Genomic DNA, 61776 nt, shown 5'->3' with positions numbered 1-61776 from the left:
GAGGGAGAGGGAGAGACCAAGACGGGAGACAAACCAGGCCTCAGTGACGACACGTTCCCCACTCCACGGGACAGCCTTAAGGATTCGTGCCAGGCGACCTGAGGAGGGGAGGGGGTGGTAACGGTGCCAAGCTCTTCCCGTAGCTCCATTTCTTCCCATGGGTACCCCAAAGTGTTCCAGCTCCCTTGTTACGAGTGGTCCTGCCCTAGACTCGGCGTCCTGTCACTCCTGAAACACTCCGTTCTCTGTTCCCTATCACCGCCCATCTCACCCTGGCTGGAGGCCATTTCGCGATGGTTACCTTTGACAATTGCTCTCCAACATCATTGAATGAGTTACACCCTTCCACTCACTTCCCTCCTTGTTTATTCAATCTCAACTCCTCATCCCTCCTCTCCTTTCCCTCGGTGCCCGATCTCCCAGCTCTCCATTTATCCTTTTGCCTACAGACATTTGTGACAGTGTGAGACCTTCCCTCCCACTTCTTCCACCACGAAGTGTGTCACTGCCTCACACTCAGAATCTTGTCACACTCCTTCCCATCCCATCACTCGCAAAACCCTTCGCTCCCTCCCCTCGCTTTCCTCTCCCCACCACCTCGATGCTCTGCATCTTATGCTGGTTGGCTTCCATTTTGCGATGTCAATTTTTGCCCCTCCTCATCCCTTTTCTCTCTGTGTTACCCATTGATTCACTCCCCTACTCACCTTATCACTCCGGACACCCTCCACTCTCTGTCTGCTTGCTCTGATTCCTGCCACCCACCACATCCTGGGTTGTGAACATTTTCTTACGAGAAATTTCTCTCTTCCACCCGATCCCTTCCCTCCATCGTTGAGTGTGTCGGTCCCCTCTCCCTCCGTTGAGCACTGACCGCGTCCCGACCCCTTGCTCCCCCTTTCCCCCGTCCACGCCCCCCTTTCAGGCAGTTCGTCTTATTTCCGAAGGAAATGTAACCACCCATCCTTCCTCCACTATTGAAAATTACATTCCCCATCCTGTTACTCCCCACCCTGTCCAATCAGACAACTCCCTCTCCGTTCCATCACTCTCGCTTTGTTCCTGTCCTTTCACTCCTCCTCACCCCGTCTTTGTCTTCTCCATGTCGGCCACCAGTTTGTGACAGGAACTTCCGCCCCTCCCCTTTCCGTCCCCTATTGAGTCAGGGACTTCGCCACGCTCACCGTCTCATCAGTCCACTCCTCGTCCCATCACTCCTCTTCCTCCCAAACCCCTCACCCCTCCTCCCCAAAACCCACATGTATATGCGTATGTGCGAATATCTGAGATATATACATTAGTTTATTCAATCATTAGAATTATAACATATATACAATACGCAAGACTATATAAAACACAAATTAAAATGCTGTTATTACAATCAATAACACACTCGATCCCGGGATTGTATCCATGGGCACCGCATGTTCCTTCGCCATCGATTCTGTGTGCGAAAGTGGCCATTGTAAGTCAGTGTCTCACTCCATCCCTGGCGGCCACATCAACCAAGGATTCGCCCATTTTAAATCAGCGCGTCCCTCCCTCTCTTGTGCTCACTTCTACAAAAGCCGTCACTCCTTCCCCCCGCGGCCATTTCGAGTGAAGCGTCGGCCATGTTCAGTCAGCATTTCACTCCCTCTCTGGTCACCATTCTAAATCCTTCTGCTGTTCCCTCATATTCACCATATTCAATCAGGAGCCCTCGCAGGACAGACCACTCTCGACCACCTCCACTCGATTGCACAGACTGTTTATCACAAATAATGAAAATATCGCAAACAATAGAGACCCATCCGACATCCTCATCTCCGGATCCTGTGCGTCATTATATCCTCATGTCGTGGAGAGAGGAAGATACAGACACCAGGAAACCTGTGCGGTAATATTCCCTGTGTCGATACAGAGACCCGACACCGTGCGCGGTAAAACTCTCTGTGTGGAGACAGAGATCGGGAATCGTGCTTGGAAAAATTCCCATTCCGGGATATGGAGACTGGAAACCGTGCCTTGTATAACTTCCTGTGTGCTATGTGGATACCGGGAACCAGGCGCTATGAATCTCCCGGCGTTGGGATACGGAAACCATAAACCTCTCTCACACGCACCCCATCCCCGCCATCTTCAGGAAGGCGTGCCGAAGGACCTTCAGTCCGATCATACACACCGTCTCCGCCAGGAGATGAGCATCGTCACACACAAAGCCGTCAACATCCACACCACCCTCGCCTAATAAACCCATCGGCGTTCTCGGCAAATTCGCTAAATGCAGCCCTGAATTCTGTCAAACACAGAATTCGGGCGTCTCCGCCAATCTCCAGATTCACAGACCAGTTGGAAATGAACTGGAAGGGGTCTCATGGGAGGCAGATACTGGGAGTGAATGGGAAAATATGGGTCCTATTGGGAGTCAATGGGATGGTATAAGTCCCATTGGCAGTTCTGACGATAGTACAGAATCGGAAGCGGTGCAGACCGTGAGGTTAAATGGGAAGGGGCGAATCCCCACTGGGAGGCAAACGGAAGTCTGATGGGAAGGGGGCCACTGGTATGCAAACAGTGGGAGTGAAAGGGAAGGGGTGGGATCCATTGGAAATTTGGACGATGCAAGCGAATGGGTAGGGCTTTGTCCCATTAGGAATGCGGATAGTTGGGAATGAATGGAAAAGAGTGGTATTTGATTCGGTTCCTGGTACGTGTGAGTGGACGGTAAGGGACGTCGCCCTGTGAGGAGTGCGGAGTAGGAGAGGACGGGAAGGGGTGGAGTCCCGTTTTGCAAAATTCTCCTCAACTTCGATTTCATCCTGGGAAACTTCTCGACCCTAGAAGTTAAATGTGATTGTTATTGGCTATGGTTATGATTCCCATCTGTACTCCCCTGCCCATTTGTGCCCACTCCCACTCTTTCCTGGACTGTGCGCACTGCATCCCCAACGGCTCCTCCCGCCGTCTCTCTGAATTTCTACACATATTTATCGTGTGTGTGTGTGTGTGTGTGTGTGTGTGTGTGTGTGTGTGTGTGTGTGTGTGTGTGTGCCTATCTGTCTGTCTGTGCTGCAGTTCCAAGGTGAACACAATGAGAGTCTCCTCAGTAATCTGTTTCAATTCGAGAACTCTATGGGCATATGGAGACTTTTATTTGCCGTATCTGTCTCCAGGATTGTGTGATGGGACGGTGCGGAGGGAGATTCACTCTGTGCCTGACCCCGGGAGTGTGTGATGGGACGGTGCGGAGGGAGATTCACTCTGTGTCTGACCCCGGGAGTGTGTGCTGGGACGGTGCGGAGGGAGATTCACTCTGTGTCTGACCCCGGGAGTGTGTGATGGGACGGTGCGGAGGGAGATTCACTCTGAGTCTGACCCCGGAAGTGTGTGATGGGACGGTGCGGAGGGAGATTCACTCTGTGTCTGACCCCGGCAGTGTGTGACGGGACGGTGTGGAGGGAGATTCACTCTGTGTCTGATCCCTGGACTGTGTGTTGAGACTGTGTGGAGGGAAATTCATTCTGTGACTGAACCCAGGAGTGTGTGATTGGACGGTGTGGAGGGAGATCCACTCTGTGTCTGACCCTGGGACTGTGTGATGGGACGGTGTGGAGGTAGATTCACTCTGTGTCCCTCACGTACTCGGGATCTCAGTGGACTCACGTCGGTTTTATCTGTCTTCGTGTGGCAGGAGGGGGTCAGTTAGCCAGGAAGGGGCTTTGGTGGAGATGAGATCCTGGGCACCCAGACTCTGCCAGTCCAATCCCCCTCAGCCTGGAGCTGAGACGCTACTGTGTCAGTGTGAGGAGCTCCGACCCACTGTTGCAGTGAACAGGGTGCGGGGACAGCAGAAACCTCAAATAAAACTCGAGTCCGACACCAGGACAGGAAGTTACAGCGGTTTATTGATTTCATCATGACAAATGTAAATTAAACAATGTGTGAGCTGCTGACGTGCGGGAATAAATAAGCTGCTCCCGACTCACTCACAGTCACACACAATTAACTGACCGGCGACAACGAGTGACCGGTTGAATAATCAGTCCCGTTTCTCACCGTCACTCTGCATCGGGGAACCGATGATTATAAAATCACACTTCAGGGCCGTGTCCGAGATCGCTGCAGATCCAGAGTCACTGCCGAGGTATGAAAATGGACAAGGGAGAGCCAATGGATGTCGTGTACCTGCACTTCCGGAAAGCTTTTGATAAAGTCCCACATAGGAGATTAGTGGGCAAAGTTAGGGCACATGGTATTGGGGACAGTGTATTGACATGGATTAAAAATTGACTGGCTGACAGGAAACAAATTGTAGCGATTTACGGGTCCCTTTCGGAATGGCAGGCTGTGACCAGTGGGGTACCGCAAGGTTCAGTGCTGGGACCGCAGCTGTTTACAATATACATTAATGATTTAGATGAAGGCGTTAAAAGTAACATTAGCAAATTTGCTGATGACACAAAGCTGGGTGGCAGTGTGAAATGTCAGGAAGAAGTTATGAGAATGCAGGGTGACTTGGACAGGTTGGGTGAGTGTGCAAATGTATGGCAGATGCAGTTTAAAGTGGATATATGTGAGGTTATCCACTTTGGTGGCAAGAACAGGAAGGCAGATTAATATCTAAATGGAGTCAAGTTAGGAAAAGTGGAAGTACAACGAGATCTAGGTGTTCTTGTACATCAGTCAATGAAAGCAAGCATGCAAGTACAGCAGACAGTGAAGAAAGCTAATGGCATACTCGCCTTTATAACAAGAGGAATTGAGTATAGGAGTAAAGAGGTCCTTCTGCAGCTGTACAGGGCCCTGGTGAGACCCCACCTGGAGTATTGTGTGCATTTTTGGTCTCCAAATTTGAGGAAGGACATTCTTGCTATTGAGGGAGTGCAGCGTAGGTTCACAAGGTTAATTCCCGGAATAGCGGGTCAGTCACATGTTGAAAGATTGGAGCGACTGGGCTTGTATTCACTGGAATTTAGAAGGATGAGAGGGGATCTGATTGAGACATATAAGATTATTAAAAGATTGGACACGCTGGAGGCCGGAAGCATGTTCCCGCTGATGGGTGAGTCCAGAACTAGAGGCCACAGTTTAAGAATACAGGGTAGGCCATTTTGAACTGAGATGCGGAAAAACCTTTTCACCCAGAGAGTGGTGGATATGTGGAATACTCTGCCCCAGAAGGCAGTGGAGACCAAGTCTCTGGATGCATTCAAGAGAGAGTTAGATAGAGCTCTTATAGATGGCGGGGTCCAGGGATATGGGGAGAGGGCAGTAACGGGGTACTGATTGTGGATGATCGGCCATGATCACAGTGAATGGCGGTGCTGGCTATAGGGGCCGAATGGCCTACTCCTGCACCTATTGTCTATTATCTATTGTATTTGTTAATTTCACATCATTATATCGGCCAGACTGCCGAATACAGTGTCCTCAGCAAAGGGAGCAAAAGGATTTTCTCCCCGTGTAATCCCACCCCGGGATACCGGTGTCCCTGACCGAGCCCCGGACCGCGGGCTCTTACTGTCTGTGTAGTTCCCCGGGGTCTCTTACACGCACATCCGGCGGAAGTTGCACCGCCGGACAACAGGCGGAAATACATCACTGCGGGACCGCTTCCGATGTCACCGAGCTCGAGACTGGAGTCAGTTCTGTTAAAACCGTTGGGAATTAACCCCGGCACGCGGCCATTAAAGGTGAACTGGGAGTTAAAGGGAAGGGCGGGAGTTAAAGGAGAGGGGGATGTTGAAGGGGAGGGCGGGAGTTAAAGGGGAGGGCGGGAGTTAAACGGGAGGGCGGAAGTTAAAGGGCAGGGCGGGAGTTAAAGGGCAGGACGGGAGGTAAAGGGCAGGGCGGGAGGTAAAGGGGAAGGCGTGGATTCGGCCAATATGTCCCCATCCCGCGGGCGGGGATGTTCACACGTTCAGATGTTCACACTCAGTCCGGGTTTGTTTTCCTGCAGAGATCTCAGTTCCTTCTCCCCCGTCTCACTCAACCGATTCCCGTCCAGACTGAAACAAATAGGAGAATAAAGATGAATTTAACAGATTACACAATAGTGTCAGTAACAGGGGGCTGGGGTCAATGTTTCAACAATATTCACAGACAAATATCTCCAGAAATCCCGCGGATCCGCTGATATTGTATTACATTGAACATTAACACAAACACTCACCCGATCCACTTCAGACTCGGGATGGTCAGTATGAGGCGGCGGAGAGCGGGGACAGATCGGTCTGTGAGCGAGTTTAATCTCAGGCTTAGTTCCTTCAGTGATGGGTTTGCACTGAGAGCGGATTCCAGATCTTTGGCACCAGAATCTGTGAGACCGACATTGCCAAGCCTATAGATGAGAGAGAGAGTGAGGTCGAAGAACACGGAGAGACAGGAGACTGTACAAATCCCATTAACGTTCAGTGTCAGACACCCAGTGACTGTAAACACAATCTCCCACAGTCTGGTACTTACCACAGTTTCTGTATTTTACACTCCGGGTTCCTCAGAGCCGCAGACACCACTTTCACTCCTGAATCGCCCAGTGTATTCCCCCCAATTCTAAACACAAACAGACAAATTGATGAACAAGGTGATTCAAACCGCGGGTCTGGGGGAATTTCTCTCACTCGGATATTTCAGGAAATATTAAACCGTTCAGTAAATCACTGACCGGAGTTCCCATCACTGTAAATGTCCCTCACTGCCCAGCTGCAGGGTATTCACCGAACGTAAGTAGTTTAGTCTGTTGCTGTGACCATGTAAACTCCGCATATTCTGTCCCATTGCCCGATGATTAGAAAAGTGGAATGTGTAGGGTTGAAACACGGGAGAAAGTCCCACAGTGAGGAAGATTTGTGAATGGGGAAATGTCAATGGGCGATGTTTCAAGAGACCCCACCTGAGGAAAAGGGATAGGAAAACACAATTTGAAGGAGGAAGGGGGTTGAGGAAGAGAGATCCGACAAGAGGAAAGGGGATGGGGAATAAAGATTCCACATGATGAACGGGGATGGTGCAGAGAGATTCCACATAGTGAAGGAAGATGTGGAAGCGAGGACCCACAGGAGGAAGGGGTATATGGAACAGAGGGCCCACTGGAGGATACCAATGGGAAAAGATAATCACACAAGATGAGACAATGCAGAAATGTATTGCAAGGCGGGGTGGGGACAGCTGAGGACCGCAATCGAGAAAGAAGAATCGGGAGTCTGGGTACCTGATGGTGATAACCACACACAGTGAAAGACAGGGGAGTACAATCTCACAATGGTATTTCTCTCCTTCTCACTGGGACAGTCTGCTGACGGTCTGTTGTCCCTCACCGGGAAGGGGGTGTGAATCTCTGACCTACCTGCTGCACTCAGTGTCGGTATGGGTGTCAGTAACAGTGAGAAGGAACATTGTCAATGGACGTGTCACAGGCAGCGAGAAACACGGCCATTCATGTGATTTACTACCATTAAACCAATGGCCATTGTTCACTGATCTGATGAAGCCTCCAACATCTCTTCACAAGGAACCACAGAACCCTCCCGTCCTTGGGGAATTACTGACCGATCCCCTGGGCATTTGTCACAATTCTTCACAATCTGATTTACTACAGTTTTACCCAAATCCCTTTACATTGAAACAACACGATAGAATAGTTTAACATTACATGGTGAGAGATAAAAAAAGTTACTTCAACACTTGGCATTTGTGCAGCCCGGGACCCAGCCGCTGGATTCCTTCACACTGAATGTTGCAGTACTCCAGGTTGAGGTGTTTTATTGTATCACAGAATCCGATGACATGAGACAGGACCGCGCAATCAATCGGGGTCATTGTCATTCCACTGAAAGAAAGTGTGCCCACAGATCCTAGTGCGGCCTGAGCCAGTCCACGATTCTGAGACTCAAAAAGGTAGTGCAATGTGTTTAGGAGGCTCCTTCTTCCATCTTCACTCCATGTGTTTCTACTCTGCCGCTTAACCTCCTCCTTCACCCAGTCAATAACCCTGCAGATTGTTTCATGAGGAAATCGGCCCAGAAACTCCTCCAGGCCCCAAGCTGTCATTGGGTTGGAGAGACCAGCAACAAAACGGAGAAATACCTCAAATCGCCCATCTGTCATGCTGTGGACTTCAGTGAGGAATATCAGGATATCCCCGGGATGTGGATTCAGGAATTGTGCAAGTGCAGCTGCAAACTCTTGGATGGTGAGGTGTGGGAATGTGTACATCACGCTCTGTGCAGAATCCTCTCTCTCCAAAAGCTCCATCAGGAACCCGGACAGGAACTGGGAAGGCTGCAGATTGTACTTGATCAAATCTCCATCTGTAAACACAATCTTCTTCTCAGACACTCCTTTGAAGGCCATCTGACCAACTCTGAGTAACACATCACGGGGGTTCTCAATCTCAAGGCTGTGGTTTTTCAGGATGTTGTAAATATAGTAGGAGTACAGTTGGGTGATGGTCTTGGGAACTCGCTGCGGGTCCCTGACTCTTTGTGTGAAGAAGGGGCCCAGTGCCAGAGCGAGGATCCAGCAGTAGGAGGGGTTGTAGCTCATGGTGTACATGATCTCGTTCTCCTTCACGTGTTTGAAAACAGCTGCTGCCACCGTTTGATCTTCAAAATGCCTATTGAAATATTCCTTCCGTTCCTCACCAACAAATCCCAGGATTTCAGCCCAGATACTGATCTCCGCCTTTTCCAATAAATGTAATGCAGTGGGGCGGGTGGTCACCAGCACTGAACACCCTGGGAGCAGTTTGTGCTGGATTAAACTGTACACAATGTCAGACACCTTGCACTTGAATTCAGGATCTGTGCATATGCATTGAGGTTCTGTGTCTCTGCGACTATCAGTAAAATCGATTCTGTCCTTGAACTCATCCAAACCATCAAATATAAATAACAGCCCCTCTGGGTGCTTCAAGACTTTTCTCAGGATATTCCCAAAGTAGGGATACTGATGTAGAATTAGTTCTTTCAGGTTTATTTTGAAGTTAATTGAGTTTAAATCCCGGAATTTGAAACTGAAGACAAACTGGAACTGTTGGTATATCTTCCCAGTGGCCCAGTCATAAACAATCTTTTGTACCATTGTTGTTTTCCCGATCCCTGGGACTCCGGCCACTGCAGCGGACATCCCGGATTTGTTTCCAAAGACAGATCTTTTCAATTTTTGAACAAAACTCCTCTTGAATAACTGATCAGTCCGGATTTTTTCCAGCTCTCCGCGGAGATGTTTTTCTCTCCACTCCTCGTGGTCTCTGCCTCTTGCCAGCAGCTCATGTTCCACCAGTCTCCGATCTCGAACAATAGAAATGACCGTGAGCTCAGCGTATCGATCAACCAGCTGGAAAATCTTTACCTTCTCCCTCATCAGGATCGTGTTCACTCTCAGTGTTTCAGTCTGTGTCCGCAGAGTCTCCATGTGTTTCCGTCGAACATCTTAGGGTGTGCAGAAATAGATTGTCAGTGCCTCCTCTGAAGAACATAGAACTCTGAACATATTTTCCCAATTAAAAAAAACTTATTAAAATTGTTTAGGTGGAATTGACAGATCAGAGATCAGTGTCTGAAGGTGAACGTTGGCCCGGAAATATTTCTGATCCGATTCAGATTCGCTGTTTAAGGCTCCGCTCTCCCCTCTGTTGGTAGTTTGCAGATTCCCCGGTGTTCCAGCGAGCACCAAGTACACACGTGATTCTGGAGAGGAGAGTGTTGTGTGGAGCGGGTGGTTTCACTGCTTTCACTGCTCAGCTTCTGCTGAACTGTGCAACACCACAGAGGGTAACAATGGGGGGTGAGGGGGGTGGGGTGGACGGAATACAATTTAATTGTTCAACCTACATTTACATTCCTCACAATCGACCAGATGCTCTTAACACTCATTAACGTTTAAGCTGTCAGTACTGAATAATTTCTGTCTCCATTTCCAGGCTGAGCCAGTCATGATGTAAAACACTAGTCTATTGTTTCTTTTTCTCTGAAGACTCTTCAGACTTCTCTGCGTCGAGGAGCTGATACATGAACTCATTCAATAAGCCCACAGCACACCTCTACGGACTCCTTTGCACCGAGGTGTTGGTACATGAACTCAGGGAAAAGGGCCCCGCCTCACATTTACAGTCTCCCCTACTCTGAGGAACTGGTGCGTGAGCTAAAACAACTTCCTGATATTGCGCGGAAGAGCACAGAACAGAAAATGATGTCAACAGTAATAGGAGACTCTATCGTGAGGGGGACAAATAGGCGTTTCTGTGGACACAGAAAGTTGATACGGATGGATCTTTGCCTTCCAGGTGCCAACGTCCAAATTTTTTTTGGACGCAGGGCATAGGAGGAGGGAGAAGGTCTGGAAAACAGAACACAGGGAGTTTGGAAAAAAGCTGAGAAGCAGTGATCTCAGGATTGCTGCCTGTGAACCGGACAGTGGGGATAGGGATGAGGTGGCAGATAAATGCGTGGCTGAAGAATTGGAGCAGGGGAAAGGGATTCAGATATCTGGTTAATTGGGACCAATTCTGGGGCAGGTAGTACCTGTACAAAAGGGAAGTGTTGCAAGTGAATCCGATGGCGACCAATATTCTTGCCGGCAGATTTACTGGGACTAATGGAAGTGTTTTAAACCAATATGGCAGGAAGATGTGAACCAGTATGATAGAGCTGAGGTCGAGCCAGCAGGTTTACAAGTAGATGATGTGTGCAACATGAATCGAAGGAAGGACAAGCCAATGATTGCGTTCAGATGCCGACATAGCAAAGTGTTGAATTCTACCATAAGTCCATACGATATAGGAGAAGACCTAGGCTATTCGGACATTGAATCTGCTCCGTCATTCAATCATAGGCTGATCCACTTCATCCAGTCATCCACACTCCCTGTTTTCACCCCATACCCTTTGATGTCACAGAGGCAAAACTCAAAAGGGCGCAGATGCAGAACTGAAGGTACATTATGAAAAAGGTATATGAATTCTTGGCGCAATTGGAGATTGGTCTGTGTGATGTTTTGGGCTCACTGGAGGCCATAGATGGGAGCTTAGCATCAAAGGATATACTTTGTATCGAAAGAACAGAAAGGGCGACGGAGGCGGTGGTGTGGTACTATTGGTTTGAGATGGAATTGCATCTTTAGAAAGAGGTTACATTTGGTCAGAGAATGTTGAATCTTTGTGGTTAGAGATAAAAATCTCAAGGGTTAAACAAATCATTATGGGAATCATATATAGTACAGCCCACCAAATAGTAGCCAAGATGTGGTGTTGAGATAGCAAAGGGAGCAGGAACAGGCATGTAATAAGGGTAATGACACAATTGTAATGGGGGACTTTAATAGGTAATGGGAAGAAGAAAATCAAACAAACTTAAGGAATAGGAACGCAAGGGAGGGGATTTATAGAATACCTATGAGATTACTTTTTAGAGCAGTTTGTCCCTGAGACTGCTCAAGGCAAGGTTATCTTTGATTAGGAGTTGTGTAATAATCTAGATCTTATGAGGGAGATTAATGTAAAAGAACCCTTAGGAGGCAGTGATCATAATTTGATTGAATTCATACTGCAGTTTGAGAGAGGGAAGCATGACTCATGTATCAGTATCACAATGGAATAAAGTGAATTATGGAGGCATGAGAGAGGAGCTTTCCCAGGTGGAATAGAAAGGATACTGGTGGGGATGACTACAGAGAAGAGATGGTTGAAGTTTCTGAGAATGGTTCATGAAGCGCAGGATAGATATGGTCCACAGAGAAAGAATTTCTCAAGTGGCGGGGGAGGCAACTGTAGTTGACAAAGGAAGTTAAGGACTGCATAAAAGACAAAGAAAGGAAATATGTTAGCAAAAGTGAGTGGAAAGTTTGATGAAGGGAAATCTTTTAAAATCCAACAAAAGGCAACTAACAAAGCTACAAGAAAAAGATGAAATATGATGACAGACAAGACAATAATATAAAGCAGGATAATAGCACTTTTTATTTATATAAAGAGTAAAACGTAGGTAAGAGTTGATATTGGACACCGGAAAATGATGCCGGTGAGAGAGTAATGGGGGACAGAGAAATGTCAGATGTACTTAATGGGTACTTTGCATTTGTCTTGACTGTGGAAGACACGAGTAGTGTGCAGTGTTCCCCGAGTGACAGGAAGCAGGAGTGAGTGACATTGCTATTACTAAAGAAAAAGTGCTAGGCAAACTGAAAGGCCTTAAGTTGGATAAGTCGCCTGGGACAGGTGGACTAAATCTCAGAGTCCCGAGAGAGTTTGCTAAAGAGATAACTGTTACATTGCTCTTTTAAGAATCACATGATTCTGGCATGGTCCCAGAGGACTGGAAGAATGGAAATATATCTATTTCAGAAAGGAAGAAGGCAAAAGAAGGGAAATAATAGGTCAGTTAGCCAAACCTCAAAGGTTGGGGATGTGTTGGAGTCTCTTATTAAAGTTGCGGTTCCAAGGTACTTGGAAACTAATTGTGAAATAGGTCAAAGTCAGCATGGTTTCTGTGAAAGGAAATCTTGCCTGTCAAATCTGTTCTTCGAGGAATTAACACATAAGGAAGACAAGGAGAGTCAGCGGATGTCATTTACATTGATTTTCAGAAAGCATTTGATAAGGTGCCACAAATGAGACTGCTGAACAACATAAAATCCTATGGTGTTACAGGAAAGATACTGGTATGGGTTGCAGAATGGCTGGCAGGTAGGAAGCAGTGAGTGGGAATAAAATGAGTCTTTTCTGGTTGGCTGCCTGTGGCTAGTGGTGTTTTTCAGGGGTTAGTATTAGGATAGCTGATTTTCACATTCTTTGCCAATAGTTTGGATAATGGATTTGATAAATTTGTGGCAAAGTTTGCGGATGATACAAATATATTAATGGTAAGACTTTTTGCTGTGTGGAGGATCAGGGAGATCTTGGGGTCCGAGTCCATAGGATTCTCAAAGCATCTGCGCAGGTTTACACTGTGGTTAAGACGGCATAAGTTGCATTGACCTTGATCAATTGTGGAATTGAATTTAGGAGCCGAGAGGTAATGTTGCAGTTAAATAGGACCCTAGTCAGACCCCACGGAGTACTGTGCTCAGTTCTGGTCGCCTCAGTACAGAAAGGATGTGAAAATTATAGAAAGGGTGCAGAAGAGATTTCAAAGATGTTGCCTGAATTGTGGAGCATGCCTTATAAAAACAGATGGAGTGAACTCAGCCTTTTCTCTTTGGAGCGACGGAGGATGAGAGGTAACCTGATAGAGGTGTATAAGGTGATGTGAGGCATTGATTGTGTGGATAGTCAGAGACTTTTCTCCCAGGGCTGAAATGGTTACCACAAGAGGGCACAGGTTTAAGGTGCTGGAAGTAGGTACAGAGGAGATGATAGGGGTAAGTTTTTAACGTATGGAGTGATGAGTGCGTGGAATGGGCTTCCAGCAGCGGTGGCGGAGGCGGATAAGATAAACTCTTTTAAGAGACTCCTGGACAGGTACATGGAGCTTAGAAAAACAGAGGTCTATGGGTAACCCTAGTGATATCTAAGGTAGGGAAATGTTCGTCACCACTCTGTGGGCCCAAAGGCCTGCATTTTGCTGTAGGCTTTCTATGTTTCTATGTTTCTATATGTGGAAGGGTAGGTAGTGCCGAGGAAGTAATGCAATTTCAGCAGGACTTAGACATTTTGGAAGAATGGACAAAAAAAGTGGCAGATGTAAAGCAGTTTTGGGAAATGCATGATCATGCATTTTGGTAAAATGAACTCTAGTGCAGATCATTATCTTAATGGGAAGATGGTCCAAATATCAGAGGTGCAGAGGGACTTAAAGGTCCTCGAACAAGACTCCCAGAAGGTTAATTTACAGTTCGAGTCAGTGCTAAAGACGACAAATTCAATGTTTGCATTTATTTCTAGGGGAATCGACACAAAAGCAAGGAGATAATATTGAACTTTTATAAGACTGTAGTCGGGCCGTATTTGGAGTACTGTCAACAATTTTAGGCCCCATACTTAGAAAATGTATGCTGTCATTGGAGAGAGACCAGAGGAGATTCATGAGGATGATTCCGGTCATGAACGGGTTAACATCTGAGGAGCTTTTTGGCAACTTTGGGCCTGTACTCAGTGGAATTTAAATGAATGTGTGTGTGTGGGGGTGGTGTGGATCTCTTTGAAACCTACCGAATGTTGAAAGGACCAGATAGGGTGGATGTGGAGAAGATCATTTCTGTGGTGGGTGTGTCCAGAACTAGAGAGCACATAGAGGGGCAATTCTTTAGAACAGCTAGGGAGGACTTTTTCAGCCAGAGAGTAATGAATCTCTGGAATTCTCTGCCACAGACTGAAGTGGAGGCCAAGTCCATGGGAATATTTAAGAGGCAGAAGTTCCTAATTGGCCAGGGCATCAAATGGCAAGAATGCAGGTGTATAGGGTTGGGGGAAATCTGGGATCAGCTATGATGGACTGCCAGAACAGACTCGGAGGGCTGAATGGCCTACTGCTCCTCCCATGTCCTGTGGATTTATGGAGGAATCACTACAAAGCTAGGCTCCACTTTGGAAAGGAGGTTTGAAGCTGGACTTGGATGTTCCAATTGGAACGGTTTGCCTTCAGGTTTGTCAAATCATCTGATATTCAGCGCTAGAGAACGGGGAACATTGCGCCTTCCTCTGTGACCGACGGGATTGTCTGTTTATGAAACTTATAGAGGCTTCTGAGTGCACAGCCCCAGACCCACAAGGTGCCTGATGTTGTGTCAAATGCAAATGGTTACCTGTCCTCAAGCCACAGCAACAAAAAACAAGTCTCTGACGGTCTCTAAACAGTCGGCTAAAGACAGAGTGAAATAAAGACATTGAGATTTCCGGTCTATCGCTCACCTTTCAGATCCGCGGGAACTTCAGATAAACCCCGCTCAGTGTCCATGTAGGCGAACTGACCGTCACCTGTTCAAACAGATTAACCTGCATGAAGTCTGTTCTGTGTAATACTGTAAATTCATCAGCATTTACATCTGTAACACACAGTGTATTGTTCACCGTACCACGTTCACGTATTTCATTCAATATTCTGCTCAGCTTCGGTAAATGGTGATGTAGCTTCACAAAGGATTCCCACATCACCCTCCGGGCCTCAGAGCCCTTCTCCATCACCAGATCCAGGAGGAGTTTGGAAGCGCCCGCTCGGTTTCCCTTCTCCGCGAGCTCAGTCACGCTCTGTAATGAACAATGGGAATATATTGAGGGACGGACGGATGGGTTCAAATCTACCCTGAATATGTAATGACTCAGCACATTCTGCTCGCCACAGATCACTAACAGCCATTTATGTATTCATAGCGGGGGAAAGCGTTTTTTAAAGACAGACAGACAGACGTACTTTATTGATCCCGAGGGAAATTGGGTTTCGTTACAACCGCACCAAACAAGAATAGTGCAGAAATATAGCAATATAAAACCATAAATAATTAAAGAATAATAAGTTAATCATGCCAAGTGGAAATAAGTCCAGGACCAGCCTATTGGCTCAGGGTGTCTGACACTCCGAGGGAGGAGGTGTAAAGTTTGATGGCCACAGATAGGAATGACTTCCTTTGACGCTCAGTGTTGCATTTCGGTGGAATGAGTCTCTGGCTCAATGTACTCCTGTGCCTAACCAATACATCATCATTCAGTGGATGGGAGACATTGTCCGAGATGGCATGCAACTTGGACAGCATCCTCTTTTCAGACACCACCGTCAGAGAGTCCAGTTCCAACCCAACAACATCACTGGCCTTACGAATGAGTTTGTTGATTCTGTTGGTGTCTGCTACCCTCAGCCTGTTGCCCCAGCACACGACAGCAAACATGATAGCACTGGCCACCACAGACTCGTAGAACATCCTCAGCATCGTCCGGCAGATGTTAAAGGACCCCAGTCTCCTCAGGAAATAGAGATGGCTCTGAACTTTCCTGTAAACAGCCTCAGTGTTCTTTGACCAGTGCAGTTTATTGTTAATTCGTATCCCCAGGTATTTGTAAATCTCCACCATGTCCACACTGACCCCTTGGATGGACATGGGTCACTAGTGCCTTAGCCCTCCACAGGTCCACCACCAGCTCCTTAGTCTTTTTCACATTAAGCTGCAGATGATTCTGTTCACACCATGTGACAAAGTTTCCCACCATAGCCCTGTATTCAGCCTCATCTCCCTTGTTGATGCATCCAACTATGGCCGAGTCATCAGAAAACTTCTGAAGATGGCAAGACTCTGTGCAGTAGTTGAAGTCCAAGGTGTAGATGGTGAAGGGAAAGGGAGACAGGACAGTCCCCTGTGGAGCCCCTGTGCTGCTGACCACTCTGTCTGACACACAGTGTTGCAAACTCACGTACTGTGGTCTGCCAGACAGGTAATCAATAATCCATGACACTAAGGAAGCATCCATCTGCATCACTGTCAGCTTCTCACCCAGCAGAGCAGAGCGGATGGTGTTGAACGCACTGGAGAAGTCAAAAAACATTACCCCCACAGTGCTCAGCGGCTTGTCCAGGTGGGTGTAGACACGGTTCAGCAGGTAGACAATGGCATCCTCAACTCCTGGTCGGGGTTGATAGGCGAATTGGAGGGGGTCTAAGTGTGAGCGGGATCTGTCGGGTCATTCTGCATGCCAGGGATTGTGGGGGAATTATCCACTTGGCAAGGTTTAAGCAGAGAAGATACAGTGTGAGAGACCTAGAGATAGAGTGGGGAGTTGAGATTTTGTGTTAGTGAGGCTTCAGTGAGAGTTTGGTTCCTATTTTTTACCCCTTCTTTATTCACAGTTAGAACAATTGGAAAGGCAGACGGAAGAGTGAATTGCTCTTGCAGGGTGTGGCAGGGCAGAGAGACCGCCAGTGTCCCTGACAACTACACCCGCAAGAAATGCAGCTCCTTACACACTCTGCTCAGGGATTTCAGCTGGAGCTGGATGAATCCAAGATCATAGAGTTGGCTGAGAGTTTGACTGGGTGACTGTCAAGATTGGGAAATCGGAAAGGCAGACCCTGCAGGAAACCCCTCTATAACGGGTATATATTGACTTACTATTTCAGTAAGCTGAGCAGAGGAAAGTCACAGAGATTATGTCTCTGGCACTGAGTTTGGCTTTGTGACGCAGAAAGGGTGAGAAGAGGTGAGCTGCACTGACAGGGAATTCGATTGCCAATAGGCCAGACTGGAGATTCTGTTGACGAGAACATGGTTTCTGGATGATGGATTGCCAAGTTCGGGGACATCTTGCGTCGAGTCTGAAACATTTCTAACGCAGGGAGTACAGTCATAGGTCAGGGTTCACGTCGGTACCAATAACAGGGTAGGAAGCGTGAAGAGGTGCTGCAAAGGAATTCATAGACGTAGGAGATAGGTTAAAGTGCAAGACCTCCAAGGTTCTCAGAATTCTACCCGTACCACATGCTCGTGAGGCCTGAAATAGGACGATAATACAGTATAAAGTGTGGCTGATGAGATGGTACATGATGGAGGGCTTCAGGTGTTTGGATGATTGGGCTTTCTTCCAAGGAAAATGGGACCTGGACAGACGTGATGGTTTTGCACCTAAACTGGAGGGGGACTGATACACTTGCTGGAAGGGTGGTTAACACTGCGTTGGTGCTAAACTAAAGTTGCAGTGGGATGAAGAGCCCGAGTGGGTAGTTCAGCAGTTATGTGGGAAAGATGTTGTTAATTCGGCATACAAAGTCAGGAATCTGAATGAAGAACGTCGTGAAACAAATGCTCCAAAATGTGTATGATTTCAATGCAAGGAGTTTTGTAGGAAAGGCAGATGAGCTTGGAGCATGTGTAGCACGTTGAATTATAACATTGTAACCATTGATGTGATTTCGCTGGAGGAGGTGCAGGACTTCCAGGGTTCCCTTGAGTGTGAGACAATTTGATAGAGCGGGATTGATTAAAGAAGGGGGGGGGGTCTACATAACTAGCCAGGGAAAATATCCTGACATTGCTCAGACAGGACAGACAGGAGAGCTCATCCACTAAGGCTATATTTGTGAAGTGGGGTGCCGTGCTCAATCATAATCGATTGAAAATGGACGTGGGAGCACGGAGGAACATCGGGAAATCTCCGGGAAGACTTTCTTCGTTGCTGCTGCTGCTGTGAGATCCGGGACTCAGCTGGGAAGAACAGGCCCCCAGTCCTCGGGGTCGCGTTGCTGATGGCCGTTGGCGGGGCCGTCTTAATACGCTCGGCAGAGGATGGAGCTCGGAGAAGCTGTGCCGGAGGGGATGGTCGTCGGCTCGGAGGTTCGACGGACTTAGAGTCCGCTGCGGTCCGGTCGTTTTCGATGTGTGCTGCGTCTGCGAGGCTGCGTCGGTCGGCACCGTGGAAGTCCATAGCGGGGGTATTCCTTTCTGCCGCCGGCGTGGGATGGCGAGTCTGTCGGGACCCTGGGAACTTGTGGAAACTGTGTGGTGATTTATTTTGAACTTATAGTCCCTTAACATCTTTGGACTATTTTTACTGTGCCCATGGTCTATTTTTTTTAATCAATTATGCTATTGTTTGCACTGTTGTAACCACATGTTGTAACTATGTGTTATTTTGCAGTACTTGTAGCTTTAGTTTTTGGTCTTGATTTGTCTGGTGAGTTTGGAGCTCCTTTCCGGGGTGCGCGCTAATACGGTAGCGCGATATTAATACGCAGCAGCCTCTCCGGACTCTGCATTGAGGATTGCCAAACGTTATGTGGATTTTCTGGTGTCGTCTGTTTTGTCATATGCTTTTGTGATATCATTCTGGGGGAACGTTGTCTCATTTTTTAACTGCATTTCATTTGTGGTTCCTAAATGACAATAAACTGAACCTGAATCTGAATATATGGATGAAACTGAACATTAAGGAAGTGATGGGATTATATTATGGAGCATCCAATAGCCAATGGGATTTAGAGGATCAAATTTGTTGGGAAATCACGGGCAATTACAAGGTTATGATACTAGGTAGTTGTAACTTCCCATTTATTGACCGGGACATCCATAATTTAAAGGGCTGGATGGGATATTGTTGGTTAAATGTGTTCAAGGAATTTTCCGTGATCAATAAATTGAGGTCATAACTATAGACAGTGGGTACAGGAATTCTGTTAGGGTACATGACAGGGCAGATAATAGAGGTCTGTGCAGGAAAACACTTCGGATCTGGTGATCATAATGCCATTAGTTTAACGATCATTATGGAAAAGGGTAGCTCTGGTCCTCAGGTTTAGATTCTAAATTGGAGAAAAGGCCAATTTTAATGGTATCAGGAATGATCTGATGAATGTGGATTGGAACAGGCTGTTTTCGAGCAAAGCTGTGCTTGATAATTGTGAGGACTTCAGAACTGATATTTTGAGACTACCGAGTTCAAATGTATAAATGACCTCAAGTAAATAGTTTGAATGTTCCTGACTGAATAAAAGGTAATATTTAGATATTGTGAAGAAGAAGGAGCACACAGCAAGTGTAGGCAGGAAAAAACAAATGAGGAACTGGATCAGTATAAATACTTCCAGAGTTACTAATGGAGGGAATCAGAAGGGCTGAAGAACGGCATGAGATCGCACTAGCAGATAAGGAAAAGGAGAACACCAGCACTTTCAACAAATCTATTCAGAACAAAAGTATACCAAAGGACAGAATTGTTTTTTTTTTTTGAAGTGCAGAGTGGACATTTATGCATGAAGCTGAAGTAGGTGGGGGAGATTTGAAATTGACTTTTTTGCAGTTATATTTACTCAAGAGACATACAGCATCTTTAGAGTGATGAGAAACGGCAGTGAGATCATGGACTCCATACAGATTACAGAGGAGGAGGTTTTTGATGTCCGGAGGCAGATTAGGCAGGAAAAATCCCCAGGGTTTTCCTTCATACCTTGTTTGAGGCTAGTGCAAACATCGTAGGAGCCCCAGTAAAGTCATTTAAAACAAGAGGTGCTGGATGATTAGCTAATGTTGTTTTGCTGTTTGAAAATGCTGTAAGAATAAGGCAGGGAATTACAGTTTGGTAAGCCTGACACCAGTGGTGGTAAAGTTATTGGCAGGTATTCTGAGGGACTGGATATGAGAACTGGATGGGCAAGGATTGATTAGGGATAGTCAACACTGATTTGTGCATGTAGATCCTGTCTAACCCATCATATGGTTTCTCGAGGAAGTTACCAGGAAAGTACTGAAGGCAAGGCAGTGAATGTTATTTGCATGGACTTCAGCAAGTCTCTCATGGGAGCCTGGTCAAGAAGATTCAGTCGTTTGGCATTCAAGACTGTGGAAATAAATTCTTTAGACACTGGATTCATGAGAGAATCTTGGAGAGGTAGTAGATGTTTGACTCTTTGGGTGGAGGTCTTTGACTAATTCTGTGCTGCAGGGATGTGTTTGTTCTGGTATTGTTTGTCATATATATGAACCTTCTGGATGATAATGGGGTAAACAGGATCAGCAAATTTATGGATGGCATCAAGATAGTGGATAACAAGAAAGGTTATCAAAGTTTGCAGTGGGACCTGTACCACTAGGAAAACTGGACTGAAAACTGGCAGATGGAAATTTTTGAGGATGAGGTGTTGCATTTTGGAGGACAAACCACAAAAGGACAGACGGTGAGTGGTAGAGCATCGAACAGTACGATAGAACCAAGATATCAGGGAGTACAGATACAAAATTTCTTGAACGTGTCAAAGGTAGACAGGGTTGTACAGAGATATTTTAGGACATAGGACTTTTATATCAAATTATTGAATGCAGAGGTTGGGATATTATGTTGAAATTGAATAAGATGTTGCTGTGGTCTAACTTGGATTATTGTGTGCACCGACCTATAGATAAGATTGAAATAGCGCAGAAAAAATTTACAAGGATGTGTGAACATGAGAGTCAGAGGAAGTCTGAATAGATTAGGACATTAGTACCTAGAGTGTCGGAGAATCAGGAGAGATTTGATAGAGGTATACAATTGTACAAAAGGTATAGAAAAGGATAAATGCAAACAGACATTTACTACTGAGGTTGAGTGTGACTAGAGTTAAAAGTCATGGGTTAAAGATGAAAGGTGAAAGGGAATATGAGGGGGTACTTCTTTGCTCAGAGGCTGGTGAGAGTGTGGAACGTGCTGCCATCGGAAGTGGAGCATGTGCATTCGATTTCAGCATTTAAAGGCAATTTGGATGGGAGGGGTATGGCATTTCCTGTCCGGGTGCAGATCAATGGGGCTAAGCAGGTTACGAGGTCGATGTGGACTAGATAGGCCGAAGTACCCATCGCTATACTGTGGAGTTCGATTACTATGACTGGATCGGACTATGACAGGGTCACTGTCAGTTTTTACCGTGGTAAAGCTCGGGTGAACTGCAGCAGGTTCCGAATTCACTGTCGGGATCCACGAGGGTCCAGCGTTAGCCTAGAGCTGGGAACTGGCAGTGAGGAGCAGGAATTTTATGCTTGTGTGTGAGACCAAAGCCAACCGGCAGCAATGCAGAGCGGGATGTTTGAAGTGAAACAGTCAGCTGTCTCATGGGAAATGTAGTGGTCAGCTACAATTTATGTCTCTTTGTTAAAATTCAGTCTTGGTGGCAGTAAGTGTGTGTGCCTAGGGAATTCCGTGTTCGCTGTGGGTATTGGGAATATTTTCAACGATTCTAATTTTCAATCATCAGGGTTAATAATACATGCATGCTGTAGCAATTACAAACTCAAACTGGAACTGTCACAAGGAACTGAAGGTAACTGAATCATGAGACATGATGGGATATTTGATCAAATGAAAGAGGGTTAGTAGTTCTAAGGAGAGACACTAGTCAAGTTCTGTCTGTTCAAGTGATTCCGTGGGATCCACTGACAGGTGAAGGCAGATCTCAGACATGGGTGGAGAAAGAAAATAATCTCTATGGATTGTGCGATCTCAGGAGTCCTCAAGGCAACACGGTCGCTGATGTCAAGCATGTTGGGAAATTAGACAGATTAAAATAAAACCTTTCTCGGTCCATTGGCTGTACCCATCACATGTCACATCACTAACATTCAGCTTTCAATCGTTGACTATATCCTAACCCAACTAAAAATTAATCTGTTCAGATAATTGGAGAGACTGCTGTCACATCTTGTGTCTGCCAGATAAAGGCTCAGCCTGGATGCAGCCCTGGTCTGGCTTGTTGACTCACTCAGACCTGTTTGCTTACACCTTTTCTGTCAGTCTGTTGAAGCATCTACACTCAATCTGTTGGTGTCCTTTCCACTTACGTGATACTCTCGTCCGGTGAAGAAGTGATCCTCGCCTGTTAACATGAAGCTGAGATCCTCCACACCCTCTTCAATCGCCTGCTCCAGTCGCTCCATGTAGAATCTCGTCAACCGGAACAGTTGGTGATCGTCACAATTTGACAGGAAGGTGGAGAAAGCGGAATTCAGATCTGTGAACAGGCATAGAACACAGAACAGTACAGCTCAGGAACAGACCCTTCGGGACTCCATGGCTGTGTCGACTATGAAGTCAAGGTAAAACAATCCTATCTACATGGTCATGGTCTATGTAGCTCCGGTTCCTGACTGTCCATCTGCCTATATGAATGCCCCTTAAGCGCTGTAATCGCTTCTGATACCATCACCTCCTTGGCAGCGCGTTCCAGGCACTGATAACTCTCAATGGAAAACCTGCATTGTAAATCTCCTTTGCACAATCCCCCCGCACATGATCTCGTGCCCTCTGGTTTTGACACTTCGTTCCTGAGTAAGTGATTGACTGTCCATGTAAGAGATGCCTCTCAGGTTTATATCTCCGACATCAGCCCCCGACACTGTAAGGGAAGACATACAAGCTTGTCCAATCTGTCCTTATATCTGACACTCTGTAATCCAGACAGCATTTCTCTGCACCTTGTCAGGAAACTCCACAAAAGAGATCTGCAAACAATCTGCAGTTGGGCCCTGAACAAAGTTCCCTACAACTACAGCATGACCTTTCCATGTCAGTACTCAATCCCCGACCTATGCTGTAAATCGACTTTACGATCTGACTATTTATATTTTGCCTCTTTTGCGGTTATGTGCTCTGGTACATCTCTCTGAACGGCAATTCTCCTCAGGGTCTTGCACTTTGCTGTCCTCCCTTCAGCAGTCCGCCTCCAAATTATCAGTCAAGTGTACAGAACACAGCCCAGTGTGCTGAACTCATGCTGAACATCTCGAACAAGTCTATTCTATTACAGATACAAGGAGAATGTATCACTCGGATGACTCACCACTAATTTCTCTCCCACTGATACAAGTTTGCCCAGCTAATGATATATTGGAATACCTTCATGGTTCCTCTCAATCTGAAAATTAACACTGACTATTCCAGTGATGACAGAGGGGTCGTTGTTCCTAAAACTTTAAGTATGTGTCCATAGGCTCCCGTCCCTCCTTGTTGATGGAAGGACAAGAGTGTGATGGGAGTTCTTAATGATGGAGAAGGTCTTTTTAGATATCACCTTTTGATGCTGTCCTCAATGATGGAGGAGTGTCCTCCAAGATGGAAATGCAGCTTTCCCCTGATCTTATGCGGTTGCCCCTCCATAACAGATGTTGATGCAGCCAATTTATAGGCCCTCTATGATACATCTGTAGAAATTTGCAAGCAACATTTCGTCGGTTTTTGAAAAAAAAAAGACAGCGGCACACACTAACCATTGCTCTAGACCTAATAACTGGATGGCACTTTAAAACTTTTGGTAATATACTTACTATGAATATGCAGAATGAATATTAAAAAAATACTTCTGATTGTATGTACTAACAGAAGATTATAATAGCAAAGGTATTATGTTTTAATATGATGCTGTCGGCGTTCAGCAGCAGGCAGTATCAGTGACCCAGTTACTGCAGCTCCGAGTGATAGTTTGTCCTCCGGAACAAAAGGAGATTGTGGATGGATAAGTACTGATCATTCAATACTCACTAGATTCCGGAGTAACACTGGAAGACTGGAAAACTCCACTCTTCCAAAGGGTGGGAAACATAACAATGGAAAATATAGGCCAGTTAGCCTGACTCAGTGGTTGGGAGGATGTTAGAACCGCTTTTTGAGAATGTGGTTTCGGTGTACCTGGAGACACATGAGTAAATAGGCCAAAGTCAACATGGTTTCCTGGACGGAAAATCTTGCCTGACAAATCTGATGGAATTCTTTGAGGAAATAACAAGTAGGGTAGAGAAAGGATAATCAGTGGATGTTGCATACTTGGATTTTCAGAAGATCTTTGTCAAAGTGCAGCACATGAGGCTGCTAAACAAGATAAGAGCCCATGGCGTTATAGGAAGGATATTAGCATGCGTAGCGGACAGTCTGATTGACAGGTGGCGCAGAATGGGAGCAAAGGGAGCCTTTTCCTGTTGGCTGCCGGTGATTCACAAGCGTCTGTGTTGGGACTTCTTTTGTTTACGTTATATGTCAATGATGGAATTGATGGCTTTGTGACCAAGTTCTCAGATAATATGAAGATTGGTGAAGGGGCGGGGAGTATTCAGGTATCAGGGAGGCAGCAGATGGACTTACTGTGAGTGATTAGGAGAATAGACAAAGAAATGGCAGACAATACAGAGTTAGCAAAGTGTATGGGTATGCACTCAGAAGGAACACAAGCATAGGATATTTTCTAAACCGGTAGAGTTTAGCAAAGTTTAAATCCCTTAGTTCATCTGCAGCTTTTGATTTGGGTATTTATGAAATGTTCTCGATGGTACCCACTCATCCAAACAGGTCTTAATGAAGTCGGTGACAACTGTGGTGTATTCATTCAGATTCGAACATCCCTGAATATTGTCCAGTCCACCTACTCACTTCTCTTTCTTGGTCCTCGCCACTTGTGCTGCGTTCTTTTCTGTGACTATGCATCGGGAGTAGTTGTACAGCCCGTTACATGGACTTTCCAAACTGGCTGAGAACCTCCATGAGAGCTGCCCTTCCTTGGCCAGTCCTGGAGAAGGATCTCGGCCAAAAAAAAAAAAGACTGTTTATTCCCATGCATACTACTTGACCTGTTGAATTCCTCCAGCATTTAGTTTGTGTGTTGCTCTGGATTTGCAGCATCAGCGGAATCTCATGTTCATTAGTGCATTAAAATATTATAACAGACTAACTCTGTAAGAGCGACTTAGTTACAATGAGCTGTTCCCTGGACTATTTCACCCATTGGAAACATTCTCTAACTCAACAACAGAAAACAGACTCCAGGAGGTTCCCCACATCTCCACTGTGCATCAACACCAAAAGTGCCCTTCCACGACCTGAACTATACTTGCATCGCTCAATCCCAGAATTCCTGGTAATGCTCCAATCCCCTGGCACCAGATTTAAGAAATGAAAGTTGGAAGCACCTTTCACATCAGAACCTGTCTGGAGGTGAAACAGGCCATGACACTTCCCTGGACCGTTCATCACCCCCAAGGCCACTGTCACATTCCTGTCTGTGTTTCACTCACAACCACATTATTCTGAACTTTCTGCCTGCTTCACTCAGGTGAAGCTTTGCGCGGTGAGCTGAGTGATTCGACCATTACCGGTACCAGGTCTCTGTGCTGGAACTGTTGGATTGATGGATTACTCAAGGCCGCTTTACCAACGGATTCAATTACACTGTTTGATGAAACATTTCTCTGCCCTGTTAGCATCTGTTTAAGTTTCTTCATCTGAATTATTGCGCACCAATATCAGATATTATAAAAAATCCCAGCGATCATACCTGTGTCCATTTCGATTCTGACTGTTGATTGTTGATTGTTTCTTCTTATTTACACTTTGGTCCCGGTGCAGGAGAGCTCCACTTGCTGCTGATACCCTGAATTACACAACAAGCAGATAGTGAGGGTGAACAATTACTTTGTAAATATGTCAGTATCTCCATCCCATATATCAGAGCAGCAATCGGCTTAGGGACCAAACATTCCCCAGTAACATGAACGACCACACCATGTACGTATGTTTGTCCAGTGATATCTTGTGCATCCTACTGATAGAGTCACAGAGGAAGAGAGCACAGACACAGACCTTTCAGGCCAATGTGACAAAGCCGACCAGTGCCACAGAGATGGGACCATCTCAGCCCCGGCCTCTTCACTTCATCAACACATCCCAACTGCTTCTGCAATCATACAATTGTGCCAGCCTCATCCACTTCCTCTGGCAGGTCCCTCCACATATTCCCCAACCTCTGCAGGGAACCGTTTCGCAAGACATTTGCCACGCTTTTGTAGGCTACGGTCAATTATGGAAAACCCTGAACATCCTCTACATAGCACCATCCAGAGACAGAGAAGCAGTTTCAGCGACAGGTTGCTATCGATACAATGCTCCTCAGACAGGATGAAGAGATCAATAATCCCCAATGCCATTCGGCTTTACAATTCAACCGCCAGGAGTAAGATATGTTAAAATGCCGGGGTTAGGACTCAATGCATTTAAGAAAACTACTTAAGAACTTTTAAAAAGCTATTATTAATGCTTTTTGAGAGAGTGATTTAGATGCATATCATATTTTTACTGAGTTAAGTATTGTATGTAATTAGTTTTGCTACAACAAGTGTATGGGACATTGGAAAAAAAATGTTGAATTTCCCCATGGGGATGAATAAAGTATCTATCTATCTATAAGCTATGAAGTCCAGGATCCAGTTGCACAAGGAGGCAATGAGGTGAGGAAGTCCAGGATCCAATTGCACAAGGAGATCTTGGAGTTTACTCGTTAGTTTTGAACTTCCTCAGCCTCCCGCATGAGGCAAACAACATCGAGATGTAGCTGCAGTTCATTCTCTGAGGAGCTGCAGCTAGGGGCACCTGGTGCAGATGTGGTCATCTGGGAGTCTGAAGTTCTCCCAGAATTTCCAGTAATTTCCCTTTTTTATTTTAAATAATGCTCAAAATGACTGATTTCAAGTTGTTTGTGCCAGAAATGGCAGGAATATAATTGACTGAATTGACTTTATTTCTTACATCCTTCACACAATTAGGAGTAAAAATGTTTACGTTACATCTCCATGTAAATGTGCAATCATAGTGAGTCATAATAATTCATATTAAATAGAACAGTCGATGTAATATAGGGTACACTCAAATCAGCATGAGTTCATCAGTCTGAGGGCCTGGTATAAGAAGCTATCCCAGAGCCAATTGGTCCTGGCTTTTATGATGCGGTACCGTTTCCCGGATGGTAGCAGCTGAAATAGGTTGTGGTTGGAATGGCATATTTATTAGTTTTCTCTTCATTCCAATATAGTCCACACAGTCAATGTTCACAACATCCTTCCCCCAACACCCTCTCTGCCTCACTGTCAATCTGTTACATCTTCTCCTGAAGCCACTTTTATCTTCACGGAGGGGCAGTGATCAGAGAACGAAAAATAAAACATGCAACACTGTTATTGAATAAGTGCCTCACCAAAAATAACCGAAAACGCGAATAACAAAGCTCTACATCATGCTGAGTTTAATTAGAACCAAGAGTAACTTGGCAGCATTCTTTAACAATGAAATTAAAGCTGTAATATTTCCTTTTACCCTGCCTCGTGCTTCATATAATTCGCCCTGTGCTGGTGATCCTTGACCCCCCCACCCGCTGTCTGCCCCGACGGGGCGGTGTCCTGACCACGCAGACAGTCCCAGAACAGAATGGAAACGAAACCACCACCCACCCAGGAGCAGTGAGCATGTGCAGTGTTTGTTGCGTCATCAGTGCGGGGAGAAGCGCTGGGGCTGAAATCAAACCCGCAGATGCTGCAGGTATGAGGTAAAATGAAACTGGCATGTAGGATCCCGTGACTGGTGGAGTCATAGGAGGGGAATGGACTCAGTAAAAACAATGTGCCCACCTACAATGAGAGGACGTAATAGATGTGGATCTCACCGCCTTGTTCAAATAATGGAAAGATGAAAGATGGGTGTGGTCCCGGCATCACCGCTTCATCCGTTCCCATCCCGAGGAGCAGAATAAGAGGGGCTAAGCGGCAGTTCGGTGTGAAGGTCCCACAACCCCACTTGTAGATTACCAGTCCGCCAGTTTGCCCCCCCCCTCCAGAAAGTGGTGAACATCTCTACTCCATGTACCCATCTAAGAGTCTCCTAAAGGACCCTCTTGTATCCGCCGCCACCACAGCCGCCAGCAATGCATTCCACACTCAGCACTCTCTATGTGAAGTCCCCTAAAATTCCTCTCTACCTACTTCCAAGCACCTTAAACATATGCCCCCTCATGTCAGTCATTTCAGCCCTGGGAAAGAACCTCTACCTATCCACACGATCAACGCCTCTCATCATCTTATACACCTCTATCACTCTCCGTCTAATGGAACCATCCGCTCATGTCCACTGTATCCAGGCTTTTCAGCATTCGGTAGGTTTCCTTAAACAAGCACCACCCCCACTACCACCATCCCTCCGAACTCCATTGAGCACAGGCCCAGGACTATTGACTAACAGACAGGTGACCGTGAGGGGTAACTTCTAAACACGGTTTGAACACTAAGCTCCTGGGTCCAACTCTACTGCTACAAACATTTAATCAGAGCCTCTCCCTGCGAGGGCTGGGATGGGATCTCATTCTCTCCTCAGAAGAGCAGTCATTGCATCCAAAGAAACTCCAGAAGCAAACATCTGATCCCTCTCAATACCTCTTAAGACCAAGCAGCGTGATCCCCAGATCTATTTTACCTGGTCCAAAATCTGGGATAGGGTCACACAGCTGAACGTGCCACTTACCAATCCCAGAATCCTCATACATTGTCCCCACATCAGCGATTAACATCGGCAAAAAGGAGAGTGAGAGGGGAAGTGAGGGTGAGAGGAGGGAGGGGAAACAGTTGCTGCTTTTCACCACGTGATGCACTGTCCTCAGCCAATACTTCCAGTCTCTCTGAACGTTGCATCTACCTTAATATCAGCTCCTCCATCATCTGACCTAACACTCTAGATACCATCCCGCAACGACTGAGTTTAAACCGACCCCGGCAGCTCCAGCAGTCCTGGATGCAAGAACATTTGTTCATCTCAGGTACAGATATAACCCGTGCCTTTGGTACAGTGTCAGATGGGAACCTTGCAAAACGTATTTCTACTTAATCACAGATTCATAGATTCGGACAATTTATTGGTAGACAAATACTTGATGACTACATGGTATGTAAATGTAAATTATTTGTTGGCATTTGCTAATTAGGACTGAATAAAATGTGGTGCTGGGACATTTGGTTGCAAAAGGGTTTGATCTTAGCAGAGGCTTGCACAACGATATACTCGAGGGCAAGTATATCATTGCAGCTTGCAATAGACAGAGGAGTCAATGACATGTTGCTGTAGTTCATGATAATTCCACATTTCTGCAATCACTACAGCAGGAAACAACTGTGGCGTCTTATAAAGGGAGGACATTCTCAACGCGTTTTGAGATTATTATAAAGTAACAGAGCCAAGCAAGGAAGCATCAGAACTGATGTTTGAAATGAGCAAACAACATGAGGGTATGTGCGTGGCTTCACGGAGCTGGGATGCTGACAGCAATTAGTAAATCTGGAGTGATTGCAACTGGCATAACTGGCACTTTCACATTTATTCAGTCCCGCTCCAGCTATTTCCTACCTTCCTTGGTACAGAAATGTAATGTCTAAAGGACTAGTGTTAGAGTAAAAGAGACTCACCAAACTTTCTGCTGATTGAATCAATGGAAACCCTGAGTCAGAAGGATTCTCTCTAGTTGCTGCTCTCAGTCCTCGGGCTCGTCCACTTGTTGCTGTTGCCTCGTCTTCATTTGTGGTTTGCTTCCAGTTGTGGGCTTTTCTTTCATTAAATCTCTCACTGCAGGTCTAACTTCAACCAGAGAGGCGTTTGCACGTTAACAATGCAAAGAAGAACCGAACATTAAACCAAAATTTAAATCTTGAACACATAAATAATGATCCGAGTGAAGAAATCTGGAACGGTCCCTCACACTTTACAAAGCCTCACATGGGGCACAAAGGAACAGACACAAAATGCTCGAGGAACTAATCAGGCCAGACAGCATCTGCATGTCGACTCTACTCTCTTCCATAGATGCTGCCCGGCCTGCAGATTTCCTCCAGCATTTTGTGTGTGTCGCTTCGCAGCATCTGAAGATTTTCTCTTGTTTATGATGGGATACACACACCAGGGCTCAGTCATGGTGTAAGATACAAGTCAAAATACATAGGAATAGAATTAGCTGATACGGTCATTCTAGTCTGCTCCATAATCAATCATAGAGGATTATTTTTCTAACACAGTATTCTTGCTTCCCTGTTATAACACTCGACCTATTTAGCAATCCAGAACATTTGGTTTCCCAACCTTTCGTCAGAATGGATTCAAACCTTATCCAGTTTTTAGTAGAAATCTTGGGTTGTTCTCCTTGGAGCGGTGGGGACTGAGGGGAGATCTGATAGAGGTTTATAAGATTATGAAAGGCATACATAAAGTAGACAGGGAGTATCTTTTTGCACAGACACAGAACTGTTAGCTCATCCAGTCCGTGTCATGTTCGGTGTGGTCCCCTCCCCCTGCACACAGACCATAGCCCTCCATACCTTCTCATCCATGTATCTACCTAAACATCTCAAGTACTACAATTGAACCTTCATCTCTCACTTCTGCTGGGAGCTGTTTCTGCATTCGCACCACCCTCTGAGTGAAGTAGTTAGCCCTCAGATTTCCCTTAAATATTTCACTTTTTGCCCTAACTCCATGACCCCACCCAACCTGAGGGGCAAACGCTTACCTGCATTCACCCTATTTATACCATCATACTTTTGTATATCTCTAGCAGGGGTCAACATCCTGGGGTCCATGGACCCCTCAGTTAATTGTAGGGACAGATGGCATAAAAAAGTTGGAACCCTGCTTGGATTTCCTTTCATTCTCCTGTATTCGAGGGAATCAAGTTTGATCATTTTTTCCTGAAATACCAGAAACGCCCGTGTAATTTTCCCGGCACTCTTTCACGCTTATTGATATCTTTCCTCCAAGCAGATGACTAGAACTGAACACAATTCTGCATATTTGGATTCACTGTGTCTTTTACCACTTTGGTATTAATATCCCAACTCCTCTTCTCAATAGCCTGAGTGAGTTATAAATGTCAATATATGCCCAAAGCTCTCTTTACGACGCTGGAGCTACCTGCAAATAATTGTGGATCTGTATTCCCACGTCAATTTGTTTCGTCACACACCACAGCCCCTACCAGTCACTGTGTAAGTCGAATCCTAGTTTGCCCTGCCAAAGTGCAACACCCCATACTTATCTACATTAAATTCCATCTGATAGTTTGCAACCCAGTTCCCCGGTTCCACACATCTCCACTTCCCATGAGACTTAACTCACGTTTAGTACGTTCTAAGATAATTTATTAAAAAGCTGCAAATGAAATAAACACTCAACACATAAAGATCATTTGTGGAATGATCATTGTCCAGGTCTGCATTGGAATGGCTTTGAACAATTTCTGATTTGTTTTCAGGCCTCCAGCATCTTCAGTGTTTCTTTAATTTCCAGCTGCTCAAAGACAGGCGACAGTGAGTGGGAATTTCTTAATAAGGTGAGAATACTGCTGAGTGAGAAACAAACCCTCAGACGTAAGGAACCGCGCACGTGACGTCAGATGCCCAAATGGCCCAACTGTGCTCCAATGTTTTATGGTTTTATGTGGGGGCACCAGAATGTCGTCACGTGTGGGTGAGCGCTTGTATTCAAAGGCAGGTTAGTCGAGTTTTTAATGATTTCAGGAGGCGATCGAAGGAAACTTAACGTGTTTCATCACTGAATTGAATGTTGTGTGATGTAAAGTCCCTTGCCAGGTGCCCTGCTCTGCCATGTTACCCGTAGAGTGGGCGGTGTGGTACTTGTCTCGAGTTGGGTCACAAAACCCACAGTTTTTCTGGGGAGGAGTTTCCAGGGTGATTCGATTTGAGGTGGCTCAGTCGGTGCAGCGTCTCGTTGTTTAGTATTTTCCTAAACGACAGTTTTACTAATGTAAACCGGAATTGTCAGCTGGAGAAACAGATTCGAATCAATTAACAGAAGAGCTCTCGTTCCTGCAGTCCTGGTCTCCCGGCAATCTAAACAACCCGACAGTGAGCGAATCATTCACACAGCAAATCGCTGACAGGGATTATATCTGTTGTTCGATAAAGTTCGCTTAGAGTCGGTTGGATGGAGTTGATGTGAAGTTTGGAGGGTGAATTAACCGACACCCGAACGTTCTGTGTTATTGTCAGGCCCACGTCCTGCAACAGGTTGCGCTGCTGCGACCTCCTGCATATTAGAGCACAGTGCCGAACCCAGCGAATGCCGGCGGTTCTCCTGATCGGGCCGCGGTGAGGAAGGGGTTGATCTCGGGTTTGTGTAATTCGAAGGTCGGTTGCACTGGGTAAGGGCCGAGACTGAGCCTGTCATCTGGGGAGTCTGGGGTCTCCTGTGCTGCAGCCCTGATATTCTTATGACACCAACGCTAAGAGGGTGGATGTGGGTGAAGGGGATCTGTCCATGTGTGAGACTGTGGGGTGAACGATAGGAATGATGTGGGGCTATTGGTGGGGTGCTGGGGGGGGGGGAGGTTGGGACCGTGTGTTTGGTGGATGCAGCATGACCGAGGAGGATGGGCCCCGGGGCAAATCAAGTTGTAAACAACGGAGGATCTTTCCCTTTGGATCAGACAGGATACGCGTCCTTTCAGGAAGCAACAACTCTTTTATATTAATCACTGTCTAATCTTGCTGTTAACATTGTGTTTGTAACAGAGCCCCGGAGTTTGGTAATGGCTGGGTGGTAGGAAGCAGAGGGTGGCGATGAGAGGCTGTTTATTGGACTCAAGTCTTATGCTTAGTGACGTTGCCTGTGGATACGCCCATTCATACTTGCCATCTATGTGAATAATTGGGTTCAGACTGTACAGGGTAAGTTTGCAGCAAGTAAACTCAAGCAATTACATTTTTTTGAAAGATAGCAAGTATAACCAAACCACTCTGATTCCCTTTCCCCACTCAGAACTGACGAAAAACTACTTCATAACATGCAAGACTTTGAACTGAGGGAATGGGAGTGGTTTCAAAGGGCTGGGCTGCTGGAAGCACATTACCAGACCTGGATTGATTGCAACTGGGTCTGACAGAGGCATAACTGGTTCTTCTGGGCACATTCAGTCTCACTCCAACTATTTCCTACCTTCATTTTTACAGACACATAATGTCTAAAGGACCAGACTTTTCAGTCGTGGCTTGCTTCCAGCTGCGGTTTTTCTTACAATAAATCTCTCGCCGCAGGTCTAATGTTAACCAGACAGACAATAAAGCACATTAACAATAAAAGGAGAACAAAATATTTCCGCTTAACGAAGTTTAAATGTTGAAGACGAATATAACGATCTCAATGAACAAATCTGAATTTGCCCCTCACACTTCCCAATGCCTGATATAGGATACGAAGGAGTCATCGTTCAGTTATGGTCAGACACAAGATGTAGGAGGAGAATTAGGTGATTCAGTCCATCGAGTCTGTTCCACCATTCAAACATGATTTTTATTCCAACATCATATTCCTGCCTTCATTCTGCAACCCTGAAGCTACTGAGCAATCAGGAACATATTTAAACCTGCCATATATATACGCAAAGGGCAGCCTCCACCACCAATTTCCACGCAGCAGCCATCCTTTGGCTGCAGAGAATTTTCTCATCTTAGTTTTAAAGGGAAGCGTCTTTTACTCTGAGACTGCTCTCAGATTGCAGACACTCCGCGTCCACTGTCTACAGGATTTTCAGCGTTCAGTAGGTTTACTGCACCTCCCCACCTCCCCCACCATCCCTCTGAACTCCATTGAGAACAGGTCCAGATCCATCAAATGCTCCTCATACATAAAGCCGATCATTCCTGTTATTATTCATGTAATCCTCGTTAGCAACAACTGTACTGAAAGCATTTCCCGGATTAACAAGCAAGTTGGTACCAGGATAATTCACAGGAAAAAACTATAGTTTCTTTATTGTTCTACTATCACAGAACGACCCATTTCCATTCCCAGGTTTAATCAGGTCCATTTCAGGAAATATAAACCATTCCAGGGTGAATGTAATAAAAGGAAACTGGACTTATCAGAAACGCTCAGCAGGTAAGGAACAGCAGTGGGAAGAGGAGCAAATATGACAATTCAGGTCCACACTTTTCGTCAGAAATACTTCAAACATTTCCAGTTTTTATTGCAGATCTCCAGCAATAAAATCCGTTAGATTCTCACTGCCGCACAGACAGGTGACAGTGAATGGGAATTTCCAAACACGGTTTGAACCCCCAGACCAGAAATACTCGCTCAACACCTTATAAACCTGGGCAGGTTCATCCCCGGGTCCATTTTACTTGGATCTAAAACTATGATATCCCCTGACACAACCTGACAGTGACACACAGCTGAACCTGTCACTAACCGACGCCAGAAGCCTCGCACATCGTCCTCACATCTCACAGCAAGTGGTGCATACCCACAATCAATGTCCAGATGCTTGAGATTTCTGATTCATTTGGAAGGAGGAACATCCTGTCCCATCTGTATTAGTACTGACCTTGCCCAAATCCCAAACACTGAGAGCACCGGAGTTTCAAAGGATTACAGCCCAAACAGCAACTGTCCAAAGACTCCTTGTTACCGGTAATATAATGCAGTGTTTCGGCCAATCAGACTTCAAAAACTAACACTCCATCAACCTAAGGCAGAACGGGAACCTGATGATCATCAGACTGGACCAATGATCGGGCTGGAAAACCTAGGTGTGAGTCACGAAATATCAGGGATACGTTGCACATTGTCTCCTGCAGGTAAACTGAACTCAAGTGATCATTATCTTATTGTTAAATGAGGTCTTGACCAGCACAATTGGCCATCACATTTCCTGTAGACCAACAGGAACAAAATGATTTTAGTATACAATCATTTATACAAATTTATTTAGTATAAACTCGTTTCATCAGATTAGATTTGTGGAAAGAGAAACTGTGGAAGACCCAATATCTGAATTGGGACTGTCCAAGTTGCTGCCCGATCTGCTGAACGTTTCCAATATTCTCTCTTTTTACTTTAAATTATGCACAACTATTGACTGTTTACAAGACGCTTGTAACGGCCTGAACAAAGTAGCAGAAATGTAATGCCCACATTCATTAATTTTGTCTTTATTCCAACACAGGGATAATACCGTCGGTAGAGTCAATGCTCATAACATCCTCCCCACCCCATTATCAGTCTGTTACATCTGCTCCCGAGGCCGTTGTCTCTCAATGATGGACCGTGACCAGAGAGCGATAAAAATGTGCACCACTCCCTCCAAGTCACATGGGCTGTTACCCTGGCAACAGAGAAAGTGGCTCTCCAAAAATATTCCAAAAAATTGAAATAACTGACTCACTTTAAATGCTGTCAAGTTTAACACTTAGCCATTATGTAAATAAAAATGTAATTATTGATGCGATACAGTCTGGCCAGAAATTGACAAGAATTTTGAGATATATCATTGAGTTGATGGAATACAGAATGGACAGGGGTTGAACAGGTGGTTGATATCTGTCATTGGGATGGTGAGATACAGACTGGACAGAGGTTGAACAAACACGAGGAAATCTGCAGATACTGGAAATTCAAACAGCACGCACAAAATGCTGGTGGAACACAGCAGGCCAGGCAGCATTTATAAGGAGAAGCACTGTCGACGTTTCAGGCCGAGACCACATGGTTGATATATATCATTGAGGTGGTGGGATACAAGCTGGACAGAGCTTAAACAAGATGGTTGATATATATCATTGAGGTGGTGGGATACAGTTTGGCCAGAGGTTGAACAAGATGGTTGATATATATCATTGAGGTGGTGCGATACAGGCTTGACAGAGGTTGAACAAGATGGTTGATATATATCATTGAGGTGGTGGGATACAGACTGGACAGAGGTTGAACAAGATGGTTGATATATATCATTGAGTTGATGGGATAGAGACTGGACAGAGGTTGAACATGATGGTTGATATATATCATTGAGATGGTGGGTTACAGGCCAAACAGAGTTTAAACGAATGCGCCGGGGATGAGCAGATGGAACCAGATGGGAAAAGGTATCATCATTAGTTTTCTCTTCATTCCAACACAGCAATAATTCAGTTCACACAGTCAATGCTCACAACTTCCTCCCCACCCCTTTATCGGTCTGTTCCATCTGGTCCTGAGGCCACTAACTCTCACTGTGCAACGGTGACCAGAGAGCGATAAAAATGTTTACCGCTCCTTGCCGGTCACATGGGCTGTTATCGTGACAATGCAGTAAGCGGCCCTCCGAAAATGACCGGAAAAGTAAACAATGGAGCCTATTTCAAACGCTCTGAGTCTCGTTATGACAAGATTAACATGATTGAATATTACATGTACTTGTTAAAAATAAGTCTGTGAACCTTGGTTTTCAATCATTGGTGTGACCCACACTCCCCCCACCCCGTGCAGCAATAATTTCGACCAAATGCTTCCGATAACTGTTGATGTTCCTGCACATTGGCTTGGAGGAATTTTAGGCCATTCCGCCTGACAAAACTGCTTCACCTCTGGGATGTTGGTGGGATTCCTTGTCTGAACTGCTGCTTCAGGCCATCCCATAGCATTCCTATGGGATTAACGATAGGACTGACCCGGCCATTCCAAAAAACGAAATTTTCTTTTGAAACAATTCTCATATCGATTTTCTCTTATCTTTCGGTAAAATGACTTTTTGCATTATCAACTTCAATTAAATTTCAGGTGACAGACAGCCACCCTGACATTCTCCTGTAAAGTGTCCTGATATGAATTTAACAGAACGTCTATTTTATAACGTTGAAACTGAAATTGTAGTGTTTGTCTTTACCTTACCTCATGCTGCATTCAATACATCCTCTGCTATTTCTAGGTAACAAACACCGATAGTGAGGCAAAATACTTCACAATGAGGAAACGGTAGCATTTTCCAAGGATTGCAGCCTAAACGGCAACTCTCCTCGGACTCCTTGCTCCCGGTAATATGATGTAGTCTTTCGGCCAATCGGAGTTCAAAAACTAACACTCCATCAACCTATGGCAGAACCGGACCCTGATGATCATCTGACTGGACCAATGATCGGGCTGTAAAACCAGGGCGTGAGTCACCAGATAACGGGGATACGTTTTACATTGACTCCAGCAGCTAAACTGAACTCAATTTATCATAATCTAATTGTTAAACGAGGTCTTGCCCAGCACAATTGGCCGTCACATTTCCTGTAGGCTAACAGGATTAAAACGCTTTGAATATAAAATTGAAATAATAGTGCTGGAAACTCGTTTCTTCAGATTAGATTTGTGGAAAGAGAAACTGTGGTAGTTAGAGCCAGTATCAGAAATGGGACTGTCCAAGTTGCTGCCCGATCTGCTGAATGGTTCCAGCATTTTCTCTTTTTACTTTAAATGTTGCACAACTATTAACTGATTACAAGTTTTTCGTGACGGCCTGGACGAAGTTGCATAAATGTAATACCCACATTCATTAATTTTCTCTTCATTCCAACACAGGGTTAATACAGTCGATACAGTCAATGCTCACAACATCCTCCCCACCCCACTATCAGCCTGTTACATCTGCTCCCGAAGCCGCTATCTCTCACTGAGGGACCGTGACCAGAGAGCGATAAAAATGAGCACCACTCCCTGCAAGTCATGTGGGCTGTTACCCTGGCAACAGAGAAAGTGGCACCCCAAAAATGACAAACCATGAAATAACAGACGCAAATTTGAATGCTGTCAAGATTAACCCTTTGCCATTTTGTTATGTTGAAATTAAAATTGTAACTATTGATGCGATACAGTCTGACCAGAAATTGACAAGATGGTTGATATATATCATTGAGGTGGTGCGATACAGGCTTGACAGAGGTTGAACAAGATGGTTGATATATATCATTGAAGTGATTGGATACAGACTGGACAGAGTTTGTACAAGATGGTTGATATATATCATTGAGGTGGTGGGATACAGGCTGGACAGAGTTTGTACAAGATGGTTGATATATATCATTGACGTGGTGGGATACGGGCTGGACAGAGCTTAAACAAGATGGTTGATATATATCATTGAGGTGATGGGATAGAGTTTGGCCAGAGGTTGAACAAGATGGTTGATATATATCATTGAGGTGGTGCGATACAGGCTGGACAGAGGTTGAACAAGATGGTTGATATATATCATTGAGGTGGTGGGATACAGACTGGACAGAGGTTGAACAAGATGGTTGATATATATCATTGAGGTGGTGGGATACAGTTTGGCCAGCGGTTGAACAAGATGGTTGATATATATCATGGAGGTGGTTGGGATACTGGCTGGACAGAGGTTTAACAAGATGCGCGTGGAATGGGCAGATGGAACCAGCTGGGAAAAGGGATCATCATTAGTTTTCTCTTCATTCCAACACAGGAATAATTGAGTTCACACAGTCAATGCGCTTCAACACTGGGTTGCTGGTGGGATTCCTTGCCTGAACTGTTGCTTCAGGCCATTCCGCAAAATTTCTATGGGATTAACTTTACAGTTTTGGTTCGGCCATTCCAAAACTCGAAATTAGTCTTTTGAAATCATTCTCTTATCGATTTACTCTTGTCTTTGTAATCATTGTCTTGTTGCATTCTCCAACTTCAATTAAACTTCAGGTGTCAGACTGCTACCCTGACATTCTCCTGTAAAGTGTCCTGATAGAAAAATAACACAGTGGCCACTTTATAAGGTTGAAACTAAAATTGTAATGGCTGTCTTTACCCTAGCTCATGCTGCATTCAATAAATACTCTTCTAGTTCTAGGTAACAAACACTGATAGCGGAAATAACTCGGTGAGGCAAAACACTTCACAATGAGAAGACAGTAGGAGAAGGATTGTTGATATATAATTATTGATAAGATACAGGCACAATATGAACTATATGGCATGGAATGAGTAGACAGAACTTGGTGGAAGAACACATCAAGGACAATCACTGCTGGTCCTACAGAAATAGACAGTTACTGAATTAACAGTACATACCATAATATAAATGATCCTAAAGTGAAAAAGCTGGGACAAGCAAATGTAAACTTTGGCATATACACTTAGAAATCATGCATGCCCTGTAATCCAGGAAATTTCCTGGTAAAGATTGTCTGTACTCGTTCCAAAGCTTCGACATTCTTCCTAGATTGAGGCTACGAGAACTGTATGAAATACTCCAGATGTGACCTAACTCGAGTATTAATATAACTTCCTGACGTTTAAAATCAACGCCTCGACTATAAAGGTAAGCATACCATTTGCCTTCTTAACCACCCTGTCAGTCTGTAGTCTGTAGTCTCTTTCAGGGGCCGGTGAGCTTGGACTCCAAGATCCCTCTGCTCATCAACAATATTCAGGCTCTTGTATTTAACTGTGTACTGTATCTTTGCATTTCAATTACCAAGGTGACAAGATGATAATCTAATCTCACTGAGTTTTGTGAGGTCCAGTTGAATTTATTACCAAGTGCACAAGTACAGGAAGGTACAGGGACAGAGAAACACTGACTTGTGGCAGCATCACAGACAAGTCCATTCAGATAACACCCGGAGCATAAGTTATACAACTGTGTCAATAACAATATCGAAATGTGTTTTATGTCATTAAATACAGGTTTTATGTGATGTTCAATGTATATACAGTATCAACAACAGACTTAGAAATCTCACTAACAAAGGAGAGATATAAATTTTATGTCTTAAACAATATATTAATATAGATTTGTGTCATTATCAGTATATAAATATACATTTCGTGTCTACAAGAGACTTGGAAATGTTGGATTTGGTCCCTTGGCCAAATTGTTGATACAGTTTGGAAAAAAATGGGTTCCAAGCACCGGTCCTTGCAACACACACTGGAACATCTTGCAGATCCAAGAAGGGCCTGGCTATTCCATCGCTTTAAACACACAGACATCAGGAATAAGAGCAGGCCACTCGGCCCCTCCAGCCCGCCCTGTCATTCAATAAGACCCGGGGCCAGTCAATCCTTGCTCCCACCCGCCCAAATTTAACTTTTATCCCCACTTTTCCCAGACTTGGAGGTCAACAGTACTTCGGTGTTTGCCCACCAGTGGTGAATCCCTTCGCTCACCACCACCGTGGGCACAGACATTTCCACAGTTAAACCCCTCCTGTCCCCACCGGGCCAAACATCTGTCTGCTCCCTCTCACACCACCGGTATCCTTTCAATTAAATCCCCCTCCCCTCCGTCTGCTGCGGAGATCCCTCCCACCCCTGGACAGTTGATAATAAGCCGATGGGCCGAGTGGTCATCTCCTGCCTCTCAGCGGTACATCAGACCCTGGCCGCAGGAGACGCTTCACCAACTCTCCCAACTTCCCTAGGAGGCAAATGGAAATAAATCAAAAAGTGGGACGTTTACTTTGAGATTTGCTCTACTTCGACGGGAGATCGGAGGGCGGCGTGAGACGAGATCAGCGGGGTTATTGCCCTCTTCGATGCTCTCTCTCTGCTATTGGTTGTAACCAGTGATTGACATCAGTTCGCACCAATGGGATAGCGTAGCACTGGAATCCTCTGTTGACAGCGGTGTGTGTGTGTGTGTGTGTGTGCGCGCGTGCGTGTGTGTGTGTGTGTGCCGGGCGGGGTGGGGGGGGGGCACGTGATCAGTAGCTCAACCGTCAAAACCAAGTCACCGCGCACGTGAAGGCAGAACCCGGTGTGGGGAACCCATGTGTGACGTCAGGCTCGTGGGTGCGGTTGTGTGGCGTCACCTGTAGGAGAGCTCTCGTACTTAAACACACCTGAATGGACGTTTCTTATGATTTCAGTGGGACAACAACATTAATCACGGGTTTCATTGCTGAATCCAGTGTTGTGAGATGTAAAGCCTCCTGTTATGTGTCCGGCTGTGCCGTGTTGTTGATGGAGTGGGGAGCGGGGTGTCTGTCTCAATATGGGACATAACACCAGAATTGCCAGTGGGGTCTACAGAACAGAAAACCTCACCTTCCTGAAGTATTTGTCTCCTGGTAAACTGAACACCCTGACAATGTGGACTATAGATACCCCTTCCTCTAAGAGTCAGTTAATCCTTCGGACAGCTGATCGCAGAGAGGCAATAAGTTTGTTGGTCAGAAAAGTTCGCATAGATTTGGTTCGATGGATTTGATATGGAGTTCGGGGGTGTCACAGTGAAAGAGCCGGATGACTGAATCCTTTCCGTTGTCCAAACATCCTTCCAGGTGAGGCAACACTTCACCTGTGAATCTTACGGTGTCGCCTGTTGTGTCCGCTGCTCCCGATGCGGCCGCCTCGACACTGGTGACACCGGCTCCTCCGCAGTTGTGCGGGGTAAGGTTTTATTTTTGGTGAAGGAGGTGAAAATGTTCTCGTCGCGTTTTGTGCAGGGAGACGGGATTTTTGGAGCTTGACGACTGGAGTGCCGTTCTTTTTTTGTGTACAGGAGGGTTGCTTCCCTCTGAACGGCGGTCATTATCTTTCTTTGTTTCGTTGCTCACTAGAGAAGAAAAAAAATCAGAGTTGTATATGGATACATGCTTTAATATTAAATTATTATTTGAACCATCCGCTACGAGCGGGATTTCTCGGTGTCCAAACATTTTCATTCCGATTCCAATTCCCTTTCCGGCGTGTCAACCCAGCGCCTCCTCTTGTGCCAAAATGAGGCCACACTCAGAGTCCAGGATCAGCTCCTTATAATCCGTCTGGGTACCCTGCAACGTGATGGCATGAGCATTGATTTCTCCTTCCGGTGAAAAAAAAATTCCGCCTCAGCCCTCCCTCCCTCACACTCCCTCTCTTCCTCTAGGACCTTCCCACTGCTAATCACTTCTCCCTGGGTCCACTTCCTCATTCCTTTCTCCTATTCTCCAGCTCTAGAGCTTTCCCACCTACCTGGCTTCGTCTGTTACCTTCCTGCTAGCCCTTTCCTCTCCCGCCCCGCATTTATTCAGATATTTTCCCCTTCCTTCTCAGTTCTGAAAAATTGTCTCAACCCGAAACGTCAACTGTTTACTCTTTTCGATAGATGCTGCCTGATCTGCTAAGATCCGCCAGCAATTTGTGTGTGTTGCTTTGGATATCCAGCCATGTGCAGATATCGCGGTGTTTGTGACTTACATCTCTGTTGTAGATCCAGCATTCGGCCACTGGTGGCGTTGTGTGGACCTTCGGACAACGGCCGCGATGTTCAGACCTCCAACCATTGATGCTGCTGCGGCGAACCTCCTGCGAAACTCAGGCGCGATGCCGATCGCAGCTGTCGCCGTTTTTTCTCGTTTTCGGAAGGCAGTATAAGTAGCGAGTGATCCCGGGATTGTGTCAGTCGGGGGCCGGTGGCATTGGGAAACGGTCGGGCCCGAGCTCTGCCGGAGGACTGGAGGCTCCGGGCTCTCTGGTCCGGCAGCCCCGGTTTTAGCTTTGCGCCCGAGCCCGGCCAGTGGGAATAGTTAGTTTTGGTTCCCCAAGCGGGGAGTGGTGTTTGGGGCGAAGTGGATATGTCGGTGTGTGTGGGTAGAGGTTATAGGTGGACGTATGGCTATGGGGTGAGTGGTCGGACGGGAAATGTTGCGGGTAGAATGGGAATCGGACGTTGAAAATGTATAGGATATGGTTAGTAAGTTTGCAGCAAGTAAGTTCAAACAAATACTTTTTTTTGAAAGATCATAAATATAAACAGTCTCCTCTGTTTCCCTCTCCTCACTCTCACCACTCACGACACCTTCGTGTCTTCGTGCCTTCCTTCTCTGCCCCGTCATCGTTCTTCCTCCGTATTGAACGGCTAAGAGTGAAAGGTGAAATATTTTCAGGGGACTCTGAAGGGGAAATCTTGACTCAGATGTTGGTGAGAGTGTGGCAAGAGCTGCCAGTGGATGTAGATTCATTTTAGACACTAATGAGAAATTTGATGTGAACATAGATGGGAGGTGTATGAAGGTTAAGGTGTAGGTAGATGGAACTGGGCAGTAAAAACAAAAAAAAAAAATGAGAGCACTGAGTGTATCCGCTTCTACCATCATCCCAAGCATTCATTCTCGGCGAATTCCTTCATTCGTTTTATATTTAAACGAACTTGCCTTTCACACATAAGTTGTCTTTCTTCTTTGAACTTACCCGCTTTCACATTAAATGCACATCCTTTGGTATTAGACATTTCAAGACCTCAGAGTCTGCCTATTCTATAAGCCTCTCATAATCTGATAAACTCTATCAAATTTCACTTCACACTCCACCGCTCCAGAGAAAACCACCCAAGTTTTTCCAATCACATGCGCTATAATCCGGTCAATATCCTGGTAAACCTCTTCTGCACTCTCTCCAAATCCTCAGCATCCTTCCTAGAGTGAGGCAACAGGAACGGCACGCAATACTCCAGATGTGGCCTAACTAGAGTTTTATCAATTTATAAATTCAGGCATGTCAACTGCCTTCTCAAACACCTCATCAAATTACAAGGGGCTTTGATTTTGAATCCCAACATCTTTCTGCTCATTAACACCTGTTAACTGTCTTGCACTGTGCTGTCGCTTTACATTTGACCTACCGAGGTACAACACTTCACATTTGCCTGGATTAAACTCCATCTGCATTTTTCTGCCCATATCTGCAATTGATTTACAGTTCATCCCGCTGTGTTCTTTGTCAGTCATCCGTGCTATCTATAAGTATGTTCATCTTCAGTCAGATCGGTTATGTACATCACAAACTGCAGGGGTCACAGAACTGATCCCGGTGGAGCACCACTAATCACAGAGCTCCAGCTACAACTGGTCCCTTCAACCACTACCCTCTGTCTCCAATGGGCAGGCCAGTTCTGAATTCAAACAGCCAATTCACCACTGATCCTAAACTTTTGAATGAGACTCCCATATGGGACCTTGTGAAATGCCTTTCTCAATCATGTTGAAATGTCAACCATAGCTGTCTCTACCAATCATCCTCGTCACATTATTAATAAAATCAATCAATGTAGTAAGGCACAATTTACCGCACAGAAGGCCATACTAGCTCTCCCTAAGTAGGCTATGATTTTCCAAATACTCATAAATACTTTCTCTGGGAATTCTCCTCAGCATCTTCCGTGCCGCTGATGAGAGACTTTCCGGTCTATGGTTTCCAGGATTATCCCGGATTTCCGTCTTGAACAATGGAGCAACATGAGCTTCTCACCAGTCCTCCAGGACCTCGCCTGTGGCTGTGGAGAACACAAAGATATTGATCAAGGCCCCAGCAATCCCTTCACTTCCCGTTCAACAACCTGGGGTATATCCCACCAGGCACGAGGGACTTATCCAAACTTTGCTGCTTAAGATATTCGACACTACCTCCTCCCACAGTTCAAAATGCCTGAGCATATTAATACTCTTGGTACTGATCTCCACATCTTCCACGTCCTTCTCCTTGGTAAATATTGATGCAAAATACTCATTATGGACCTCACCCACATCCTTTGTACCCAGGCAACTGCTCTCCTCCCCCCCCCCCATATTCTTGTGTGGTTCAACCCTTACCTTGTTATCCTCCGGTCCCTGATGTATGCACAGATGCCTTGGGGTTCTCTTTAATCCTACTTACTAAGCGCTTTTCCTGTGCCCTCCTGGCTTTCTTAATTCCACTCCAGTTATTTTCTGGCTTCTTTATAATTCGTCAAGAAAACCGTTTGATTCTAACTACCGAAGCTTCACCATTTCTTCCTTTTTATTCCTGACTACAACATGACCACCCTCGACATCCACAGTTCTCTTTGTCCTTCCTTCTGACTGGAACATACCTGTCCTATACTCTGTGTAGTGAAAGTTTAAGCACTTTTCACATGTTGGATGTGGACTTGCCCAAAGGTAGCTGATCCCAATTATCTCTTCCTAGTTCCTGCACGATGCTCTCATATGTAGCCTGCTCCACTTTAATACTCTTTCACAAGCTCCATGCTTGTCCTTATCTGTAGCTATCGTAAAACTTAAGGAGTTGTGGTAACTGTTTGCTCTGAAAGGATCGGTCAGCTGGCCAGGTTCATTACCCGATGCAAGATCCAGTGCAGTTTCTGCTCTTGTTGGACAACATACATATTAATTTACGGAACCCAACCCGGACACCCCATCTAAACCACTTGCTCTGACAAGGTTTCACCTTATATTCCTTTGTTTGCTCTGTGCTGGGTCGCTTGATATAGGTGATCATGATCTTCCAATGAGTATGATTGCTTGCCATTTTTTTTCTACAGAAGTGATTTTCTATTTTCTTCTCCCAGACAGTGTCTTTACACGACAGCTGACTGCAGACATTATCAATACTGTTCAGCGATTGTCTGCCTGGTGTCAGTGGTCAAATAAGCAGAACATGTGACCAGCATCGGCTACTCATACGACCATCCAGCACCTGGTCCCATGGCTTCACGTGACCCCGATTTCCGGGTTGGAAATGCATTTGCTACATCTCACCCTAGGGTAACGTGCAGGCCAGTGAAGGGATGACACGCCTTGTACTTCCTTCGGCAGAGACGTGTCTTGAACAAATCCATCAAGTCAGCTCTCAACCTCCTTTGCTGCAAACAGAATGTACAGAATGTCTCATCAAGGCAGCATCATAGTTAACATCCTCTGCACACTCGATGAAGTTTCCATATCCTTTCCATAATGCGGCGCTCAGAACTCAACACAATATTCCTGGTGTGATCTTACCAGGATTTCAGAGTTACTAAAATACTTTGTGACTCTTGTACTCAACCCCGGACTAATGAAGGCAACACAGAATACGCCTTCTGAACCGTCCTATTAACTTGCAAAGACGCTTTGAGGGATCTTTGGATGTAGACCCAATCATCCCTCTCTTCCACTGCACTGTTAACGATTCTGACTTTAACTCTGTATTCTGCCTTCAAATTTGTCCTTCCAAAGCAAATCAGTTCACACCTTTTCAGGTTTGACCTCCATCCGCCACATCTTAGCCCTGTTCTGCGTTCTGCCAATCTCCTGTTGTAACCCACGAGAATCTTCTACAATTCCGTCAATACCCATATCAACTGCCAACTTACTAATTCCACACTTCCACTTCCTCATTCAAATCATTTATAAATATCACAAAAAGAGGGGGTCCCAGAACAAATTTGTGCAGAACACCACTGGGCACCACCCTCCAGGAAGATGATGCTCTGTTTATAATTATCCTTTGCATTCTGTGGGAAAAAATCTCACTCGGAGTTCAAAAGCCATCATTCCTAGAAGCTCTTATTTCTAGAAGCCCATGCCTACTGACTTTCTGAAGGACACAACCATGGTCAACCTTATGAAATATCTTACTAAATATATAAACACCATAAACGCCATATCAACCACTCTATTTTTATCCTGTGCTATGTCACTTCACAGAATTTCTCTCTCTTTCAATCTTTTTATTAATATTTAGAATATTATGAATGAGATACAATTCAAATAATGGTAAGGGATTACAAATATATAGACTCCCATTGTACATAAAGAAATATATAAACAATGAATACAGCATAAGTAAGTTTCCCAAAACATAAACCATATAGTATATATATGAACAAGGTAAGTTTAGATATTCCATAATATATAGTATAAAAAAGAGAAAAAAAAATCTATCTAAGAAAGTTAGCTAATCTACTAATCTAGTATCAAGAAAAAGAAAAAAAAACAAAGAAGAAAAAAATAAAAAAACTTTTAAAAAAGAGAAAAAAAAGGGCTGTTCATAGTATCTCACGAGTATACATAAACATCAATGACGTTAACTCCGATCCTCTCAACATACATACGATTAAAGCTGAAAAAAAAACCGATAAGCCTGGCACAGGGCCATTACATCATATGAAAATATTGAATAAATGGTCTCCATATCTTTTCAAATTTAATAGAAGTATCAAATACAGCACTTCTATTTTTTTCTAAATTTAGACATAACATAGTTTGAGAAAGCCAATGAAATACCGTGGGAGGATTAATTTCCTTCCAATTCAACAAAATAGATCTTCTAGCCATCAAAGTGAGAAAAGCAATCATTCGACAGGCGGAAGGAGATAAGTGAAGTAAGTCCATCATCGGTAAACCAAAAATTGCGGTAATAGGATGGGGTTGTAAATCAATGTTCAATACCGCCGAAATAATATCAAAAATATCTTTCCAATATTTTCTCAAAAGTGGACATGACCAAAACATATGAGTTAAAGAAGCGATTTCTAATTGACATCTGTCACAAATAGGGTTTATATGAGAATAAAAATGAGCTAATTTATCCTTGGACATATGGGCCCTATGTACAACCTTAAATTGTATTAATGAATGTTTGGCACATATAGATGATGTATTAACTAATTTAAGAATTCTATCCCAATTCTCAATAGGAATAATAAGATTAAGTTCTCTTTCCCAATCATTTTTGGTCTTATCAAAGGGCACTGAACGTATCTTCATAATTATATTATAAAGTTTTGATATAAGCCCTTTTTGAAAAGGGTTTAATTCAAACAAACTTTCCAAAGTATCTGAAGACAGAGAATTTGGGAACGAAGGAAGTACCGTACTTAAAAAATGCCTAACCTGTAAGTATCTAAAAAAATGAAATCTAGGCAAATTATATTTATTAGCTAGTTGCTCAAAGGACATAAAACAGTTGTCCAAAAATAAGTCGGAAAATCTTAATAATCCCTTAGTTTTCCAAGCCAAAAAAGCATGATCTATAATTGAGGGGTGGAAAAAACAATTAGATACAATAGGACTATTTAACACGAATTGAGTCAACCCGAAAAATTTCCGAAATTGAAACCATATACGTAAGGTATATTTAACTATCGGGTTGTCAATTCGCTTCGGCAATTTAGAAAGAGCAAAAGGGAGAGATGTCCCTAAGATAGAACCCAGAGCATAAGCAGAAACCGATTTGGTTTCCAAACTCACCCAATGAGGGCCAAAAGGACCATCCCATTCTTTCAACCAACATATCAAATATCTAATATTAACTGCCCAATAGTAAAATCTGAAATTGGGTAATGCCAACCCAACTTCACAGAATTTAACCAGGCTCTGGAAGCATGACTTGCCTTTAACAAAGACTCACCCTAATCAGAGATGCTGCTCCATATTCATGTAAATCCTGTCTCTAAGAATCTTCTCCAACAGTTTCCCACCACTGAAGTAAGACTCAGTGGACTATAATGTTCAGAGTGAATGATCAGAGCAGTGGTGTTACTTTGGATATTGACACGAGTCTGTGGGGCAATCGTGGTGCACTGGGATTACTTTGGGACTGACACGTGTCTGTGGAATTATTTTGAGAACTGACGCAGGACTGCAGGATTCATGTGTGTACCTGTTTATGACCGGAGGCTGCTGAAACAAAATGAATCACAATAAAATATTAATATTATTATATTTACTGAAGTCCTTCGTTTGTGTTATTCTATAAGTAATTAAAGTGATCTGTTGAGTTAATTTAAGACCTTCCTGTCAATCGAGGAGCGCCCCCTCGCGGCTCAATGCCGCATTACGGCGCTCTCACTCCACACTTTCTTTGAGCTCAGGACCACGGAATCCGGAGCGCAGGAGCACCGCCCACTACACAAGTGACGGGAATCTGGTATTCCCCACCCCCGCTCACTCTCCCTCCCGTTGCTGACTCCATGAATCAGCCCCACGGAGGTCAGAAAAATCTCCAAATTTCCATCCCCTTCGTTCGACATTGCCAGCCTCAGTACCCTATCAATCCGGAACGACTCAGTAGGGAATATCAGCTCCTCCCTCGTGCCGGGGCAGCAGGAGCAGGAGCCTGCCATTACCCCTCCGACCGTCTAGGTGGTAGCACACCCTCCAGTAAAAGCCTGCACCACCTCCCGGGAAACTGAAGCCAAGATAAATACCCGAAACTCGCTGCCTAACCTCTTGTTGCGAGGCCTCTCTGTACACATTCCCGTGACCTGCCCCCTCCTCCCGCTCCCTTAGCACCTGAGGCAGAAGCCTGCGGTAGCTTGGAAATGCCACTCAGGAGACTGAGGCGATTTGGGCCGGGAATGCGGCTAAGCACTGGCCGGTCTCACGATCGAAGAGAGGTAGATGGAAACGGGAGAGGTTGGGGTTCTCCGGGGTATGATCGACCACGATCCAGGCCAGATCCTTGCCAAGGGACTCTCCCCGAGCTCCATTCCGCACCGACTCCAGCGGGCACCAAACACCATCTGCGACTCCAGACTGGACAGGGTAAATCATGCTTGACTAATCTGTTGGAGTTTTTCGAGGATGTAACCAGGAAGTTAGACGGGGGAGATCCAGTGGATGTAGTGTACCTCGATTTTCAGAAGGCATTTGATAAGGTCCCACATAGAAGATTGGTGGGTAAAATCAAAGCTCAGGGCATCGGGGGGAAGGCATTGACATGAATAGAAAACTGGTTGGCAGATAGAAAGCAAAGGGTAGCGGTGAATGGGTGTTTCTCGGAATGGCAGGCGGTGACTAGTGGGGTGCCACAGGGCTCGGTATTGGGACCACAGCTGTTTACCATTTACGTTAACGATTTGGATGAAGGCATAGAAAATAACATCAGCAAATTTGCTGATGATACTAAGCTGGGTGGCAGTGTGACATGTGATGATGTTAGGAGAATTCAGGGTGACTTGGATAGGCTGGGTGAGTGGGCAGATACTTGGCAGATGGCGTTTAATGTGAATAAGTGTGAGGTTATCCACTTTGGGAGTAAGAAGAGGAAGGTAGATTATTATCCGAATGGTGTAGAGTTAGGTAAGGGAGTAATACAAAGAGATCTCGGAGTTCTTGTTCATCAGTCACTGAAGGTGAATGAGCAAGTGCAGCAGGCAGTGAAGAAGGCTAATGGAATGTTGGCCTTTATTACAAAGGGAATTGAGTACAAGAGCAAGGAAATCGCCTTGCATTTGTACAGAGCCTTGGTGAGACCACACCTGGAGTATTGTGTACAGTTTTGGTCTCCAGGGTTAAGGAAGGACATCCTGCCTGTAGAGGAAGTGCAGCGTAGATTCACGAGGTTAATTCCTGGTATGTCTGGACTGTCTTACGCAGAGAGGTTAGAGAGACTAGGCTTGTACACGCTGGAATTAAGGAGATTGAGAGGGGATCTGATTGAAACATATAAGATTATTAAGGGATTGGACAAGATAGAGGCAGGAAATATGTTCCAGATGCTGGGAGAGTCCAGTACCAGAGGGCATGGTTTGAGAATAAGGGGTAGGTCATTTAGGACAGAGTTATGGAAAAACCTCTTCTCCCAGAGAGTTGTGGGGGTCTGGAATGCACTGCCTCGGAAGGTAGTGGAGGCCAATTCTCCGGATGCTTTCAAGAAGGAGCTAGATAGGTATCTTATGGATAGGGTAATCAAGGGATATGGCGACAAGGCAGGAACCGGGTATTGAGAGGAATTGATCAGCCATGATCTCAAAATGGCGGTGCAGGCTCGAAGGGCCGAATGGTCTACTTCTGCACCTATTGTCTATTGTCTATTGTCTATTGACAGGTTGCTGGCTTTGTCCCCGGCTTGATCTTCCTGGGGAAACTTCGGCTTCCGACGACACACAGAGAGACAGTGCAGTCCGAGAAGCGCAGTGATCGGATACACGGACGGTGATCCCTGTGGAGAGAGAGAGAGAGAGAGCGAGGGTCAGGTCGGAGGGAAGAAATGGTGCCATGGAGATGGGAAGAAGTGCAGGGGAAGGATGTGAACGTCTCTGTCAGATCGATTGCGTCAATGTGGCAGGCGCGCATGCGCTGTTTGATAGCGCGGTGTGTATTCGCTGCACCTCTGGCGCGAATGAGGCGCTGTCTCCGCGCGGTCTTTCCAGTGTCCGTGTTTTTCGTCTCGGGTGGGTTCGGTTGGGTCCTACACTGTAAATTTCCCAGGGTGTTGCATTAGTAACATGACTCAGTATAAGTGTTTCAGCATGCTACTCTGCGCGTTCGTAACTGGAGCCAGCGGATGTGGTCACAGAGACGGGGAACGAGGGTGAAGATCGCAAAGACGGGTTGAGGAAAGGGAGATCGTGGATACGGTATGGGAAGGAGTGTGGTTAAGCAGGCGTGGTGGGAGAGTTCAGCGAGATGGCACAGGGTTGCTTGTCTCAGAGGGACTTTAGAATGGAAGCGCTGTAATCTCAGAATGACCTGCAGGAAGGAAAGTCCTGTAATCGCTCAGTGCATTTATGGACAGTATTCTCTGACTCACACTTCCCTACCTCATCCCGTCTCGCTCTCGCAATGTCCAGTGTCCATTTCCCGCCCCAAGTCTTTTAACCTCTCGTCTGTGTATACACCAGTCTCTCCAAAACCCCGGACACCAGTACCTAACCAACCTCTCTCTCTCCAGATTCACTCCCCAATCCCGGTGTCCCTCTGGCATAAATTCCTCTCCCTACCCGCCGTCACTCCTCCTCTACCCCATCACCCCTCCAGCGCCATGTCTTGGGCTCTCCCCTTCCGAGTTCATTTCCAAACTCCCTCCTCACACCGATCTCTCCCCATCCCCGGCCTCCCTCTTCCGGGTGTTTCTTTAACCCCTCAGTCTCTCTGTACTTCACCGGTCTCTCTCCCAAGTCACTTCTCCATCTCTCTACCCTAGCTCTATCAGACAATTCTCCCTCTACCCCGCACACACTCTCTCTCCCTCCGGTTCCCTCTCCCTCTGCCGTTTCTGCTCTGTCTCTCTCTCTCTCTCTCTCTCTCTCTCTCTCTCTCTCTCTCTCTCTCTCTCTCTCTCTCTCTCTCTCTCTCTCTCTCTCTCTCTCTCTCTCAACCCCCAGTATCTATTTCCGTCCTAAAGACATTTACTTTGGTTTCTCTGAATCCTCCCGTCTCTCCGACTCCTCCGGCCACCAGTATCTAAACATCCCTCTCTCTTCCTCGTTTAACTCCCCAAACCCGGTCTCTCACCGCCCACCTCTCCCTCACAAGTTTCTCTCCCTACCGGCAGTCACTCCCACCCAATCCCCACACCACCCTACCGCCACACTAGCCTCCCCCCCACCACACCCCGTCTCGGGGTCTCCGCTTCCGAGTTCTCTTCCAATCTCCCTATTCACATCGATCTCTCTCCGTTTCCCAAATATCTCTCCCCACCCCAGATCTCTCGGCTTCCCCGGCCTCCCTCCCCTTGGTCTTTCTCGACCTCTCGGTCTCTCTGTACTTTACCGGACTCTCTCCCAACTCTCTCCTCCATCTCTCTACCCGAGCTCTGTCAAGCAATTCTCCCTCTACCACGCCCCCTCTCTGTCTCCCAGCGTTACCCTCTTCCTCTGCCGTTTCTGCTCTCGGAGAATCTCGGCTGTCTCTATCTCTCTCTCTCCCCGTCCTCTTCTCAGACTCTCGCCGACGTCTCTCTCCATCCCCCAGTCTCCTCCCACCAGTCTCTCACATTCTCTCTACCCCATCTCCCCACATCCACGGCCTCTGTTTCTCAGCCTCTCTCTCTACCTACCCCAACCCCTCGACCTCCCTCCGGAATTACCCTCCGCCATCTGTTTCTCATCCTGTCACTCTCTCGGCCCCCGGTCTCTACACAGTCCCCCTCTCCGTCGCGTTTCTCTATTCCGGCTATTCCCCTCCCGCCTTCTACCGACACCAAACTCACGTCTCCGATCTCCCTCCCCATCTAAAATCTTTTCCCAAACCTCGATCTCTCTCAACACCAGATCCCTCGAATTCCCCGGCCTCCCTCCCCATGGTCTTTCTCTACCCTCCTCTTTCTCTCACTACCTCACCAGTTTCTGTTCCCGTTTCTTCCTCCCCAGTCCCTCTGTCCCGTCTCTCTGGCCAGAGTCGACTACTTTCCCCGGTAATAACTTTTCTCTTCATTAACTACTCATGCAGTGTCGTGAAATGAAGATGGCGTCTGAACCTACGTGCTTTTTTAGTTGAAATAATAAAAGTTACATGGTGGCAAATGCAGATTTTCTGTACCTCACTGATCATTATTACTGGGGGTGAATCTTGTAACAGTGGCGTCCATCATTAAAGTTGCCCACCAACAGGAAACGCCCTCTGCACAGTGTTACCACCGGGATGGAGATACAGAAGCTTGAAAGCTCCCGCTCAGCGATTCAGGAACAGACACTTCCCCTCCGCCACCTGCAACTCATGTTTGTTTTCTCTAAATTTATTTATACTTTATTTCATTGTACTGCTGCTGTAAAGTTAACAAGTTTCACCACATATTCCGATGATATTAAATCTGGCTCTGATTCTGATTCAGATGCAGCCGGGATGTGTTTGTTTGAACTTAAATTAGTTGAAAGTCTGTCAGAACCTCGTGAGGCGATGGGCTGTACTGTGCTGTAATATTCTATGTTCTGTGCCCTATCTAGTGCTCCGTATCTCACTATTTAAGTCCAGTCGATTAATGGTTTAAAGCTACGACGCCTTCCTTTTCCAGATTACTCTCAATGCGACTGATAATACTGCAGGAGAATTTAACAGCAAAAGGCCATAAATGTGACTTCAGACTGCTGGATGATATCAATAGTTTTGCTTGGAAATGACTCGTAAAAAACCGCGAAATGAGGAATTGTCCTCCGTGTTCAGACTACTCTGGTCATGGGGTATGAAGGGAAGTATCTGGACAAACAGGAAAGTTAGCGATAGTCGGTATGGGCCAGTGGGCCATGTCTAACCAATCTCACAGATCTTTACCAGGTTGTTACCCGCAATGCTGCAAATCTTTCAAGTTTCCGTGAGGGACGATGCTCGAGAAGGTTCAGTCGTTTGGCTCTCACAATGAGGAAGTAAATTGGATTGGCCATTGGGTACGTTTGGGAAGCTAGAGTGTGGTAATGGATGGTTGTCTCTCTGACTGGGGACCTGTGATAAGTGGAGTGTCCCAGGGATTGAGGCTGCGTCCGTTGTTGTTTGTCATCTTTATCAATGATCTGGATAATGATGTCGCTAACTCGATCAGCAAATTTGCCGATGATAACAGCATGACGGGTGTAGTCGACAGCGGGGAAGAGTACCGGAGCATGAAGCGGGACCTGGAGCAGCTGGAAAAACGGGTTGAAAAATGTCAGATCGGATTTAACACACACAACAGTTAGATATAGCCCTTTGGGCGGACCAGCCAGGGTTGTTCTGACACAATGATAACTAGGGAGCTGAGGAGTACGATAGAACAAACGATTCTGGGAATACAGGTCCATAATTCAATGAAATTGCGGCGCAGTTACAGAGGGTTGTAAAAACAGCTTTTCGCACTTTGGCTTTCATAGAGCAAAGTACTGAGTACAGGAGTTGGGATGTTACGTTGCTGTTGTATAACGGTTTACCTCTCTCCAGTCTCTTCCTTTTCTTCACAGTGCAACTCGTCAAGTATTTCTCAAATCCTCCTATCACTTCTTTAAGTAAATTGTTAAATTCCTTCCTGTCTACATTGTGACTCGCTATAGCCTTACCTGATCCTTTCTTCCTGTTCTGTAAGTATGTTCTTTCTTCCTCTTGACGTGTTGTTCCAACTTTCTTGTCTCCCAAGGTTACTTTACACTGTCATCCTTTCCCTGCGTCACTGAGACAAGCCTATACTGAACCCCGTGTAAGTGCTCCCTAAACAATCCCCACATATCTGTTGCGCAATACCCCGAGTGCATCATTTCCCAATGTACGTTCCTAAGCTCCTGCCAGGCAGCACCATTATTCGCAGACTACCAATTAAATAGATCCCATGCTCCCTGGGGCTATCTCTGGGCAAGGTAAATGGTGGGAAGTTCTGAAATGCGGACCCGCGGATAGATCTGTCACAAGACCCGTTTCCTTTCCTAATATTAGATCTGGTATGGAATGTTAGCCAGTCAGCCTTTCTTCTTATAGAAACATGAATCCTTCCTGAACACAACTGAGAATTTATGCCATTCCTAAACATTTTACCTTGGGTAGGTGCCAAAGACTATTAGGGAAGTTGCAGTTGCCCGTGCCAATAACATGGCTCATGTCTAGTTTCCGCTTCCCGGTCGGTTCCTCACTGTTCCCGTTGCGGTTTTTTTTTTGTTAATCTTGTGGGCGGTTGTACAGAATACTCCAAATGGGGAGATCACGCCCATTTCAAACGGGAGAACAGAAACAGTGTTCGTCTCACAGTCGATGAACAAATGAACGCTCCACGTTGTCCTCCCTTTCTGTAGTTGCGATACTATTCCTGGTTTCCCATCACATTCCCTTTACACTCTGTTACCCGACGCTATCCATTTTGAAACATCTGAAACTCGGTAAGTCCTGAAGCCATCCCTGCCCTTTGTGACAATCGAGTGTCTGTGATAGTTTGGAACAAACTTCAACCAATGTAACAATCACGCCAGCAGCATTGAGCGTTTGTATTGCTACCTACCTGAACTGTATGAAGTCAGCAATCTTCCGCGAATTCAGCAATTTCCGGATGACCAGGCATATAATTGTGTGAATTTATGACATATTTGCCAAACCTGTTCATTGTAAAACGGCTTTATTTGAAAACTCCGCTGAATTGCCATTAGACACGGGCGTTATCTACACAGATGGCCATTTAATGTAAACACATACTTCATTCCATTCCTCAGCTCTTCTCTGAATTTCCTCTGTGTCAGTGTATAGATACAAGTATTGGTGCACATGCTGAGAAATTGTAACATGAACCCAAATTGTTGTAGGATGTATACCGGGGAACTCAAATATCTGTCCTCGTAAAAATAGTTTTGCGCTTGCCATTTTACAGAACGGGCTACATAGGGCATCCAAAATAATACGAAATTAGCTGATATAGAAAACAGCAAAATCATCGATTTTCTGCGTTTTTCCACCTCGGCATCTTTCTGGTTGTCGCTGCTGTGCCGAAGCCTTCTGCGGACTCCATTTGCCACAACAATATGTCTTACGGTTAACCCGTTAAACACCAGAATTAAGCCAATTGGTAGCAATGGCGTTAAAATGCTCTGTAGTAATGCGTATCCTCTCCACACGGGTGAAGTAACGTATTCATATGTGACGGTGCACCGCCACGGCCTGTTGTCAATGATGACGTAAGGTTCAATGACAAAGTATAACGGGACACATTTCCCGCAGCTCACTATAACCACGGTCACGATAACGACCGTTGCTGTTCTCTCGGTGCAGTATCGCTCCCGCAGCTTTCGGCAACATATTGCGATGAAGCGATCGAAGGTAAAACTGACCGTGAACCAGACAGAACAGTCCCGCGTCACAGCCGCAAATACAAGTGTCAGAGCGCATACAAGAGTGATGAGCAGGGATCTGGAATAAATGTAGATGTTGTTGGTCTGATTCACTAAAGCAACAACGATAACCACCATCAGATCCGCTGTTGCCATTCCAACCAGGTAACGGGTGATGCATTTGGAGAGTCCGCATTTTCCCCGAGATAGAATCACAATCGCCGTTAAGTTAACTGCAAGAAAATAGAAATACGGTCAGTTCCCTGAATGTCCCCATTCTACCGATGCTATGGAGGGATTGGTCTGTTTGGAAGTGGAAAGCGGAAATCCAGTGTGTGCGGTCTCGGTCGCTGCACTCCGGCTGGAGGACAATGACGGATGTGAGTGTCGTTGGATTGGCGAACTTCCCACAGTTTAACCAACACCATTTCCATTATTAGAGGTGAAAGAACAGTCGGAATTACTTGTAGCAGTGTCAAAGTGGCATCAAGGAGATATAAAGCACGAGTTTTCATTTACAGACTTACAGAGGAACAGATCTACGTGTCGAAAATAGACGGAACCGTCATTTAAATAAACTCTCACGTTGTTATGAGGTCGAAGTTTCTGCACTGATAGAGACTCGGACCCAGAAAAGCAGAGACCAGCATCACGTCAGAAAGCCTAGCGAGGTGAAATTATGAAACAGTGACAATATCAGCACCAACTTAATTGAGAAAAGAAGAAAACACTGCCTTTCGAACTACATAAAATGAAAATAAAACCATTGGATGCTTCAAACTTCCATTCCGGAAACACGTTTCAGCCGAAGGTAGCTTCTGTGCTCAGTAACAGTGCGGATACGGCAGCAGAGTAGCGACGGTACCATACATAAAGTGACCAGCTCCGGCATCTTACCGGGGACACAAACCGCTACAAGTGTCGGATAGAAAATGGCCGCGATGTAGTAAATCGCCGCATATCCCATATTCCGTCAGAAGTAGCGTTGAGTTGTGCGGAACGTTTCAGCTGCTCAGATGGACTGGTGATCGGTTTAGCAGACTTTTATTGAGGTGAGAGCAATTCCACTGATGCAATTAGCGTGGCTATCACGTCAGGGAAATTAGTGGCAACCAAATGCACAAACACTTACGTTAAACTATTTTTACTCACTGCTCGCGTATCCCGAGATTGACTCCTCAAGGGATATTGCAATCCATTTACATTAAAAGAACACATGATGTGGATCTTGCAAGTTATTTTCCATGATACCTGGCTTCTGCTATTTAAGTAGCATAATTGTATATCATTGTTGCTTTAAAACAGGCATTCATCTTGAAGTTAATTTATCTTGTAATATTTGATCGTGCACATTCGCTTCTGAAATTGTGGGAAGGAGCTGACGCCTGAAAAGAAGAAGACTTCTCTTTTAACGGGGAACATTCATTCATCTTTTCGTTCGTTAAAACAAAATATGATGTGAACTTTCCATGTTATTTTCCATGATACATGGCTTCAACTATTTAAATAGGATAATTTTTATATCAGTGTAGCTTTCAAAGTAGGCATTCAGCTTGAAGTCGATTTATTTTGTAACATTTGAAGGAGCCCATTCGCTTCTGAAATTGAGGGAAGGAGTTTGTTCTGGCGGGTGAAATGGAGAACATTTCTTTATTAAAGGGGATCATTCGTTCATTCTTTTCTTTCGTTCGTTCCAGTCATTCCGGGCCGTGTGAGTGATGGAAATCACAGTGACAGCTGACATGTGTTACAATAAAATACACTGCACATATTCCTCCAAACACTTTAAAAGATCCACAACGATATCCCAGAGACCTGTGGCCAAAAATGGAACGTGTCCTCAGTAAATTAGCGAGGTCTGTGGACAGTTTGAAGAACAATGTTTTCCAACGCACACATGGGCGGTTTGGCAGGAACCTGACCTCTGCCAGTGAATGACCTGACCACCCCATACCCATAACGTGCCATGCAGTCTATTTAACTTTAAAGATATTCTCAAACCTGCCACAATGCTATCACTATTTTTCCATCCATTCTCTCTTTGAACAAAAGTAGCAAGTGAAATCTGTGAACAATCTGCAGGTTTCCAGGCTGTGCTATTATTTGCCATTACATAGAGCATAGAATAGTACAGCACATTACTGACCCTTCAGCCCACAATGTTGTGTTGACCTTCAAAGCCTGCCTCCCATATAACCACCCAACTTAAATCCCTCCATAATACCTGTCTAGTAATCTCTTCAACTTCACTAGTGTTTCTGCCTCCACCACTGACTCAGGCAGTGCATTCCACACACCAAACACTCTCTGAGTGAAAAACCTTCCTCTAATATCCCCCTTGAACTTCCTTCCCCTTACTTTAAAGCTATGCCCTCTTGTACTGAGCAGTGGTGCCCTGGGGCAGAGGCGCTGGTTGTCCATTTTATCTATTCCTCTTACTATCTTGTACACCTCTATCATGTCTCCTCTCATCCTCCTTCTCTCCAAAGCGTAAAGTCCTAGCTCCCTTAATCTCCTATCATAATCCATACTCTCTAAACCAGGCTGCATCCTGCTAAATCTCCTCTGTACCCTTTCCAATGCTTCCACATCCTTCCTATATTGAGGCGACCAGAACTGGACACAGTACTCCAAGTGTGGCCTAACTAGAGTTTTATAGAGCTGCCTCATTACATCGCATCCATTAAACTCTCTCCCTCGAGTTATGAAAGCTAACACCCCATAAGCTTTCTTAACTACCCTATCTACCTCTAAGGCAACTTTCTGGGATCTGTGGACATGTACCCCTAGATCCCTCTGCTCCTCTACACTGCCAAGTATTTTGCCATTTACTTTGAACTCTGCCTTGGAGTTTGTCCTTCCAAAGTGTACCACCTCGCACTTTTCCGGGTTGAACTCCATCTGCCACTTCTCAGGCCACTTCAGCATCATATCAATGTCTCTCTGCAATCTTCGGCTATCCTCTGTACTATCTACAACACCACCAACCTTTGTGTCGTCTGCAAACGTGCCAACCCAACTTTCGACCCCCACATCCAGGTCGTTAATAAAAATCACGAAAAGTAGAGGTCCCTGAACAGATCATTGTGGGACACTACTAGTCACAACCCTCCAATCTGAATGTACTCCTTAAATTGGCCTTTTTTTCCCTCCTGATTTACTGTCAGGTATATTGCCTTTCGAGCGTCACTATATGAATGTGCAGAACACTGGATGTGTTTAAGCTCAGCTGTCAATCACACTTCCTTCTGCTCCTGCAGTGCGTCTCTCCGAGCCTATTGTGGTACTCGTACCGATGAGCGGGCCTCGGCTTATTGGAGAGAGTCTCACCACTCTGTTTCCATTGTGGAACTCGTACTAATGTGCGGCCCTCGGTTGACCCTAGAAAGTATCACCTCTGCCTTCAAATTCATCTTCCCAAAGTGACTCACTTCGTACTTTTCCGGATTGAACTCCATTTGTAACTTCTCAGCGCTGCCCTGCGTCCTGCCACTGTCCTGTTGCAATCTGTGACAACCTTCTATACTATCCATAATTCCACCAAACTCCACATCATTGAAAACACAATAAACCACCCTCCCACCTCCTCATCCAAATCGTTCCTAAAAACACAAAAAGCTGGCGGTCTCAGAACAGATCTCTGCAGGACACCTGTCGCCAAGATCCATGGAGAAAACTCTCCATCTACAACTATCCTCTGACTTCTGTGGGCGTCAGGACAGGATCCATCAGCGAACTTTCCCTGGATACCAAAACTTCTGACGATATGAATGGTCCTACCATTGATAAGTTGAATGCCTTGCTAAAATTCATTCATATCAGATCAATTATCCCCCACTTTATTTCCAAACTTCACGGAACAAACACGTTCTCCCATCTGTTTCTCTCTTCCAGTGTCTCCGTTTAGGCTCGGGCAAGTGCAGAGATGTGAACTGTTCTGATCCTCCAGGTACAAAATGGAAGTAGTCGCCCAGCTCACTGAGGAACCAACTGCTCCATCATACACATCACCGTCGATTGCCTGAAATGTAAATCCAAGAGGTTTATCTCATCTCGGACCAGAGCATCCCATTGACAATAGGCTTTCTGGAACTTAGCTACTAAAGAACATTGACTATCTCCAAGGGGTTTGAGTTGGTTAACATGATACTAACCCAACTTGTTTGGAGCGGTCTGGATTCGATATACGGATGGACTGCCTCTGACCCGACAAATCTGGAAGGTGTAAAGGGGCTGTGCTGATGCAATGACATCATAACCTGCTGTCCTATTTCCAACGCCCGCGGTTTTGCTCGCATCTCGAAACAAGCTTCGCTCTTCCGTTTTTTTTTCCGTCACATATTATGGGCGGCATCATAATGGGCCTCCTTAATTGGGTCAATGAATTGCTGCTTGCATTTGTCCTTTCCAATGCCATCATGCTCTGTCAGTGATAAATCTAGACAAACAGGAATACTAACACTTTCATTTTTCTCCGAATTGTCAACTTAAAACGTGTAAATGCAGGAGGGGATACTTCTGTGGCGAGGACTATCATAAGAACATAGTGTAAGACAGTGACCCAGGAGCCGTTTAGCCGTTTTAGACAACATTGTCTTTAAAGTCCAGTTCATCCATTCAACAATCGCACAGTATTGTACTCGATAGGGCATATGGAACTTTCGTTTTACCCCAGACAGTTTCAGTAGATTTCATTTCACCTCTGCAGCGTAGCGGGGACCATGATCTGATTCTAGGGTCCTTGGCAATCCCCAACGGGGAACAACTCTCTCGGACAAAATCCTGGCTGTAACATCAGCAGTTTTCATGATCTATTTATGGAAGCCTCTATCCACCTGTTGACCGCCACCACTATCTTGAGGATTTATTTCAGTCCTCCAGGCGATAGAGGTGAAGAAGCAACAAAATAAACCTGCAGATTAACACATGGCCCTTCTACGGGACGTGTCTCAAAACTGCTTCTCTAGCCGATTTATCTGGGTTATCACTGGGCACAAATCATACAATTCTTAGAATAATATAGTACATCTCTTCGGAAATTTGGCCACCAACACAGATTCTTCAACTGTTCCATAGTTCTCTCTGATCCTTGATGCCCACAAATCTCATGGTGCCAGTACATCACCTGATTTTTTTTCGCCATTTTGGCACCACAAATTTACCATTATTAAGTAAAATCCGATTTCGTGCCTGTATCCCTCGATATTTCCCAAACTCTTCAGAATCTTCGCCTCTTTGTAGTTTTGCTAACTCCTGTTAATGTGTCATATATCTGTACAGTCTGCTGGTTTCCCTGTCATCGCTAACTCTACATCTGGATTCCCTTTCACCACACAGCTTGATTCCAGTTTGGCGAACTCACCAGTCTTCCTGCTTCCTTCCGGGGAAGTCTGTAACTGACCCTTCACCTTTTTGTTTAATTCATAAATGTTTCCACTTCCCTTCTCAAATATTTACTTCAACATGGGAGCTGATCGTACTGGTTTGCCACCTTTTGAGATATAACCTCTAGCATCCCATAACGGTAAATATTCAGTCAAAGCACATGAGTATGAAGGGAGACGGGTCATGT

The 61776-nt window shown here is 45.4% G+C and overlaps 1 protein-coding gene and 1 long non-coding RNA gene across 2 annotated transcripts; both read right to left on the bottom strand.

The window, feature by feature from the left end:
* Positions 1-3869: 3869 nt before the first annotated feature.
* LOC140723396 (uncharacterized) lies at positions 3870-6892 on the bottom strand. Its single transcript, XR_012097880.1, has 3 exons — positions 6448-6892; positions 6155-6322; positions 3870-5990 (listed from the first exon to the last, which is right to left on the bottom strand). It is a non-coding gene; the product is annotated as an uncharacterized lncRNA (long non-coding RNA).
* A 633-nt stretch (positions 6893-7525) lies between these two features.
* Positions 7526-37002, bottom strand: LOC140723391 (NACHT, LRR and PYD domains-containing protein 3-like). Its single transcript, XM_073037973.1, has 7 exons — positions 36873-37002; positions 29626-29794; positions 25683-25778; positions 22204-22373; positions 14992-15163; positions 14828-14893; positions 7526-9413 (listed from the first exon to the last, which is right to left on the bottom strand). Exons 3-7 carry the CDS (start codon positions 25690-25692, stop codon positions 7654-7656), a joined length of 2178 nt encoding a protein of 725 aa, XP_072894074.1. The 5' UTR covers positions 25693-25778; positions 29626-29794; positions 36873-37002; the 3' UTR covers positions 7526-7653.
* Between the last annotated feature and the right edge of the window lie 24774 nt (positions 37003-61776).

The sequence above is a fragment of the Hemitrygon akajei genome, unplaced genomic scaffold (assembly GCF_048418815.1).
Source record: "Hemitrygon akajei unplaced genomic scaffold, sHemAka1.3 Scf000111, whole genome shotgun sequence".
In the NCBI taxonomy this organism is placed as follows: domain Eukaryota; kingdom Metazoa; phylum Chordata; class Chondrichthyes; order Myliobatiformes; family Dasyatidae; genus Hemitrygon; species Hemitrygon akajei.
The sequence above is the reverse complement of the archived record's forward strand: the minus strand, read 5'-3'. Positions and strand labels throughout refer to the sequence as shown.

Coding starts and splice junctions, on each gene's coding strand:
- LOC140723391 (XM_073037973.1), bottom strand. Junction 15,164..22,203: donor TCACCGGACGAGAGTATCAC/GTAAGTGGAAAG, acceptor TGTTCATTACAG/AGCGTGACTGAGCTCGCGGA. Junction 14,894..14,991: donor GAATGAAATACGTGAACGTG/GTACGGTGAACA, acceptor CTGTTTGAACAG/GTGACGGTCAGTTCGCCTAC.